This window comes from Oryza glaberrima, chromosome 9 (genome assembly GCF_000147395.1).
Source record: "Oryza glaberrima chromosome 9, OglaRS2, whole genome shotgun sequence".
In the NCBI taxonomy this organism is placed as follows: Eukaryota; Viridiplantae; Streptophyta; class Magnoliopsida; order Poales; family Poaceae; genus Oryza; species Oryza glaberrima.
This window is the reverse complement of record NC_068334.1, coordinates 19035741-19106324: the sequence shown is the minus strand read 5'-3', so window position 1 is coordinate 19106324 and position 70584 is coordinate 19035741. Positions and strand designations below refer to the sequence as shown.

At 40.7% G+C, this 70584-nt stretch overlaps 8 protein-coding genes across 11 annotated transcripts in view; 4 read left to right on the top strand and 4 right to left on the bottom strand.

The window, feature by feature from the left end:
* Positions 1-23317: 23317 nt before the first annotated feature.
* LOC127784919 (transcription factor MYC2-like) lies at positions 23318-24616 on the top strand. The gene has a single exon (XM_052312338.1). The coding sequence runs from the start codon at positions 23353-23355 to the stop codon at positions 24205-24207; it is 855 nt and encodes a 284-aa protein (XP_052168298.1). The 5' UTR covers positions 23318-23352; the 3' UTR covers positions 24208-24616.
* An 8580-nt stretch (positions 24617-33196) lies between these two features.
* On the top strand, positions 33197-34773 carry LOC127784075 (uncharacterized). Its single transcript, XM_052311263.1, has one exon. It carries the CDS (start codon positions 33246-33248, stop codon positions 34278-34280), a length of 1035 nt encoding a protein of 344 aa, XP_052167223.1. The 5' UTR covers positions 33197-33245; the 3' UTR covers positions 34281-34773.
* Positions 34774-38346: 3573 nt separating this feature from the next.
* Positions 38347-40982, bottom strand: LOC127784105 (uncharacterized). The gene is made up of 3 exons (XM_052311295.1): positions 40834-40982; positions 40610-40714; positions 38347-39025 (listed from the first exon to the last, which is right to left on the bottom strand). The coding sequence occupies exons 1-3, from the start codon at positions 40900-40902 to the stop codon at positions 38984-38986; spliced, it is 216 nt and encodes a 71-aa protein (XP_052167255.1). The 5' UTR covers positions 40903-40982; the 3' UTR covers positions 38347-38983.
* A 2115-nt stretch (positions 40983-43097) lies between these two features.
* LOC127785348 (uncharacterized) lies at positions 43098-44009 on the top strand. Its single transcript, XM_052312780.1, has one exon. It carries the CDS (start codon positions 43098-43100, stop codon positions 43587-43589), a length of 492 nt encoding a protein of 163 aa, XP_052168740.1. The 3' UTR covers positions 43590-44009.
* Positions 44010-44703: 694 nt separating this feature from the next.
* Positions 44704-51974, top strand: LOC127783884 (inositol-tetrakisphosphate 1-kinase 6). Its single transcript, XM_052311032.1, has 17 exons — positions 44704-44968; positions 45509-45544; positions 46159-46354; positions 46454-46542; positions 46634-46705; positions 46785-46987; positions 47250-47403; positions 47860-47973; positions 48153-48215; positions 48500-48636; positions 48752-48899; positions 49060-49205; positions 49976-50062; positions 50113-50285; positions 50560-50638; positions 50718-50832; positions 51086-51974. Exons 1-17 carry the CDS (start codon positions 44771-44773, stop codon positions 51722-51724), a joined length of 2649 nt encoding a protein of 882 aa, XP_052166992.1. The 5' UTR covers positions 44704-44770; the 3' UTR covers positions 51725-51974.
* A 629-nt stretch (positions 51975-52603) lies between these two features.
* On the bottom strand, positions 52604-56800 carry LOC127783883 (ankyrin repeat-containing protein At5g02620-like). Of its 3 annotated transcripts, none has more exons than XM_052311028.1 (4): positions 56315-56800; positions 55343-56118; positions 54282-54691; positions 52604-53896 (listed from the first exon to the last, which is right to left on the bottom strand). In XM_052311028.1, the coding sequence occupies exons 2-4, from the start codon at positions 55749-55751 to the stop codon at positions 53027-53029; spliced, it is 1689 nt and encodes a 562-aa protein (XP_052166988.1). In that variant the 5' UTR covers positions 55752-56118; positions 56315-56800; the 3' UTR covers positions 52604-53026. The 3 variants fall into 3 exon arrangements, with proteins under 3 accessions (XP_052166988.1, XP_052166989.1, XP_052166991.1); XM_052311029.1 differs by having other exon boundaries at positions 56454-56800; XM_052311031.1 differs by having other exon boundaries at positions 56484-56800.
* Positions 56801-63057: 6257 nt separating this feature from the next.
* LOC127785233 (UDP-glucosyltransferase UGT13248-like) lies at positions 63058-65061 on the bottom strand. Of its 2 annotated transcripts, none has more exons than XM_052312664.1 (2): positions 64387-65061; positions 63058-63962 (listed from the first exon to the last, which is right to left on the bottom strand). In XM_052312664.1, the coding sequence occupies exons 1-2, from the start codon at positions 65059-65061 to the stop codon at positions 63231-63233; spliced, it is 1407 nt and encodes a 468-aa protein (XP_052168624.1). In that variant the 3' UTR covers positions 63058-63230. The 2 variants fall into 2 exon arrangements, with proteins under 2 accessions (XP_052168624.1, XP_052168625.1); XM_052312665.1 differs by having other exon boundaries at positions 64399-65061.
* A 4604-nt stretch (positions 65062-69665) lies between these two features.
* LOC127784189 (UDP-glucosyltransferase UGT13248-like) overlaps positions 69666-70584 on the bottom strand; it is a 1810-nt gene continuing 891 nt past the window's right edge. Inside the window, exon 2 of the mRNA XM_052311380.1 lies at positions 69666-70584. This exon is cut by the window's right edge and continues 75 nt beyond it. Coding sequence (XP_052167340.1) covers positions 69922-70584 — 663 coding nt within the window. The 3' untranslated portion in view covers positions 69666-69921.

Here is a 70584-nt window from a genome sequence, read left to right as displayed (position 1 = left end):
TTTTTAAGAGCTAGTTTTCCCGCTAGGCGCCACGACGGAACGGGCGCTACAAGCTCCACTAACTCCACTCCCAAAAACGGAGAATATGGACTGTTTGGCACAACTCCGGCTCTAGATAAGTTGAAGTTGGGAGCTGGAGCTATACTAAATGGGGCCTTAACAATGCCCAACTTGCTAATGATTAAAAGCTTCAGAGTCAATGAGGCATTGAGGTCATGTCAAACCAGGGCAGAGAGGGTAACAGTGATTGTAATTTCGGAACGAAATTTCGGTAATTTCTCCCCCCACCGACAAACACATATCTTACTCATTTTTTTCCTATTTTTTTTTTAAATTCAGTCAAAGTTTATTCAATTTCTGAAATTTTGGTAATCCCCCCCCTTCCCACTAGCAAGCACATATTTTACCCGAAATTTTCGTTTTTCTAAATTTTTGAATTTGGTCAAAATTTATTCAAATTCATTCAAATAATTTTGGCGTGCAGAACCATATGCATATTCATGGTTCAAAAAGTTAATCATCCTAGAGCATGCATGGGGCCGCTCAAGGGTTGAGTACGCACATGTTAGAAGTAGATGAATATTCGATCTACAAGCAATAAGATGCTCATACTTTATAACAGAAATTGTATTTGGGAGTTCTTTTTCTTCAGTGAGGCGATATATTTCAGTCTGGTGCACCGGTGTCACAGACACCATGGACGTTCTATGATTTCCACTACAAATTAGCTAGTGTTCATATATATACGAGTATGGTGTTTATACATGATGATCACTTAGTATAATACATGGGACATCGATCAGTAATTAATTCCCTGGTCTAGCCGTTTCCCTGCTGACAACGAATAATTAACACATATATACCTTGCATCAAAATGAGCCCAATTCCACCAAGGGAAGTACATGAACTCGATATGCCACAGTAAACCCATGGCAAATGCATCACAAGCCAAGAAAAAAAGCATTTTCATTTACTGAATGGCGCTTAATTAACCTGTCAATTGACTTGCAAGTTGTAGTATACCCTTAACGAAACTTAATTAAGTTATTGTTCTTTCGTATGTTATTAAGATTCTCCACATTTTTTATTAGTGCGTAACAGAACCGTAGTAAAGGGCACCCTATCAATTTATAGCTTTTACTCTGTTCTTTCTCAATCGATCGAGCTACAAATATCATATTGATGTGCATTTAGAGTTCATTTATCGCGGAATAGAACATGTCATTTTCTGCATGTATTATACCTATCTATCAGTTTTTTGTGCCCTATATCCTTGGCTATTAGGCTCTTTGGGTTGAACGACCCACCATGCTGTACAAAGGGCCGTGGCCATCATCGATCTTTCCAATCAACTAGTAATCACTTGCTATAGCTTTATTCCTGTACTTTCATTCTACTGTTCATGACAGCTTCAGTTCTTATTATCCAAGACGTGAGAGGATGTCCCCTCGTTTGCACTATTCAAACAGTTATAAAAATTCTCAAAAGAAATTGACAACATTCATACAAAATATGTACACTACTTTACAAAATCTTAGATCCAAACTCAACTCTGTACATTCAGTGTATGAATAGTACTAACAATATTATCCGTACACGAATTTGTATTTTTTTTCTAAATGTGTAGCTCGAATTGGAACTTTTTTTTGAGTGATATATATAATTGTACTCTACATTGTACTTTTTTGTAAAAAAAAAACTTTTTACAACTATTTGATCAAAATTTGGAAGAAAAAAAATACACGATGGGACATCCCATCAAGGGATTAATTAGAATCCATTTCTTTGTCCAAGCACATGCATTTTTTATGTTTTCTCGCTCGTATACCTTGATTGAACTACTATGTGCTTTGATCAGTTGAGCTATGACATAAGCTGTAGAAAAATAAACAACGCAAAAAAATAATTTGTGGATAAAATTTTTATATGTACATGTGTTATTAGTACCAGTTTAAAAGACAAGGCGAAAATAGACTACATGAAGAAAAAGGAATCAACTCTACAATTAAGTTTCAAAATCAAATTTTGGTTACGAATGATAGGCCAAAAAGCAGACAATTAGAATAAGGTTTGATTAAACTTTTAAAACTTTGGTCATTAATTTTCTATTAAAAAATACAATATCATGATAATATTTTTAAGGCAAATCTATGCATATGTTTCTGTAACTAAGCATTTAATTTGAGAAGTTATTCATATTCAAAATTTTAAAAGTTTTACCGAATCATGTTTTAAACTTGAAATACTTATGACTAGAGAAAGTAGTTATTTGTTTATTTTTAAGACCGCGTATACATGCCTAAATAAGAATAGAATAAGTTAGTTGAGCCTAGAATTGTATATACCTGATATATGGAAATTAATTAATTAAGTAAGCAGGCCGGCTATCTGCCAACAACCATTAGCCAGCTCCTCACGTGTCACCGTGCATTTCGTTTGCCAAAGAAATGTGCCTAATTTCATCTTGATTAATAAAAAAAAAATTCAGAAGCCAATGTCTAGTCTCGATCAGAATTAGGAGTAAAGTGGACTGATGATATGGAAATGATGGAAGCACAATATTACGCTAAATTTGTTGTACACTTGTATATGTGTGTGTGTGTGTGTGTGGGCATTAAGAATATAAAATTTGAACTAAATATTAGACTACCCATAAAAGCCTCCAATCTATATCTGCATGCCAATACAAATTTTAAATAGAGGTTTATTTAGACGTCTGTGTATACATTTTGCCACTCCTGTCTGTCTTTTTATAATGTGTAATATTTGATCTAGACATCGAACGCTCAATTTTAAACCGCGGTTTTTTTTCTTATTTTCAAATTGATTTTGTTTTGGGTTCAAACCCGCCCCATTTTGAAACAATAGATCCCCATGGATCGATTCCAATATCACTCTAATTTAGTGACATGTAAAAGCCAATAAATACAAATAATAAGTTAACAACATGGCCATTGGCATCATGACATGGGTTTCCCAAACCACACTTACCGTGGGATTATGATAAGGGTTACCGGTAGTAGAGTCTGAAAAAAATGTTCGAATTCAAATTTTGGAAAAGGAAGTAAGAAAGGAATTCCTATAAGTAGTACATGATTTGTAATTATAATTTTTTTTTAAAAAAAAGCGTGCTGAGATAACTCCATATTTTGGCCTTGAGTACAAAGCGGTGTTACTACAAGATAAGGGTTTGATGCTGATCGTGTATATTATATTACAGTGGCTAATCCATGTTCAAAATAGAGGCAGCCACTGGGATTTATGATTTACTCCCTCTGTTTTAGGTATTTACTTCGTTTTAGGTTATAAGATGTTTTTAACTTTGATCAAAATCAAACTACTTCAAATTTGACCAAGTTTATAGAAAAAATAGTAATATTTTTGATCCAAGATAAATTTATTATAAAAATATATTTAATTATTAAGTTAATAAAACTAATTTGGTAATGTAAATATTACTATATTTATCTATAAATTTAGTCAAACTTAAAGCAGATTGATTTTGACTAAAGTTAAAACATCTTATAACCTAAAACGAAGGGAGTAATTTACAGGTGAGGATCAGAGGAGCACGCGAGAATGGTTGGTTAGCAAGTAGGCTTTTGCATTGGATGTTGTTGCTACCAGCTGCTGATCATATATTACACATGTTCTTAGGATATTTTCTATACATGCAACGAGAAAAATGAGAGGGAAGAACAATTTGAGTATTTTTTTTTTGGGATTCTAGTGTCACTATATAGCTACAAGGAGATATATACGACATGTTGTGATGTGGAGGGAGCTAAGAGCAAATGTGTTGCTTATGTGGCATGCCACGTTGGCAGTCAAACGCGGTCAAAGGACATTTGGACCGGGATGGTACATTAAACCAAGTTTACAGACCCAAACATGCAATTTTCAAGTTCACGGACATAAGTGACAAAACCACACAAGTTTAAGGACGGTAATGTATTTCACTTATTTTTTTAAAGGTCATACTCCTGATCCGTCCCAGTTTAGAGGGCGTGGTTTTTTTTTTTTTTTTTGTGATGTCCTATTTTGAAGTTTGTGGTTGTTTTTCTGCTAATGTTCTTTCGAAAGTACCCCTTCGCATGCATGGGACCAGGAGGATTAACTTGAAAAAAAATTGAGAATATATATTTTTTAATATTTTACATTTATATATATGCATGGGAATAATTTTTTAAAATATACCTCTTCGGTAACGCGGGACCGCACGCGGCTGGATCGTTCAATGCTAGCGCGCGGCACGGCTTCGATGCCGTGGGACGGATGTGCGGAACCGCGGTCCCGTGGCACCGACGCGCGGTACCACAGAACCATCCCGCGGCACCGGCGCGCGGACCAGCGCTCCCGCATGCCAGTGGTGCGGCACCACTTACTTAATTAACCTAATTAATTACCCTGACCTTAATCAAATCAAAGAATATATATAGCTAAGCAGCTGCGCAAGCTAGCTTTCTCTGCTTAGCAGCCGGTGCTGCGCCATGGTTCCGCGGGACCGCGTTCTCCACCCCGCTCCCGCGTGACAGGGCAGCGCGATCGACCCTATTTCGCGCATCCGACTTATGTCGCGTGTTTGTAACGCTCCCGCGTTCTCATCATACGGGAGATGTATATTTTTGCAAATCATTTCCATACATATATATAAACGTAAAATATTAAATAAAAAGGTATATTTGAATAAGATAACTTGTACATGCACGCAGCCGTAACTAACCATTCGCATCCCGTTTAATTAGGGGTAGTTTAGAAAGAAAGTAATTTGCATGCGATATCTTGGTATTGGTGAAAATTTTTTGGCGCCCTCTAAATTAGGACAGAGGCAGTACGTACCATTTACTAACAGTTAGGAAAGAATGCTAATGAAAAAATAAGCGATCGGAGTAGCTAGTAGGATAGGATCGAGCTCATAGTTCTGAACGTAACCTTGGGTTGTAGTACAGTACAGGGGGCGTTTAATGGACGGGTGATCGCCTGGAGAGATCACCCATATCCTCCTATACACTACTTTCTTCCTTCATATTCTCCTTCTTCTCTTCCTACTACACCATAAATTTTTAAAAAGTAAAAAACACAAAGTTGAAAAAAATTCATGTATAGAAATACTATATAAAAAATTTGAATTCAAATTTAAATTTAAAACGGGTATGTAAACTTTTGACTTATAAACTTTAGGTCTATAAACTAATATTTGAATTCAAATTCGAATTTGAATCGGCTATGTAAAATTTTGACTTATAAACTTTGGATCTGTAAACTTTAGGTGTATAAACTTTAGATGTATAGAAATACTATATATAAAAATATTTGAATTCAAATTCAAATTTGAATCGGATATAATTCAAATTTGACTTATAAACTTTGGGTCCATAAACTTTAGGTGTATAAACTTTAGATGTATAGAAATACTATATATAAAAGATATTTGAATTCAAATTCAAATTTGAATCGGATATATAAACTTTTAATTTATAAACTTTGGTTCTCTAAACTTTAGATGTTTAAACTTTAGGTGTACAAACTTTAGGTGCATAAATTTACTAAAATAGAAAAATAATATGGTGCTAAAAAAGAAAACCATATGGGACTGGCTAATTGCTGTAGTTATATAGTGCTGATTGCTGTAGATCCTCACGTACTCTCTCCGTCATGAAATAAATATATTTTTGATATGTTTATGTTTAAGTTTTAACCGTTCGTTTTATTTGAAAATTTTTTATGATTAGTATTTTCGTTGTTATTAGATGATAAAATATAAATATTATTTTATATGTGATTATTTTTTTATTTTTTATTTATAAATTTTTTAAATAAGACGTACGGTCACGTTAGATACGTATATCCACTGCTACACTTAATTATTTTGAGATGGAGTTAATACGATACAGTAGGATGACATGACAAGGACGATATTTCGTTAATTAAGTCAGTAATTAAAGCCGAACTACGCACGCATACGAACGTGTATGTGGGTGGTGGCTGCAGAATACATCGACCAGCCTCTCAGTTACCCAATTTTCTAGAAAAAAACTAAATTTATAAGTACAAATTTTGTAGATATAAATTCTTAGCGATTGAAAAACAAATATAAAAAAATATATGTTGAAAGTGTATTAAAATTAACTTTAAAATTAAGTTTGAAATTTAAAATTTTATTTTTTTTCTTTGGTTTATTAAACCAACCAAGCCACACAAAATGGAACGACAGAGGTAGAATATCAGTTAGTTAGGTAGGCCTTGTTTAGATTAAAATTTTTGGCTAAAAACGTCACATCAAAAGTTTTGGCATATGCATGGGGCATTAAATATGGAAAAAAAACCAATTGGACGGTTTGCATCTAAATTACGAGACGAATCTTTTGAGCCTAATTACGTCATGATTTGACAATGTGATGCTACATTAAACATTTTCTAATGACGGATTAATTAAGCTTAATAAATTCGTCTCACAGTTTACAGGCAGAATCTATATAATTTGTTTTGTTATTAGTTTACGCTTAATACTTCATATGTGTGTCCATATACTTCAAAAACTTTACACTCAAAGAACTAAACACACCCCTATTACTCCCTCTATTCCACAAAATGTTCATCCTTAGAAACCCAAGCAAAAACTAGTGAAGAGTAAAAATGACCAAAATACCTCTCATTAAAAAAATAATGATGATAGGTAAGTAAATGGTATTTAAGGATAAAACGAGAGATAAAACTTCTCGTTAGTATGTAGAGTGGTGGAAGTTGATTTTAAGTTGATTTTTTTAAGATAAAATTCAAACTTCTTTTTTTTTACGGAGTAAGTACGTTCTAGAAGTCTAGAACAACAACACTATGCACATCTGTTCCATCTGATTCGGACCAACAACAGCAGCCATCCAGCAATTAATATCTCAATTCTCAATATCATATCGTACATTAATTCGTACGTGCGACTGACCCGTGTTTATAAGCCGCGCAGGACGCACTATTAGAAAAAGCATTTTTCCCGACGTGAGGGTCTCATTTTCGCAGAAGGATATGACACTTAGAGTCAAATAACCGCCTACGAAAATATAAATCGGGGTGAAATTTGATGTCCGCCTGCGAAAATAGACTTAATATAAATACACGCGGGCGGCAATTTTTTCTAAGTCCTCAGTCCTCCCCTCCACACCTCTCCTCCTCACCTCTCCTCACCACCGGCCCCTCCCCTCCCCTCCCCTCTCCTCCTCTCCCCTCCCCTCACTTCTACTCTCCCCGACGGCGGCTCTCGGCGGCGGTGGTGGGCGGTGGAGGCGAAGGGCGGCAGCGGCGAGGAGGCGAAGCGGTGCGGCCGAGGAGGGCGACGGAGGAGGGAGGCGAGGCGGCGGCGTCGACGGCGTGGAGCGGCGACGGCGCGGGCTAGGCGGCGGCGGCGGCTCCCCTTCCCCCCTCCCTCCCAGATCTGGCCGGAGGAGGGAGGGGGGAGGCCGGCGGCGGCAGCTCCCGGTGCGGGCCGGCGTTTTTTTTTTTGTTCGTTTCTTCTATTTTCGCAGGCGGGCCGTTGCCCCGACTGCGAAGATGGATGATTTTCGCAGTTGTTATGGTGCAGGCGGACCTCTCTCCCGCCTGCGAAAATTAGTTTTGTCCGCCTGCAAAAATGCTTTTTCTAGTAGTGACATAGCTAAAATTTAAATATTATAACAAAAATTTTAAATTCATTTTAGGCATTTTTAGTCTATTTTTTAACGTTTACCTTTAAATTACTTAAGAACACGTATTTCCAAAATATATTTTTAATAAATCATTACGGTTTATAATTAACATAGGCAAAACAATGACTGCGTTAAACACATATTGATGCCTTAATTAGATAAGACGTAGGGGTGGAAACTTTTATGCGTGATCATGTTCATTTGTTATGTGTGAACATGTTCATTTGCATCTTTACGCAGGCTGTGTTTGTTAGGTGTGGTTGGAAACTATTTCTCCACTACTACACAAAGCGTTTTCCCAGGCGGTCAATCGGATTTTTGTGTGCGGAGCTTCAACCCGTCTGGAACAAATCACCTGGGAACGTGCGGTTGCTTATGCCGCCCGCACGGAAAACAAAAAACTGAAAAAAATAAAATTTCAAAAAAAAAAAGAAAAGAAAACCCTAGATCGGGTCGTCGCTACCGCTCCCACCTCGTCATCGTCGGCAGCGGCGTCGCCGCTCCCACCTCGTCATCGGCGGCGCCGCCTCCCGCGTCGGATCCGTGGCAGGGGGAGGGCGGCCGGCCGCCGGATCCGTGCGGGAAGGCCGACGCCCGCCGGATTCCGCGCCTCCACCGCCGCGCCATCGTCGTTGCCGCCGCGCCGCCACCGCCGCCGCCGCCTCCGCCTCCCTTACCGGCGGCGCCGGCGTCGCCGAGGAGGGAGAGGGAGATGGGAGGATGGGGAGGAGGAGAGGGAGAGGGAGGATGGATGGAGAGGTGGTGGGGAGGGCGCGCCTGTGACTGGAGAGGATAAGGGTGAGTGTGTGGGGTGAGCTATTTTCGTGTGCGAGCCACTTAACAGGCTTGCACGCGAAAATAATTTAAGTGACCCGTATTTTCGCGTGCGGGCCTATTAAGTGGCCCGCACACGAAAATAGATTTTCCTGGCAGGCGACATCCTGATGCCCTTTTTTTATTTTTCTGTGCGGTTGCACTTATGGGCTGCCTGGAAACAAATCAGACGTCTGGTGTCCAGGAAAATCTTTAGTGTAGTAGTGCTCGCATGACAAACGAGGTAGCTTATTAGCATATGATTAATTAAGTGTTAGTTTTAAAAAATAATAAATAGATTAACATGAATTTTTACAATAACTTTTCTGTAGAATTTTTTATAAAAAATATATATCATTTAGTAGTTTGAAAAATATACATGTAGAAAACGAGAGAGTAGAAATTGGAAAGATCGAAATGACACATCCGTAGTGCATGCATTGCTGATATATGTGACGGAGCCAGAAAATTTTTTTTAGATAATGGAATGAAACATCCCGGTCTTTGCTTAAAAAACCTACAACAATCATTACAATCTAGAACTCTAAAAGAGTGTAGTCCAAAATAAAGCGAAACACACCAAACCAAAATAGAAGAAAACGGAACAGACAAGGAGAACCTATTCCAGTCTATTGGTGAATCTCCATCCATAATTGGACAAAAGTTGCATAACCGTCGTTTCAAGCCTACGACATGCAACAATCAGGAACTCTCTATCTTCATCACACTTATGTAATTGTGGCCCCTGCCGGAGCCAATATGTTGCCCTGAAAATTACCTGCATATAGAAAACAGATGGTGAGTAATAAAAACCCTATCATTCCTACTCAACCATAGAGTTCAACATAAGGCGGAGGCTCCAACAAGTATCAGTTTACTTTTTTTTCTTGTCAACCTCTAGAAGCCAACCATCAAAAATACCAGATATGCTACTAGGAAGGTATAATCCAAAAGAGAACTGAACTGCTCTCTAAATAAACTTTGCATAATGACACTCCATAAATAAATGTTGAATAGTCTCCTTTTTCATATAGAAACAAGATTGAGCTAGCTCAAACAAATTTAACTATGTTGAGCAGGAGTATTTGTCAAGAAATCATTACATTGGCATCAAATTTTGATTGTGTTTGCCCCGAGGAGCCCAATTAAGTGGCTACCCAGGGTTACCGATCGATGGCTCAGGCACTGGCTAAAACTATGTTTTTATATGAATTTGATGAGATTTACACACACACTACATATATATATATATATATATATATATATATATGTATATGTATATGTATATATGTATGTATATGTATATGTATATATGTATATGTATATATATATATATATATATATATATACATATATATATATATACATATATATATACATATATATATATATATGTATGTATATGTATATGTATATGTATATATGTGTATATATATATATATACATTATATTATATATACATTATATTATATATATGTATATATATTACTCCTTTCATCCTAAATTATAAGTCTATATTTTTTACACGGTCTTCAATGATATAATTTGACCATTAATTTATTCAATGTTTTGTACGTTTCCGATGAATATAAAATTAACATCACGTGAAAGCACTTTCAAATATAAATCTAGTGATATAACATATATAATACTTGGTATATATATGATTAGTATGATTATTAAATAAAAGTTACCGAGTTAAATTTTTATTAAAAAGAGAATGTCTTATAATTTAGGACAGAGGAAATATGTGCTACAGTAATATTTTGTGTGGTCATGTGTGTGCAAGCTTCTTTCTGGTTAACCTCAAAAGAACATCGACAGGAGTTGCTGCTTTCATTTAAGAAGAATAATAGACAACACGCGAATATAAACTACCTATATATATGCCACCATATTTTTTATGAAAATAGTTAATATGTATTTACATTATATATCTCAAAATTACATAAGTAACTTTAACGTATTTACAACGTGAACTAAAGTTCATATTGTAAATTTAAATCTTATACATTGGAAAAATAAGAAAAAAAAACAAAAGGAAGCAAGTTGGACGAGAAGATAAACGAATTCTACTAATTAAGGGTAGGTGGTTTCTATCAACAGCTAATCATTGAACGTAGCTTGACTAGAGGCAACCGGTTACGTACGCACGTACTACACGAATCTCAACGGAGCATCTCATCTATGACCCCAAATCTGACTGTGATTAGCAACAGAAATATGATGAAAAAAATTTGGTGGAGACCGGCTGCAAACCGAGGGGTTTTTAACTATTTGCCACTCTTACGGATGCACACTTTTGAGATGCCACTTTTTCAAAGTTCTTTACAGAAATGCCACAGGAGAGAGAGCTAATATTTATGAAATACCAATTTCACCTAATTAAAACACCATGCCATTTCTGTAAAGAAATTTACACGAGAAACGCTCTCTCTCATGTGGCATTTCTGTAAAGAAATTTGGAAGAGTGGCATCTCAAGCAGGGGCGACGCTAGAGTCAATCATCGGGGACGAGACCCCGATGATTTTTTGCGAACATCATGTACCAGCACTAATTTACCAGCTACGACCCCAGTCAAGGAAACTACTAGACCCCGGTAGTCCGGTGACGTTGTTATGTTCAAGCTCAATTAGCAACTAAACAATACTAACAAGTAATAAATAGAAAATTAACAAAGAAACATACCTACTTACTAGTTCCTCTGGTACTGATTCTCCTCTATCGGTGGAGAGGTTCTTCTCGGTAAAAAAAAGTTGTTAAGAGAATATTACACACAACCGTATCGGTAATAAATAAATGAATTACTCCTTGCGTTCTAAAATATAGCTACAGTCCAAATGATGATGATGTATTGATGTGGTTGTTCTTTTTCACAAGATAGAGGATCGTAACTGTACACAGGAGTTATAAGTTTGTAACATGTAAAACATAACCACTTTACTACAACATGACTTTATTTTATTATATTATATGGTCGATAGTTTTGTTCTGTGATTATCTTGAGATTATTATAAGCTATAATCAGTTAGTGGTGACCCCGGTGACTATTTTTCCTGGCTTCGCCCCTGATCTTAAGAGTGCCACTCCGTAAGAGTGGCAAATAGTTAAAAACCCCACAAACCGAAGCCTGTGCAGTGGGCCTGCAAATGGTGGACGCGTGGATAAAACGCAGCCGACCCTCTCGGCTCCTAGCCGGCATGATCTAGGGCCTGCAAATGGTGCACCGCGGCTCGCTCCGCTCAATACCCTCCCGGCTCGCTCGCGATCGGTTCCCCTCCCCCTTTCTCGTGATTCAGGGGCTGTTTGGTTGATGGCCATAAGTTGTCACACTTTGCCAAACTTGCGGTTAGGCAAGTTTGACCACGTTAGGTGAGTGTTTGGTTGGCTCCCATAAGTGTGGTAAGATTCCTCTTTTGTAATCTAGGTCCCACATGTAAGTGACTCTAAAAAGTGTGGTATGGTTTCATTTTGTTGGCTAGAGTGTGTGACTTGGATTTTGATGGCCTCACCTTTGGCAAGTTTAGCTAAGAAAGTATGGAAGTCTAGGCAATGTTAGTACGTGAACCAAACAACTCCTCAACTACCATCTCTCTCGTCCGCCGCCGGGAAGCGTCAGGCATCTACTCCTCGTCCAATCGTCTGAGCATGGGCGGAGCCACCATGATTCCTGCGTATTCCCATGAATACCAAACTTTTTTTTTATCAAGAAACAAGTATACTTCAATATATGCACATGTACACATATTAGTTAGCCAAGTACTCTTCCTCACTGAGATGCGTATAGATGAAAGGTTTAGAAAAGTGAAAAATCTTTCTGATCTTTTCATTATGATTGTTGAAACAAAGTTGCACAATAGACATGAGATTGTTTACAAGCTTCTCAAATTGGTTATAGTACTTCCAGTAGCAACAACTAGTGTTCAAATAATCTTTTCTGCCATGAATATGTGAAGAATAAATTGAGAAACAGACTGAGGGATAAATACTTGAATCATTGCTTGGTCACATTTATTGAGCGTGAGATGTTTTTGAAAGTCAGGGACTGTGATATTATAAACCGCTTTCAAGCCATGAAAGAACGTAGAATCAAAACTACTCTTCCAAGCCATGAAGGAACCGAAATAGAAAAATTAGAGGTACCATGTAATAATTTGTAATTTTATTTCTTCGGTTATCGGTATTGACATTGTGAACCATTGATTATTTTACTATGAACTTTTTTTTTAAATGGGAATACCCAACTTCGAAACCCTGGCTCTGCCACTGCGCCTGAGGGCCGCCGCCGTTTTCGCCTCCACATACAGGGGTAATCGCCGGCTCGTCGCCCATCACCGCTCGCTGCCATCTGCATCCTCGCGCGCGCAGGAGGCCACCGTCCGCCGTACGTGAATGTGGTTGCTAGCGCTCTCATCCATGTGATACTATTAGGGCATTGCTTTCGTCCCCAATGCGCGCGCAGTATCATTATTCGGATCTCTCACCCTTGATTAATCGATGCAATTGGGCTGGCTGGCATCGTGTGCATTTTATGAAACCAAGTATGAAAGCTTATACATCAAGCTCACTAGTCTTGTGCTACTTTCAGGAAATGACCAATTGGAGGAGGAACTACGCATGGCTGAAAACACAAACTTAATTTGGCACTCGAGAGAACATTATTGCTGTATGACGAAGAGGCCGGGTTCTCGTTCCTGATTCTCAGGTTTCTGATAAAAGCAAAACCTCTGCAAATTCTCATTTTTGACAAATCCTGGACAACTGAATTTTGTATGATGATGGTTCTCTATTTCCTGTTCAAAATACAAAAGAGGGATCGATATGTACATGTACTGACCTGAAAGGACTGTAAATGCATCAAAAGAGGATGGTGTATTGTAGTTTGATCATGATGGTAGCCCTTATTTGTAATCTGAAATTTTTAATCTCTGTAAAACGTTAAGAGTTTGCAAGGATTGTAGTGCAGATGCTATATATAAGCTGTAATTTGACACCCTTTTTTGTTGTTCAAATTGCAAGGAAATTGAGATCCCTTTGTAATCTGTACAATGTATTTTTCTATCCGAAATACATATGGCGTGTTAGGTGTTCTGAAATCTGCATTCTGATGGATGTGTTAAAAAATTGTGATTATTTATCTGATTCCATAGATAAATAAAATATGGAATATTGTGTAATCCGAAATCTTAAATGTCTGAAATCGTATAGTCCAAGCATTATGCATCAATTTGATGTAGTCTGATGAATTGATAAAGACTCCCCAAAACGTTTCGACACTGGAGACTACTGGCTATACAAAGTTGCATTCAAATTCAGTGCACTACAATAAAGAAACGAAAACATGGCTCCAAGCCTCCAAGAAACGAAAACATGGCTCCAAGCCTCCAAGATACTCGTTAGTTTTACAGTCAAGGGCCCCTTTAAATCGTAGGGTAGAAAAAACGGAGGAATAGGAAAAACACAGGATTCTGACAGGAATTGAAGTGTAAAACAGAGGATTACAAAACACAGGAAAAACACAGAAATGGTCGTTTGATTGGAGCACAGGAAAAACGTAGGAATCGGATGAGAGAGATAGACTCAAAGAAAATTTTCCAAGAGGTTGGAGCTCTTGCTAAATTTCCTCCAAAATCCACATACAATATGCCATTTCATAGGAATTTCATAGGATTTGGAAAGCTTCAATCCTTTGAATCAAAGTGCCAAATAGGAAAATTTCTTATAGGATTTGAATCCTATAAAATTCCTACATAAATCCTTTGATTCAAAGGGGCCTAAGTAGCTTCGTTAGTCCTCTTGGATCATTTCCAGAACACTCTGTTTTGCATTGTTGTAGGATCATCTATTCAGTAATCCACGATCCCGCTTCATATAGCCACCAAGCCGGGGTTGAGTCGAGCTGACGAAGGCACGCGAGCCGAGCGGAGGATGGGCCGCTACAGATCGCACACGGTGTGGAGCCGAGGAGAGAGCACCATTGGATCATGCACTTGTCCACGTGTCAGATATCTGGAGGAGGGCTGCAGAGGCTTCGATTTGCATCCGGTCTCCACCAAGTTTTTTTTCCTATGAATATGACGACACAAATTTAGCAAACCCAAAATTAATTATGCGTACGGAATTGAAGCATCAAATAAGTATCGATAGAATTAATCACATAACATGCATCACTCACTGGGTTTGGCAGTACTACTCGGCGTGGCTAATGGGCGGGTGATCCATTCTTCCTATACGCTTCTCTCCTCCTATTCTTCTTTTCCTAGTACACCACAAATTTAAAAAGAATTAGAAAACAAAGTTAGAAAATTTATGTATGGAAATACTATATATAAAAAAATATTTGAATGTAAATTCAAGTTTGAAACGGTAAACTTTTGACTTATAAACTTTGGGTATATAAACTAATATTTGAATTCAAATTCAAATTTGAATCGGGTATGTAAACTTTTGACTTATGAATTTGGGTCTATAAACTTTAGGGGGCCTATTTGATACAGCTCCAACTCCTAAATTTAGCTCCAGAAGTTGGGTCTGGAGTGGAGTTGTGGAGCTTCCTAAACCCAGCTTCACAACTCTAGTTTATTTTGTGAGAGAGCTCCACCCAGCTCCACTCCTAGTTTTGGTGGAGCTGAAATTGTTTGGCGAGCTGGAGCTGTGCCAATATTAAAAAATATTTGAATTTAAATTCAAATTTGAATCGGGTATATAAATTTTGGGTCTCTAAACTTTAGGTGTATAAACTTTAGATATATAGAAATACTATATATAAAAAATATTCAAAATCAAATTCAAATTTGAATCGGATATATAAACTTTTGACTTATAAACTTTGAAACTCTAAACTTTAGCTAATGTGTAAACTTGAGGTGTACAAACTTTAAATGTATAAATTTACTAAAATAAAAAAGTAATACATGCCAAAAAAAGAAAATCATGTGGAGAAGAGGGGCGATCGCTAGTCGATCACCGTTAGCCTTTTTGAGTACTACTGCCCATAACTACGTACACTCTCCCATTCATAGATACTGTTGATCGATCTCTAGTTATCTCTGCTACTGTGCTATTAACGGGGCAAGGCAACACCGATATGTATACATGTGTGATGTACGGCGTAATCTGTTGCGTGTGCTTGTAAATTGTGCGAGTCTAGCTAATTCCATGTGTTTTGGCACAAAACGAAGAGAGGATAATACTCCATTAGGGAAGGATGATTTCGATCGACGCACACATGCAATGAGCGTGTGAGACGCGTGCGTAGCTTTCTAGTTGCTGATGTACACTACTGTGTACTGTACGATCGATGGAACCCAATTGTTGGTTATCGGTTACTTGTCCGCGATCAATCGGAGATCGATCGTTCTATCACGCATAATTAAGTAACCAATTTGCAGGGTTATAATATAATTAAGATTCTTCTCTCCCATCCGTTTAATTCCTCAACCCTGCTCTTGTCGTCAAGTTAAAGCCACACACACAAAAGTAATTTAAGGTCCCGTTTAGTTGCCCAAAAGTTTTTTTCAAAAACATCATATCGAATCTTTGTACGTATGCATGGAGCATTAATTATAGATTAAAAGAAAAACTAATTGCACAGTTAAGGGGGAAATCGCGAGACGAATCTTTTGAGCCTAATTAGTCCATGATTAGCTATAAGTGCTACAGTAACCATATGTGCTAATGATGGATTAATTATGCTCAAAAGATTCGTCTCACGGTTTCTATGCGAGTTATGAAATTAGGTTTTTCATTCGTATCCGAAAATCCCAATCGACATCCGATCAGACATCCGATGTGACACCTAAAAATTTTCATTTCGTGAACTAAACAGGCACTAAGAGAGACTGTTTTTGCGTACTGTTCAGTACTTTTAAGAGGACTAATTTTGTACCGTACGTTCTACTGTTCAATTTTCATCGCCAGAAATGGCTAATCACAAACTGAATGAAGTACATCTGGTTGGCGCAGAGATCGGCCAACAAATACCAAAGCACTAGAGTGTGCAGATCACAATCAGAGCAACTTGTTATAGTACTTCTCAATATATAAAACCGAACTACACGGTTCTGAAACCGGAATAACCCATTTTCGGACACTTGACGTGAACAACTGTCCGGGAAGAACTCCGTCAGGGTAGGTGTGCCGCCTAGGGTTGCTCTAGTATCGGCAGGCCACCTAGAACATCTTCGATCATCCTAGAGAAGAAGGTAGTACGATAATTAGAGTTGGAAGGGTAATAGGCAAAGAGATAAAAAGAAAAGATAAAAGTAGTTTATCGATTTAATTGTGATTACTCAATCGGCCATGACCCTTCGTATTTATATCTTTTACTAGCAAAATGCCCGTGCTTCGCTACGGTGTATTAAAACTAAAAATATTTGTCCAACAAAAAAACTAAAAATAGTGTGTTTTTAACCGTTCTCAAAATATTATTCAATAGTGCGTTGCAACAGAAAAAAACTAATGTTAAAATAATGATTATAGTTATTTTATAATTCCATGGGAGTTATAGGAGATAGTTCTGGACATAAACAATGCCCCTTCTCTCCCACCGACAGCAGCTGCGCATTTCCCCACCGCAGGCCGTGAAATAATATGATATGGTTGGATTTAATTTTTTATTGAATTAATCATGATTAATAACGCTCTTTGAATTTTAATTGGAATTTTCAAAGCTTAATTTGATAACACAAACATCATTTCAGCATTTATTTAAATAAAAATGTAAATAAAAACCACAATTTCTCTATGGGCCATTTTCAGTCCTTTTACTGTCTCAGCCCGTAAATAAAATCTAATTTACGTCCCCTAACTCCTCCTTTGATTGTGCAAACTTGTTGGCCTATTTGGAGGCCCAATAGTCCGGCGGCCCGAGCAGGGTAAGCCGGAGCCGTCCAATCGAATGGACAGTCCAGATTGATCCTAACCTTTATAAATATCTACAGCCAAACCCTAACCCTAACCCAAGATTTCATTTCCCTCCCCCCATGTTTTTATAATAAACCGGTACCTATAAGAAGAGATAGGAAAATTGGCTCCACTTTTGATGGAGCGGAACCAAACCGAGCAAGCCAGGCTTGACCATGGTGCAACATGGATGGAGCTCAAGCAATGTCTGAGCTCGAGCCACTCAGCACCAGTAGCGTGTGCGTCCCCTCTAGTTCCTAGCTAGCCGGGTTTTGGGTGGGGATGAAAGAGATGAACAGCGAAGGTGGTTCAAGATGCAAACAAAGAAAATGTTGTCCGGTCCAAAGTAAAAGCATAGCTTAACATGTGATCCAAAATAAAACTTTTGTAGTAAAATGCACGTGCATTGCACTGGGTAAAATTGATTGCGATAAATTTTACATCTTCTTTGGTTTTAATTCGAAAGCCCATTAAATCATTTCTTTTCAGCCCCGCCTAGTCCGTCACCTTCCTCTGCTCGGCCTGCAGCCCACAAGTGGAACTGCAGGCTCAACTCGCATAGATTGCCGTCTTCAACCTCCTGAAAACAGTCTTGTCCATGTACCATAAGGGAGCTGATACTCCCAATCCTATCTGGGGCTGCCGTCTTCAACCTAGATCGACACGCATACACGCTAGGGTTGCGCACACCGTTCCGCATGCAAAAATAAAAGAAACGACTTAACCGACAAAAAAAAGGTGGAAAAAAATCGTAAAAAAAGGACGGTCAAAAAAAATACCTGGAAGCCTTATGTAATTTTTTATTGGTATATAGATGTAGATATACAAAATTTGCTAATCACAAAATATATAACACATATATATATTTTTTGAGGTTAATGACTTCTATGGTCAGCTCAATATGCAGAGCTATAAAAGGTAGTTTGTACATCAGTCCAGTCTTGTAAAATTAAAACTGCCAAGGTCCTGGATATCAATGTGTGAGTACTAATCTGGGGGTATTTTTAGAAATATTTTGTATTTACTAAAGTATATGATAAAATATACTATTATGGGTAAATATGAAAAACTGCTAGGAGTCAGATGCCACGTGCAGGTTTCTTGAGGCGAGAATTGTGTGGTGGGCGGTGGCCTGGATGGAGATCATTATCCTCTCACCCTGTGTCACTCTCTCGTTCTTTCTCTCCCAGCCGTCGTTTCTGTTCTCCCTCTCTGTAAGACTGCAACGCAGCGGTGTGGCAGCCGGCGGGAGAGCCACGGTTGGGAGAGACCCGAGGCAGGTGGGCGGGGAGGGAATCGATGACTTCTTCCCCTCCCACACGCATCCCGTCGTCTCCCCTGCTCCCCTCTTGCGCGGATCCTCCACCGGTGACTGGATCCCGTCCTCTCTCTGGCCGCTAGCGGCGGCCGTGGCCTTCCCCACCGTGAGCGGCCACGGCGACTCCCTCCACTACTTCCAATGGGTGGATCCGGCGGTGGCGGTGGTGGCGGCGGTGGCGGCGGCCAAGGGCGGATCCGGCGGCAGTCGGTGGTGGTGGCATCGGTGACGGCCACCGCCTCTCTTCTGCCTTCGGTGGCGGTAGTGGCGTCGGGTGGATCCGGCGGCAGCGGTGGCAGCGGCGAGTGGATCCGGCGGCGGTGGCGGCGGCCGAGGGCGATCCGGCGGCAGTCGGCGACGGCCGCGGGTGGATCCGGCGGCGGCCGAGGGCGGATCCGGTCGCCTTTTTTTTCGCCCGAGTTTGTTTCTTTTTCGTGGAATCAGACATTGGGATCAAGTTCATGAGCTCTACTCGGATTAAAATTGCTCTTTTATGTTGTTTTTGGTTGTCTCATTGTTTGATTCATTTGAGATCAAGTTGGGGGATTTTTTTTTTTAAGGAATCGGACTCGAATCCTATGAGTGTTTTTGGTTGTCTCATTGTTTGATTTATTTGGGGATCAAGATGGGGGATTTTTTTGAGGGAATCGGACTCGACTCCTATGAGGGACGACGGTCGAAACGGACGGTTTTTTTTTAACAAAAATCACGGGTGAAAATGAGGTGACGATTGGAAAAATACGAATCTTTTAATTAGTTAAGATGAGGACATTTGTATTTATATCGTGGGGAGGTCTTATCCCTAATCTCTATCTCTATCTCTTCTACTATTATAAAAACTGAAGATGTTTTTGCCGGTACTTTGGTACGTCATCCGTGTATGACTCGGTTTTTAAGTCCGTTCGTTTTTCGAAATACATATATGTATTTGAGTCGGTTTTAATAAGTTCGTTCGGTTTTGGAAATACTGGAGCAGTCGTATAAGAAATCTCTTTAGAAAAACTTACATGCTAACTTGAGATGATTGGACTCCTAATTGCAGCTCATGATTTTCTAGAAAAAAATATATATCCAAGCGAATTCTCACAATAAATTTCACATCAACTAAACCATATAACAATAAAAAAATTAAAATAGCCTTCACCCGTTGCAACGCACGGATAATTTTTCTAGTGCAAATAATGTTCATAATGAATCCGTGAAGATACAAACGCTCTTTAAATACCGAACCTATATCTGGTTTAACTGTCAACACATACACACACAGCTTTGATCCCTGGCAGTATGCACTTCCCCTGTACTATTTTAAGGTCAATTTTAACTCCTCTCCTTTGCTCAAAAAAAAGTTTATTTTTAGTAATCATTGCATTGGAGTTTGTAAAAGTAAGCAATAATTATATTGAGAGTAGATAAATTGAGAAATAGTTGTATTGGGATTGGATAAAGTAAAGGCATTTTAGTCATTTGTGCGTATTGATATATGTGGGATAGGTGAAAAATGAGCTTAGATGGATGTAATACCCATTTTCATATCTGTACATTGACTTTTATATTGACCTGATATGCGAAAAGGCTAACTGTGATATATGAAAGTACACTTTTGTCAAAAATAAGTGCCGACTAGAACGTGGTGATATTTGAAACTCTTCTGTTGGTGACGGTGCATATGTCGATTTGCTGGTTTTGTTGCTCCAAGATTAACATATAATTACCCCATGATAAGCCACTTTATCCACTGCTGTATGTATTTACCCTCTAGGTCAAAGAGATATGGATATTTTTACTATTCTTGAGTATATTTCTAATATATACTTGATATCTCTCTAGTTACTGAATCACTCAGAGCAGGTACAATAGCAGGCTATAAGCCAGCTATAAACATATTTCGAGGAGATAAAAAAAGAGAGAGAAGAGCAGCGAGCTACAGATTTGTAGCCAGCTGCAGCACGAACTCCAAGATACATTATGTATATGACTGGAGGGACCAGATATAAATAGTGTAGTATATATTTATAGGTAACTATTGTATGAATTGGCTATTAAATCAACTATAGATAATTTGGAGCTAGCTGTTGACTATACTATTAAACTTACTCTTAGGGTTGTGTACATATACTTTCTCGAGAATCATAAAAGTTCTCCGAAGATAATAACGTGTCCTCTTCCTCACCCCCAATGCTGGTAGCGTGCCATCACCATGGAAGAAGACTCTAATGTACCACTATTGAAGAATTAAGATGCATTGCCACCATCATTGTCACCTAGTTATCACTCATCACAAAAAGTATTAAGAAGCAGACCAAGCCAGCCATTGAATTTGCCTCCCACAAATGAAATCGTTCATTAGGCCATTCCCAACTCAAGACACTTGCCACCATCATTGTCACCTAGTTCTCACTCATCACAAAAAGTATTGAGAAGCAGACCAAGGCAACTATTGAATTTGCCTCCCACGAATGAAATCGTTCATTAGGCTATTCCCAACCCAAGACACTAGACATAGTTTCTATAAACTCCACATCATCAAGAAACTAGTACTCCCTCCATTTCAAAATATAAGGCACAACCACCCTCAACCCAAAGACCAAGAAATAGTTATTATCATCTTGTAGTTTAGATCATCCTAATAAATATAATGCATGCATCCAATAGAGTTAGAGAATGTGAGAGTGAAGGATTTAAAAAAGTAGTAATTTAATAGAGAATATGCCATAGTTAATGGCATGCATTCATGTATGCCTTATATTATGGAATATCTAAAAAAAATATGGTTGTGCCTTATATTATGGAATGGAGGGAGTACTGGACACTACTCTTTCAATGCAAACATCACTATTTCATACTTAAATTCAATGCTACTTATCTCACATGATGTCTTAGATGTTGTGTAGAAACCATGTCTCATGAAAGGCATGGTTTCCTTCTCTTTCCTCATTTATTGACTTGCCACATCATTTTTCATCCTAGGTGGCAGCTTATTTAATGCTATGGATACCATCCTAGTCATTGGGTTGTGATTAGCCTTAGGACGATATGGGGAAATATCAGTTGCCGATGAATGACTAAACCAGTACTATTGTACCTGCCAAATTAGAAATCTACTACTAGTATATGTTCACTTCTTTTTTACCTTATCCGTTCTAAAATATAATTAGTTAGTAGTTCTCATTTTGGACATCACTACCTTTTTTTCTTGACCGGGAAACAGTAGGGGAAGCCCCCACAGTTAAATTTCATATATAAAAAGGAAAGAAATCTGTACAAGCAAGAAAATTACAAGACATCAATCCATGTTTGCAAAATAGGTCTATCAGCTATTCTATGTCTAAGTAAATGTAGACTTAGCTCCTCCTTGAGATTAGATTTCCCATCTCTGAACAGAAGGTTGTATATGCTTAAAGATTAAATCATTCCTTTGCTTCCATAACAGCCAACAAGCCACAAGAAAGATCTCCATAAAGCATGAAAGATGAGGTCGGGCACTCCTATGAGATTGCAGTATTTGATGAAATTCTTGTGTTGTGTCCCAAGAAAAACCAATTGTGTTCCAGCAAGCAATTGCAAAAGGGCACTGGAAAAATAAATGCTCTCTAGTTTCTCGCAGACCCAGGAAGCATAAAACACAAGTAACAGGAACATTTGGCGGTTTGCAATGTCTTCTTTCCAATAAATTTCTTGTATTAACTCTATCTAGGAACAACAACCAGGCAAAGACTTTAACCTTCATGTATATTTTGCTGGACCAGATCCATGGAAGGGTTACTGCTGGCTGTATAGACCAAAATGATAGCTTATAGAATTTCTGAGAAGAATAAAGTCATTACCCCAGATGTATGCCCATTTATCCACCATGGAGTTCAAAGAGATTTGGGTAACATCCTCCAGGAAAACTTTATATTCCTCATATGCTTGAACTGATAGAGGAAGAAGAACTGATCATCGACTGACATCACTACCTTTTTCATATATGTTTATAGAAGCTATAAAAAATATAACTATAGAAAATATTTTTTATCATAAATCCACCTATATTATTTTCTCATGTAAAATCTTAATATTTTTACATTAACTAATATGTAAAGTTCCGAGGTTCGACCCCATGTACTATGAATCGACATTTATTTGAGAACGGATCGAGGTAATATGTAAAACTTACAATTTTATAAACTTACTCTATCACCTTTGTCATAGAGCAATATGTAGCCTTAAGTACATCTAAGTGATTTATTAAAAAAAAGCATAAAGGAGTATGTCCATATATAGAAAGAGAAAATGAGAAAAGGAACAGAAGTCTAACAAGCAAACTAAACAAACAAGAGAAGTTAATTTCAGTCTAAATTTGCCAAGGTACACATATTTGTGGAGTTTTGTTGACTGACTTAAGGCTTTATTTCTCACTGTGGTCTCTCATGTCTACACTAGCAGATCAATTGCTACCTCTCCTCCTCCAGCCATCCTTAGTGAGAGGGTGGGGCCCACTTGTCAGTCTCAGGCATGAGAGGATTGGGCCCCTTTGTGAGATATGAAGGGTTCAACGAGGTCCTAATCGCAAAATGTGCTGGCAGTATAAAAGCAGATGCACAGCTACCCGGATTGGGAGAAGCAGCTAAAGTAAGCTTAAGCAGTGACGCCGGCGAGCCATGGACGAGCTGCTCTCGCCGTGCTCGTCGTTCTCGCCGCCCTCGCCGTCGTCCATGTTCTCCACCGGCGCGGCGGCGGCGGCGGCGCACGCGGTGCTCGAGTTCACGTCCTGCGAGGTCCCGGACGAATGGCTGATGGGCGACGTGGTGATGGCCAAGAACGAGGAGGATGTGGGCGGCGGCGAGCTGTGGCCCGTGTTCGCCGGGGGCTCGCTGTCGCCGGACTCGGAGCTGTCCGAGCTGCCGAGGAGCTTCGAGGCGGCGGCGGCGCAGCGGCCGGCGAAGCGGCGGGGGAGGAAGCCCGGGCCGCGGCCGGACGGGCCGACGGTGAGCCACGTGGAGGCCGAGCGGCAGCGCCGGGAGAAGCTGAACCGCCGGTTCTGCGACCTCCGCGCCGCGGTGCCTACCGTGTCCCGCATGGACAAGGCCTCCCTCCTCGCCGACGCCGCCGCCTACATCGCCGAGCTCCGCGCCCGCGTCGCCCGCCTCGAGTCCGACGCGAGGCAGGCCGCCGCTGCGAGGTTTGAGCCGAGCTCCTGCGGCGGCGGCGGCAACGCCTCGTACCACGGCGGCGGCGGCGGCGGCGGCGCCGCCCCCGGGCTCGACGAGGCCGTGGAGGTGCGCAAGATGGGGCGCGACGCCGCCGCCGTGCGCGTCACCACGACGGGCGCCCGCCACGCGCCGGCGAGGCTGATGGGCGCGCTCCGCTCCCTCGAGCTGCCGGTGCAGCACGCGTGCGTCATGCGCGTCCACGGCGCCACCACCGTCCAGGAGGTCCTCGTCGACGTCCCCGCCGCGCTCCAGGACGGCGACGCCCTCCGCGCCGCGCTGCTCCAGCGGCTGCAGGACAGCTAGCTCCGATCCGCCGCCGATCGACGACGACGACCTCCATGCCCGACATCAAGAACACGATCGATCGAGCGTGACACATGTCGGACACAGAGGTAGGCAGGCAGGCATGCATCATCATCACCATGCTAATGGCGAAACTAATCAATGGCCATATCATGGTTAATCCATACACGTACGCATGCTAAATTGCTAATGTAATATATATGTAGTGTGCATCTCAACACATGTATAATAAGTGTCCAATGTCCATGGAATAATTAAGGGCAAGTTAATTAATTAGGTTTGTCTAGCAGATAAGCTAGTACTCCTAGATAGTGTCAATGCAAAAGTTGTTGCAAACAGATCATGACTAGAGAGGAGCAGTGTTATTATTCCCTTGGATCATCCAAACAATTACAATACGCCCAATTAATGATGGGGTCATTGTGTTGTGTGTAACTGTTGTCACTGTGCTTGCTGAAATTATTGCAGATGATTGTGAGGCTCGTGTTGGCCCCCTTGTCCCAACATCGTACTTGTTTTGGCAGTGGCATTGAGCCTAGTTTCCGTACCCAACGTTTAACTGTCTGTCTCATTTCAAAAAATTATAAAAAAATTTTAAAAAAATTAGTCACGCATCAAGTACTATTCATGTTTTATCATTTAATAACAATAAAAATATTAATCATAACAAACTTCAGATAAGACGGACGGTCAAACGTTGGACACGGAAACATACAACTGCACTTAAAATGGACTGATGGAGTAGCTTCTAGCACTAGCTAGCTAGTTTCTGGCCTTGGCCCTTGGATGAAATTATGAGGCTGAATGTGTGGTCAGGGGTACAAGTATGCAACCAACCCTTGTCTCCGCAGATCAATCAAATCATCCAATCATACTTAATTTCAGTAATAGTCATGAGCTAGATACAAAATGATGCACACTGATTAGAGTGGTGATTGAGTTCATTGCTGCTACCTAGCTTATGTTTGTTTTTATTGAGTTGTTAGAGTTTCATACCCCCCCCCCCCCCCAACCAGTTCAACCCAAAAGTTTAAACCGGTGAGATGAACTAAAGCTTAAACTAATAAAAAAAAGACTTAGTAGTACTCCCTCCGTCCCATTTTAAATGCAACCATAAGTTTCCATGCCCAATTTTAATTGTCTGTCTTATTTATTTTTTTTATAATTAGTATTTTTGTTGTTATAAGATGATAAAACATAAATATTACTTTATGCGTGACTTATGTTTTTATTTTTTTAAAAAAAATTAAATAAGACGAACAATCAAAGTTTGACACGAAAAATCATAGTTGCGCTTAAAATGGGACGGAGGAAATATATTTTAACACTCTCCCTTACGTGAGCCCCCTCACCTTCAACCTGCAACCCAAGCCTTAGGCGTGGAATAAAAGTAGGCTATAATTTTCTTTATCTATTTTTTTAACGGAATTTTTTTTTATCTAATTGATTGCCAGTTAAAATTTGATTTTGAGATCTCTAGCTCTAACATTGTATCAAGTTGCATGTACTAACCAATAAAACAATACCGACAATTTAATTATTTTTGAAATAGTTTCTGAGTGAGGATCGATGGTGTTTCATACTTTCAGCTAGCAAAATTCCAAAGCCATGGCTGGCACTTGGCAGTGGCGGCAGCAATGCCTCATTGTCACTGGCCATGCTGCATGCATGCCAGTATGCTTGTCTTTTCTTCCAAAAGGCAGGGGCCACACTGCCACAGGGGGGCAGCTGGCCAGTAGCCATTGGGGCTATTCTCGTGTACTATACTCGCATCACCATATGCTTATAGTCTGGAGTAGTATTTTACTTCACATAATCAAAGGATTTATAAAAAGTTTTAATTAAGGGGCGCAAGTATGTTACCCTATATGTTAGCTGATGTACAACCAAGTTGTATATCTATATTCAAAATTTTCAAACGAAAGAATATAAGAGTGTTTGGTAGTCAGCACATTTTACCATAGTTTGTCATGTCTAAAGTTATACAAATTTGATTGACATGCTATCTGTTTATAGTCACAGTTATAACAAGATTCCCTTGTAAAAGATTAAGTCAACGCGTCAATTACTGAACAAAAGTATGGTAAGATTCTCTTATACTTATTAAGGTGTGCCTAAGAATTGATTATCTCAACTTAGACAAGTGCAGTAATTTTTATTAGCAAGTGATGACAAATTACGACTTGGCACCAAACAGCTCCACATATATAGGGTACCGAAATCTCAAAATTATTGAAATTGCGGATTTCCGAAAATTGGAACCCTATGTGCAACTACACAAGTCTCTGCTTGGATGGAAGGACTTTCAAGTGTACTAAGGCTTAACTATTTGACGAAATAGACACTCATTTATTCCTTAGCTAAGTACTCCTCTTTCGTTGACCCAGTAAAAAAATTCAGACGATGACCACTGTATATACTACTTAGTACTTCGTACTTCTCTTTCGTTGTTTTGCCAACCCGCCTCTACAGTTTTCTTTTCTTAAAAAAAATCTCTTTAGTTATCTCATGTCATTGTTGTAGACGTAATCAATTTTTCATATGTGAGCCCGTACATCTTCGGAATTTTCTTTCCCTGGAGAGAGAGATCACAGAGACAGAGAGAGCTAGCACACACAATTGGATTCAAATAGATCTTTAAACCCCATTAATTATTCCTGCATAAGCATAAAAGTACATCTAAACATTGTTAAATGTGTGTGCAGCTAGCTAGCCACAAGATAATCAACACTGAACAAAGTGAATCAACGCACGCGTGTACACAATTAATCATACGCCATCTTTAATCGCCAACTGAGAATACATAGATTAATATATGGCGCGGGCGTAATATTAATAGTGGCTAATATATCACTCTTCCTAAAGTCAATGTGAAAAATGGAGAACAAGTAACATGCATAATATTTTTTTTATAATGGAATTAAATCCGACCTTCGTTTCAACAAAGCTACAGCCAATTATTACAATATTCTCTCAAAATGAGCAAACACTCAAGCAATAAGAATAACAAAAATAATAAAGCCAACACATAAGGCATAAATAATTATGGAAGTCTATTTATTAATCTACATCCGTAGTTGGCGAAAATCTGTATCGTAACTTCCAAGCTTCGACATGCAGAATATATGAGCTCATTGTTCTCTTCCACTTTTAAAGTTGTGCCTAGAACCGGAGCCAGTACGTTGCATAATATACTCCAATATTTTTATAAAATAATAGAGAGAAATGACATTCACAATATATATAGTTAGATTAACCTATAAAATAATCTTAATATCAGAGTGACGTGATCACTAATACATGGGTTGTCCTCGAGTCCACATGTTATTAATGATCACATCACTGGGAAGTTAACCCTCCCCGAGACAAAATGGGTACTACTCATCCCTTGTCTAATCCAATATACATACCCTAACACATACTACCTCCATACACAAATGTATAACGTTGGTTAGTTCAATTTTGAGCTAACCAACATCAAACAAAATAAAATTGGAGGGAGTACATGCTAGCTAGTTCAATGAGAACAATTAATTGATCCATGCATTTCACAAGAAATGCAAATCGACAGGATGTGATTGATTGTTTCTGTATTGTGCTAATACGTACTAGGTCTAAGTATCTCGTTTTTTTTTTCTTTATATAATGAAAAAATTTTAACCATTATATATCATCATATACAGTACATATATTAACTAATTAATAGGCTATATAGAATCATAATGAACAGAAAATAGCATCGATAGTACACACCCAAGATGATTGGGACTGAACTATCAAGTACATATCTCTTTATCAGCTAGCTTAGTCAGCCAAATTATTATCTAACGAAGAAGATATTTTTTTTTCAGGATTATTAATTATAGAAAGAGATACAACTCAGTTTGTTTATTGATTAATTCCAAATAAGAGAATTTAGACGGTTTGAGTACATTGATATATGTTTATTACTTACAAATTCTAAAAATATCAAATCATTCTATTCTTTTTAATGAGTATTTTTAAATATTAATATTAATAAACACGTAAAACATAGGTCGACGACTAGTGTATATATATACTTTGCATAGTTTTCTCGCTTTTCATCATAATATAATATTACAAACACCCTCTCAAAAAAATGTTACAAACACATCTTCACACTACAAACAAAGAAGATTACACGCACGTGACTACTTAATCAGCGTATTAATTAGCCTCTGACACCAAAAGATCGATGTATACGTACGTCGACGCAGAAAATAATTAAAAAAAACGCAGGGCTCTGGTCTGCAAGCCGACACGTGTTACGTGTGCGTACTACTCGTACACAAGTAGCACACAGAGCGTATATCCGTACTCTACTCTATGCGCATATACGGAGTATATACGTAACGTAGGCCGAGAAAATTGACGGTGGTCCGTACGTACATACGTATGCATACGGTCGAGACCAACCAACCGGACCAGTGTCCGACCGACCGACCAAGACCAGTCGTCGCGTCCCGGATCCAACGGCCACGTCATCACTTACGCCGATCGGCTACGTCAGCACCGTGGGTATATTTAGCCGTCACTAGCAACGAGTTCGTCGTCGTCGTCGCTGTCGCTTGCCGGCGCATGTACGGATACTGGATAGATCGATCGACGGTACAATTGCATATACTCCCTCCGTATCTAAATATTTAACGCCGTTGATTTTTTTAAACATGTTTGACCGTTCGTCTTATTAAAAGAATTAAGTAATTATTAATTTTTTTTATCATTTGATTCATTATTAAATATATTTTTATGCATACATATAGTTTTACATATTTCATAAAAGTTCATAAAGTTTTTAAATGAGACGAACGGTCAAACATATTTTAAAAAAGTCAACGACGTCAAATATTTAGGGATGGAGAGAGTATATGTATACATCACCTTAGTCAGCCATTCCAGTAGTTTTGAAATAAGAAATATGTGCTTTTATTAAAATATCCATAAAAGTCCCTGTATCAAGAATGAGACTTGTATATATGAATAGACGAAAAAAGGGTAAAATATCGAAAAAAAATGTATCAAGAATGAGACTGGTATTTATGAAAAGATGAAAAAGAGTCGGAAACGGTTGAAAACAATATTTGGTTCGATAAGAAATTGTTTTCATATTTATCACTACATGTGTTCTTCCCCATGTGTTCCTAACTCATTTTCCTTATTTTTCGTGCGTTTGCTTTTCAAACTACTGAACGGTTCGTGTTTTGCCAAAAGTTTTTATAGGAAAGTTGTTTTAAAAAATCATATTAATCTATTTTTTAAGTTTTTATAGCTAATATTTAATTAGTAATGCGTTAATCTATCGCTCCATTTTACGTACGGAGTGAAGTGGTCTCCAACCCCTCCAAAAGAACCCAACCTTAGTATATTTATTGCAATATGACGCTGAAACAAATAAGAAGAAAAGCAAATTTTATATATGGCTGGAATAAAAAAAAAGTACCACTGAAAACGATCTGCCACCGTTTTCATCTTATCTTGGAATAAAAAGTAGAGCACGGTTTTGCTTTTTTTCAAATCATGTAAATAGGTCCTCAGACTCTGCCATTAAACACGTAGCTGTAGAGATTTGTTTGTTGGCAAAATAAATTTTATCAAACTAATTACAACTAGCTGCTTAATTTTGGTAAGGTAACTCAGTTATGTTCGGTTTGAGATCTTAAATGAAGTGGTAATAACTTTCAAAGTTGTTAAATGCAAATTTTAATATATTAGGGATAACATATTAGTAACATGCATATGATTGTTGTCTTTTTGACAATGTTATTAGGTACAATGTGTTTGGCTCGAGGCTTGTTCCATCATTTATGGTGTTTTTCTAGTGCTAGAAAAAACACCATAGGGAGGAGAGGTTACCGTACCCGGGTGGTGAGCCCCGTGGTAAATAGTGACAGAGCCGAATGAATGAAATTTATCAGGAATTCAAATTTTTATTTGAATTTCTTTTAAAGATTTGGTAGAGTTACCCGACACCAATCATTACCGCACCCTGGCGTTATGACAGGTAACAGCGGTAAGGTGACATGCTTTATCGAAGGGAACCACCTATATATTTGTCGACAAATTTTTATTTGGAAGAAATTGAGCCATGTATACTTAATCACGAGAAAGCGAAAATTTAATGGAAGTTTAGAAACATCTCTCCGAATTTTATTGTAGAAGTTTGATCAAACAGAGGCCCATCCCGTCAGTCCCAATTAGACGGCAGAATGGGCTATCATCCGGAACCGACTCCAATATCTTCCGGGCCTAAAACGGCCCAAGTTCTTGAACATTTTTAGTTTTCAATTCTCTGTAAACTGCGACCAAAACCATTCTGCATCCTTTACTAGTTCGTCAAAATACATAGGTCCATATGGTTTCAGTATGGTCTTTATAACTTGGAAGACTTACACGGTATAATTGACCGTACAGCTTTGAATTTTGACAACGTATTGGCACGGAAAGCACAGCGCAGCAATTTTGTACCTCTCTTTACTGAAACTCCTGTCACGAATGACTTCTGAAACCCATGAAGCTATGGCTGATAAGTCGTAGGATGAATGAAACAATCGAAAATATTTCATAAATAAAAGAGTAAATTACACCCGCAGTACAACAAGTTGATAGGTAGGTCGATTTAGAACATGAACTTGAGAATGAGACGTTTAAGTACAATAACTTGGCAAGTGGGTGCGCTTTAATATAAGAATTTGATAATTTATAGTATTTTGGTGCAATAACTTGATTAGATATGTGCTATTTTGATTAATGAGTGCTATATAAGTTTTTTCACGATGTTAATATGCCATCACATAGCAATCCCGTGATATTATCATACAATGTTTGATGTAATATGTGAGAATATATTGCTCATCTAATTTGCACCATTGATTTAGATATTATTTTCACCATCTCAAGTACCATCTGAAAATTTCTACACAGTAAAATTTGTTTGACTTTTAGTTACTAGAATGAAAAAAAATATATGCTTGTACAAATCTACATAAGTATATTAACAACGGAGTACGTCAAAACTGAATACATATAGCCATAAATGCTCAAAATAATTAAGTTTTTGCATCACTTGTCGATCAAGTTATTGTACCAAAATCACACCCGCCTTTCAAGTATTTGTACCCGTACGCTCATTTATTAAGTTTTTTACTAGGTTGCACCCACTTACCAAGTTGTTATACTAGTATGCTCATTTTTCAAGTTGTTACATTAAATCGCACCAATTTATCAAGTTGGTGTAACGTGAATGCAATTTACTCTAAATAAATAAAACATATACAAAAGTTTTATTGAACTCTAATTTTAACTTTACGAATTTAAGTTTTGGTTGTGGCTGATAAGCTAATAAACTATATTTTTGGAGTTTCTTTCACTCTTTTTCTGATTCTCAAAGTTTTATTCCGTTCTTAACGAATGAATCAATGAACCGACACACATGCCTTTGCTGCCCTCCATGTTTGATCACCCGATCAAACAAGCTAATCAACACCGTCCATTCCACGCACTGCTCCGGCCTCTGCACCTGCATTTGGGCGCCGCCATGAACGCTGTGATGACATTAACATATCCACTCTGATCTGGAAGGCAGATCAATGTATCAACCACAGTTCAGATCATCTGATTCTTCCGGCAGCAACAGCCGCTAGAGCGATCGAGCGAGCTCTGAACAGTTCTTGATTTGGCTGTGATTTGCAGCTGATGCGCTGTTGCTGCAGAGATAGCTAAGCTAAGCTCACCTGACAACTCAGTTGGAGCGAACGAACGATTATGGCAGCAGCTACCGGCAGAGTGGGCACCTAATCATTCGTGATCATGGCAAATCACTGACCTAATTTGTCATCTTGCTTTAACACTATATAAGGTTCTTTTTGTTCCTTTTCTTCTTCTCTTCTGTTTGTTCTTGTTTGGTGCTTAATCAGAGCTTGAAGATTGGCCCATTGCTTCAGCTCTACAAACCTTGTCAGCCTCCAAAGTGTGGATGGATGGATGGATGGATGGATACTTTGGACCTAATGAAATGTTTTAAGTCCTAGAATTAAGCAGTAGTAGCACACTGAAATTAAGTAGGTTTATCTAGATGAAGGTTTCAGAAAATCGGTGATAGCGATCTTTTGTTTATAGTCAAACAAAATGGGAGAGAGATTGCCGGTTTGTGAATCAACAACCCCTTCTTTCGGGATATTGACAATTTGACAGACTACTTTGTTGGTCAAAAATTGCTGGTAAAATAATTAAGATTTGGCCTCCATTGTGCCTGTTCAATCTTATGAAAGTTAGTACTAATATTTTGCTCTCTTCACAATAAAATGAAATGAAATGAAATGAAATGAAATATGTTTTTCCCTTTGCAGAGTTCCAGGTAACCTCTTCCACAGCTCATATTTTTGTACTAATACCAAGGCCCAATCCTATTACCTTTGCAGTAATCTTAATCCACTGATCAGAAGCCCACAATGCAGAGTTTCCCATAACCACTTGTGGCCTGACCGGCTGGCCCCACAGGCCAGAGACTACCAGAAAACACCAGAAGAATGTTCTTTCACAGTTCCAACACAGTTGCACCACATCTGATGATTCTTCTGAAGATCTTGCACAAGCATAAATTTCTGAACTTGCAGAGCTCAAGCTCAAGCTCTGCTGCTCCTAACTGTCATCAGATTCACCACCCAAATCTCACCAACCTGAACAATTAAGTTAATCTCTACTAGTATAGTTTATATCTAATAGTATATATCTTCTCTAAAGAAAACAAACTTCATGTAATAAAGTAACAACCACTACTACTAATCCTGAATCCCTCTCCCTTCTCTATCACTCTATCTGCAAGCATATATGCTATCCAATCTTGAAAGAAATTCTAGGTTTAAACTAATCTCCAAAGAATAAATGAGATAGATATATATATATATATATATATATATATATATATATATATATATATATATATATATATATATATATATATATATATTGGTTAGCTAAGAGACTACAGGGAGCAGAGAGAGTCTTGTTGCGAAGTGATCATGAAGCCGCGTCCGTCTCCGGCGGCGGCGTCTTCCGGCGGCGTTCCGGCGAGGCTCCGGCCGCACCTCACCCGGCTCACCGTGTTCCTGATCGTCTTCTCCGCCGGGTACTCGGTTGGCATCATGTCGTCGTCCATCCGGCCGCCTGCGAGCAAGCCGTCGCAGACGGTCATACGGCCGCGCGCCGCGCACCTCACCGGCACCGCCTCCTCCACGGATGTCCCGGCGAGCAACGGCAGCGCTGCGGCGGCGGCGAACTACCCGCGCTCGCCGCCGCACGATCTGTTCCGGTTCAGGGAGGAGTGTGGCGAGGCGATACCCAGCGACGCCGTCGTGCGGACGCTCCTCGACAAGCTGTTCGACGGGGAGAGCCCGTACGAGAGCTTCCCGCCGCCGCACACCGCCGCGCTGCTGCACCCGGCGGCGGCGAGGCCGCGCGGGTGGGGCTCGACCGGCGCGGTGTTCGCGGAGCTGATCGAGGAGGTGCGGCCCGACGTCATCGTGGAGCTCGGCGCCTTCCTGGGCGCGTCGGCGCTGCACATGGCGGCCGTGTCCAAGAACCTCTCGCTGTCCCCGGCCATCCTCTGCGTCGACGACTTCCGCGGCTGGCCGGCGTTCCGCGACCGCTTCCGCCGCGACGTCCCGCCGCCGCGCCACGGCGATGCGCTGCTGCTGCCGCAGTTCATGTCGAACGTGGCCGCGGCGGGCGCCGACGCGACGGCGCGGGTGCTCCCGCTCCCCTTCTCGACGGCGTCCGCGCTCGCCGCGCTCTGCCACTGGGGCGTCTACGCCGACCTCATCGAGGTGGACGCCGGCCACGACTTCCACTCGGCGTGGGCGGACATCAACCTCGCCTGGGCCGTGCTCCGCCCCGGCGGCGTCATGTTCGGCCACGACTACTTCACCGCCGCCGACGACCGCGGCGTCCGGCGAGCCGTGACGCTGTTCGCCAGGGTGAAGGGCCTCACCGTCCGGCCGCACGGCCAGCACTGGGTCCTCTCCCCGAAGCCGCCGCTCCGCCGCGACGGCCGGTGACTCCTCGCCGGCGAAAAGCTCGCCGTCGCCGGCGGGGCCACGCACTCGGCGACGTGACGTCGGCGCCCGACACGTGTTCGTCTCAAAAACTCCCAACCACCACCCTTTTTTCAAAGCTCCATTCTTACACAAGAATCAATTCAAGAATTTGGTTCTTCTACTTTGTACTGTGAATTTATACCAAATTCATACACACGAGATCATACGTACTACAATGTATTCAGGTGAGCAGATGACATGTTCTTGTCGGTATTACTTGTTTCATTTTTTTTGTTTATAACTACCTAATTTATCCATTCAAGAGTACATTAATTTCAATCAAACAATTAGGTAAGTTAAATTCTAGTGAGACCAAGTATTTGCCATTGGTTTCCGTCTCACTGAATACGTGGGTATTAACGCGTGGTGCATGTACATAGCGGTGCGCGTGCGTATGCGTTTTTCGTGTAATAAAAAAGGATTAAATCTTTTGCTATGAATGTATCTTGATCAGTATGGGCACAAAAAGCAGGGCCTGTTCTTATCAAAACTTTTTATAAGTGGACAGTGAAGTGTGTGTGTGTGTGTGTGGGGAGAGAGTTCATTAGCTAGCTAATGACCTAGAGCCGAGAGATGACGATTTAGTTGGTGGTGATGGTTGTGAAGGTGACAGTGATGTTTGGTGGCTAGTGGGAGCAGTCAGTGATGCGGTTTGCGTACCGACCAGAGGAAGAAGATGATGCTGAATTCTGATCGAAAAAGCCATTGGATGAGCAGAGCACTGGATGGATATGGCATAATAGCAGGATGGAGATCGAACAGTGAGTCGGTGAGAGGCACAGTGGACAGTGGTAGGTTGTTGATTGATTGGCTACATCATTATTATAGAGTGATTTGCAAGGTAATTAAAATCATGTTAATCTTAATCATCCCCAAGATGATGTAGAGGCAGCCAATTAATGGAGTGTGCATGGATTACTAGATGCTTATGCATGCATCAAGATTATCATGGAGAGGTCAGAGGTGTTTGCTTTGTGTTGTTTCATTCTTGCTGGAATTGAAACTTGTTTGTTGTTGTTGTTTTATCAAAATTATAAAGGAGAAGTCAGGGCAGGATTACCTCGTCCAGAAGATAATCCTGCCTCTGATAAACATACAAAATTTATATAAAAAAGTAAATTATTTTTGAAATTTATTTAAATTGGTGGGGTTATGTTGGTCTTACCATTATCGGCACTAAGCAAGTTACCATCGGTTTTGTAAATCCTGATCATATGTGTATACTTTGTGTTCTGTCATTCTTGATGGAATCCTCTTCTTTGTTGTTTGTTTTTTCTTCTAAGCAATTTTCCTATCATGAACAAAGTATGGAAAATTTATTAGAAGATACTCCCTTCATTCCAAAATATAAGGCTCAACCACCCTTAACCCAAAAACCAAGAAATAATTATTATCACCTCATAGTTTAAATCACACTAATAAATATAATGTATGTACCCAATAGAATTAAATCTATTGAGGATGAAGAACTTAAAAAATAATAATTTAATGAAAAAGAAGGTTTAGTTAATAGCATGCATTCATGCATTATATTATGAAACATCTCAAAAATTTTGTTGTGCCTTATATTATTTATGGAATGGAGGGAGTAACAAATTTTGTAATCAAAATTTGATATATACCTCCCTAGGACCACAAAATTACATTTTTTTAGCAGCAGCAGCAGTCATACACTGTCAATCTGAGCACATAAAACTCAGGCACTGTCAGTAAATAATTGTGCATACCTGTTTAGATGGGACTAAAACTTTTAAGTCCCTATCATATCGGATGTTTGGACACTAATTATAAATATTAAACATAGACTATTAATAAAACCCATCCATAATCTTGGACTAATTCGCGAGACGAATCTATTGAGCCTAATTAATCCATGATTAGCCTATGTGATGCTATAGTAAACATTCTCTAATTATGGATTAATTAGGCTTAAAAATTTTGTCTCGCAAATTAGCTTTCATTTATGTAATTAGTTTTGTAAGTAGTTTATATTTAATATCCTAAATTAATGTCTAAATATAAAGACTAAAGTTAAGTCCCTGGATCCAAACACCATCAAATGTGCTCCTGCTCCATGTTCTTGTAATCTGTAGATGAAGTCAAGTTGAAAGTTTTGGTGTTCACATGTCCCTGAAAATCAACCCTGCATTTGTCATCAACTTCGGATGCATATGTCATCAATTTCGGATGGACCATTTGAACGCATTCACATATCAGGAACAGTACAACAACCTGATTACATCAGATAAAACGAACTGGAAATCTCCAGAAATATTTTTGCTGACTCACAGGCGTCTCATTATCAACAAGCACATGAAACCAACCAGCGATCACGACCGGCACACCATCCGATATGTAATCGTCTGTGATCTCCTTTTTTCTCGAGGAGATCAGTTACGATATTGATCACCAGAAGATTGAAGGTAGCATATCTCTATCTCGTGCCAAATCTTTCCCCCTGTGTTCCAAAAGTTCCTGAACTTCTTTTCGGAAGAAATATATACACCGTCTGTTCTAAAATATAGCAACCTAATACTTGATTAGACTGTCTAGACTTATACTATTAGATTATCCAGATTTATAGCACTCAATCTAATCAAGTACTTCCTCCGTTTCACAATGTAAGTCATTCTAGCATTTCGAATCTAGACTATCTAGATTCATTAACATCAATATGAATGTGAGAAATGCTAGAATGACTTATATTGTGAAACGGAGGAAGTACTAGATTGTTATATTTTAAGATGGAGGGATTAAGTATGTTCATTCCATGGTCCATGAACAGTGTTCCACAAGTTAATACTATGCGTAAACAAACAATCTGTGTTGAGACGTCTAATTGTTGAGATTAACAGGTCTTAATCATGTGCACCACGGAGAGATAGTGTGGGCAGTGTCAGGTTAGCAGGGAGTGAAAATTATCAGTTGACGAGACGGGAAATGGTGTAGCGTCGATTCTGCCGGTTTACGTTAATAGGCGTCGCCTTTGCTGCATTCGGACGCCTCTCGCATCGGCGTGAAAAGAAGCAATCCACTTTTCATAGGGATCGCCATTTGATCCGGTGTAACCGTGACTATGAGCCTCAATCCATGTGCAATTGCAATTTGCTACTAGTACCATTCAGCAAAATTTTATAAGAGTAAAGTATACGAACGGTCCTTAAACTTGTAGGGGTGTGTCATCTAGGTACCTAAACTCTCAAAATACATGTCCAAGTTCTAGAACTTGTCATAGCGTGCCATCTAGATCCCAAATCGTTATAACCCCTTTAGGATCCTACGTGGCGTTGATGTGGCATGCCACACGGATATGACATGGCATTATTTTGACTGACAAATTTTTTGACACGGATATCCCAAATTTTTTCCTTGTTCTTTTTTTCTTCTCTTTTTTTCCTCTTTCTTCTCCTTTCTTTGTGACCCGTGCAGAAAAAAAAGGAAAAAAAGAAGAATGAGAAGAAAACGAAAAAGAAAAAGAAAAGAAGGAAAAAAAGAAAAGGACATGTCATGTCCATGTGGCATTGCCACATCAGCGCCACATAAGATTCTAGAGGGGATGTATTAATTTGGGACCTAGATGATACACTTTGACGAGTTCTGGGACCTGGATATCCATTTTGAGAGTTTATGGACCTATATGACACAACCCTACAAGTTTAAGGACCGCTAATGTACTTTACTCTTTTTATAAATTTGATATGCTTTGCAGTACAGTTAAGCTCATTACTACTCCATTTGAGATGCAAATCTCATTACCCCTCCCTCCATCTGTTTAAAAAAAATTCATTTCTAGCCCTTCAGCTTTGTGGGAAAAAAGAGCTCATTTGTACTATCTTATTTTTCACCAGATTGTAAATAAAAAGTTCTCTCTCTTTTTACACCCCTAAACACTTTTCACAATCCTGCTTTTTTAAAAAAAAAAAATACTGAATGGCTAAAATGGAGTCTCTCTTGGACGGAGTGAGTACTTACCATATCTAATTTTGGTGCCTACGATGAGCAGGCTGGCTTGCATGTATTGTTATTTGTTAGTTTAGACAATACATGCTATGCAAAGAATTAACACAGTCTCAAGAAAGGTAAACTTCCAACCCAGGTGTAATCTTTATTTCAACAAGGTGAACACTCTGTTCTCAAGTTATCAGGTGAATCAGCTAAACAGTGAACCGATTTTCTGTCTTCTGAACATATGTTGCAACAGGATACCACCTGAACCCTGTATGTATTGCAACTCTTTTTACTCCTCCTTTAATTAATACAGAGGACAATTCGCTTGCCTTTTCACAAAAAAACAAAAAAGGATACCACCAGAACATATTTGGTATGATGAAACAGCCTTTCCAAACAGTCAGATAAAAGACACAGAGGTCCACCTATCAATCATTCAAGACAACTCTAATGCGCTTCGAACTTGTTCTTCTCTTCCATAATAGACAAAAAGCAAAACTACAACATGATCAAATAATTCCGAGATGAACAAAGGTTCAAACAATCAACGGAAATTACTCGTGTGCGTTGAATTGGTACCTCTCTCCTATCAAAAGAAAACACAGATGAATCTACATTACGACCAAAAGTATCTATATAACACAAATGCCTTGATGTCGCTGATTGCAACTTGGATAAAAAGGTAAAATTTGGATAGGGGGTCCGTGATCACACCATTAATATCCCTTGTTGCCACGTATCCGAGCTCGCATGTCAACCTGTTGTGACAATTAACAGAATAAGCATTTCCATACACAGATAAACGCAAGAGTAACACTGGAATAAACCTCTACCTCTCAATACCTCAAGGACCATAAAAAAAATCACATCAACGATGTAAATAGAGAACATTAGACGCATACATATCAATATGGTGTATACAGATCTTAACATGCAATGCAACAATACTGGGCCAGAACAGCCCAAGTAGTCCTAACTCCTAAGCTAGGTAGTATGTCACATTCAGAACTTGTACATGGGTTGATGCAAGGCATATGATTATATTCCATTGGAAGAGAACAAAAAGAGCTGTCCATGAGAACTTGAGAAGTAGGAGTGTCATGATTAATAACATAACCAAAAGTTGCCTATGTTATATAAGGAAAAAGACCAGCAGGTGTTTCAGGTTGGATATTCTGGTTCCTTCCGCTATCACAGGATGCATGGCCCTATCGTGTGGATTTTGATGTTTAAAACAAATCTAAAGGGAAAAAATGGTCACCGGTGTGAAAAAGTTATAACAGTAATCAGGAAAACATTTAGAAGTTGACTTGATTTTCATGTACTCATGTTACCATACTACAACTATATTGCTTTCATCTGAAACAATGGATACACTTATAGCCTTATAGGAGTTACAGAGGGCCTTGATTCTGATTTGTATTCCAAGATCTAGTTTTTAACTGTGCAAGTAAAAGTCAAAGGAGAAGATTAGTATCATCAGGTTAATTCCTGACCACCATTCTTATTCCCTGTCACAGTTTGTAGACAGCCCGGGTTCTTCAAACTTAAACCGCCAGTAACTATAAGTTGAGCTATGCCTATGCAATTATAACTATATAAGCTGTATGACTGTAATGCTGTATTGCACTGCAGTTAAGACAACACTGAGCAGCCTAATAACCAAGTAAATGTAACAGCGGAAGGAGCTTAGGGGCCAGGGAATATAAACTCTGAACATTTATCAGTTTACTCAATCCTGTCAGGATGGGAACAATAAAAAGCCCATGCTTTTCTTCTCCATACATATATAAAGGATGCAAACCTACTGACATGTAAGATTCACTTTTTTAACCAATGTGAGATCCACCTTTTAACCCTCTGAATCCCTCCAACGACATCCAACTCTGGTTCAGATAAAAACCTAGCCTATCATGTCAAAGCAATTTGCATTGGCACCGCATCAAACTATCAATATAAGGAACACACAGAAAATAAAATCTCCCCCTGGGTTCAGTTCAGGCTATTCGAAGCTTCACCAGGTTTGCCGAAACCGCGCGCGTGTGTTTCTCACCCATGTACACCCTCGAAACGCATCGATTTCAAACAACAACAGTCACTACCAACATATATACAGAATCAGAACCCGTGCTACCGAGGGGATAGATAACGGATTATCTGGTCAATGGTCATTGCAGTTAACCTCACAAGTAACCAATGTGCAAAATGCTACTAGATCGTTCACAGGCCCTCCCAAACACACTCATCAGACAGTAATCAGCAAGCCACACAACCATGGATCAAGAGCACTAGCATAGCTGGTAATTTCTGCAGTGATTGAGAGCAGGTGGAGGAACGCATGCCTGGCCCCTCTTGCAGTTGAAGTAGGTCTCCCTGAGGCCGACGCACTCGCTGGTGATGTTGGGGACCTTCTCCCCAGCGCACTCCTTGTACGGCCTCTTCTGCACCTGCGAAACAGCAAATCGGTCAATCCCCGGCGGCATCAACCCTAACGGCGGCGGCGGCGGCGGCGGCGGCGAAGCCCCCACCTCCCCCCACCGCCAAATCCGATCGAGGGAAACGTTACCTTGACGCAGTCCGTCTCGCTGAGGCACTTGACGAGCTCCATGGCCAAACCCTTGCACGACTTCGCCATCTCTCTCGAGCTCGAGCTCGCTCTCTCGCTTGCGGGAGGGGAAAGGGAAGGTGGGGGCGGCGGCTTCTCCTCCTCCCGGCGGCCGCGGCCGGCGAGGCGGATTGGGCCGGGCCGGATTCTCGATGGGCTATCGAAGGCCCACACCTGCGACACGAAGGGCGGATCTGGCCCATACTACCGACCTCGGTGGTGGGCCGGCCCAGGAATACTCCCGCATGGCCGTAGCTGCTTTGTACTATGGCCCATGAGAGATGAGACGCCTCCTAAGGTAGAGCTGAAAATACACAAGCAGATATGGTCTCTAAACAAATGGTTCTAAAATTTCGATGCAATTCTGAAAACAAGGATTTATTTCATATGTTATTTTAACTAGAAAAAATGCACGTGCGTTGTGATGGGAGAAGGCTATTTTAGTCTCATTATTATTGTTATACGGTTTAGCTAGGATGAAAATCATTGTGGCAACTCGCTTGGATATTTTTTTTTTTTTTAGAAAATCATGAGTTGTAATTAGGAGTCTGACTCTCATCTCAAGTTAGTATGCGAGTTTTTTTAAAATTATTTTTTATACGACTCCTTTTGTATTTTCAAAAGCGTCCCAAGTTAACATGCGAGTTTTTTTAAAGAGATTTCTTATAAAGACGCCTTTTTATTTTCAAAAGCGAACAAACTTAAAAAGGGACTCAAACACATATATGTATTTCCAAAAGTGAACGAACTTAAAACCGACTCAAACACAAATGACCTACCAAAGTATCGGCAAAAACATCTTTAGTTTTTATAATAGTAGAGATTTAAAACTTTGGAAGCTAATTTTATAATTTTGGATTAATTTATAATGATAAAAATAGTAATATTATGATACCATTTCTAGTGATAATTCTGATGATGATGTCATTTTAACGGAACAAATCCAGATATGGCGGCTAAGCCAATGGTCGTATGATCAACATACAATCATATATTCCTATTGGAACTTAATTATATGGAGACTAGCGCTGTCATGTTATTTAAAAAAAAGTTAAAGTGTTCTTAATTGCTACATGATCCATTTGTTAATCCACCACAGTTTCATGCTTTCTTAAAGAATTGTTGCATACAGAGACGTGGAAGCTAGCCAGCTTAACCTAATATATCCTGTGATAAATTGGATCAGGTCTCAACTGCTCAAGGTCAGGGAAGGAGAAGCATGTGGATCATCTGTTACAGTGTACTTTTCCAGATTGATTATCAGGAAAAAACACACACAAGTACAGAAAAGTTTCTGTTAGAAGAACATGTAAGTACAGAAAGTAGACTCTCCACATGCATATCCAGATGTTCAGGCATCTTATTTGCTCTTCTGCCACAATTCATAAAGTACAGGCTCATTCATAGAACTTTCTCTCTTTAAAATCGACATGTTCTTCAAAATGCATCCTTTATACTACTTCTATCATCTTTAAAAAAAAAACTAGAAGTAAATGTGTAGTATTCAGTAATATATTTTTTGATGAGACTATCAATTAATCCAATGTTCATGCATCTATAGTACTTAAAATATTAATAGTGGTGGTATCCATTTTCACAATATCCCTATCACTAAATAACATATGAACCTCACAATTTGTACTATTACATCATCTTCAATAATTCCTCTCCTATTTCACTATTGGTTTTCCCCAAATTTCAAAACCATCTACTTGAAAAAAATATACTACTCCCTCCATCCTAAAATATAAGAATTTTTTTTACTCTAATACGGTCTCCGAGATGCTACTTTGACCAACAATATTTGTAAAAGTAAGATGTTTTAAATAAAAAGAGTCGCATATTATGATAGTTTGTTTAATAATAAATTTAGTAACATCAATTTTATATGATTGATCTTTTTTTTTTATGAATAGTCAAAGTTAAAAATGTTTAACTTATCACTATACTAAAAATGCTTATATTTTAAGATGAAAGGAGTATTATTTTGACTAAATAAATGCTTATTAATTGATTCACCAAAGGCTACTAAATTACTAATACTCGATCGAAGTTGTAAAGTTTTAGCTTAATGCATGTCTAGAACAATACATATTTTAACAACATGGAGTTGTACTAAACTAGAGAGATGCACTAACTTGCAAGCACCTACTACATACTTATGACTTATCTTTAATTCTTAACTAATCGATCCATTCTGAGTTCTAATCAGCAAGAGACAACACATGCATCATCATCAGCAGCAGCAGTTTAGCTTGTCCCTGCAAGTTGAGCACCCTCTGGCTCCTATAATAAACCTTGCAAATTTGCAATTGCAATGGCACATTGGCACAGAGCAGAGAAGCCTCCTCCTGCTCGATCGACCTGCAATGGAAGGGCTCATCCCTTTCGTGTTCGGCGTGATCAAGAAGCGGAGGAGGAGGAGGAGGAGGCCGCCGGGTCGATGCTACGAGCGCCTCCACTCTGCCGGCGGCGGCGGCGGCGGCGGCGTGTATCGGTCGCAGAGCTGCCGGTTCCCTGTCCGTGCTCCGGCCGACGAGGAGGAGGAGCTCGAGCTCTTGTACTACGACGACGGTGGCCGTCGGCGCGCGTCGCCGGCGGGGGCCCTCTCCGGCGAGATGCCGGCCTCGGCGGTCGGCTGCAGCGAGCGCGGGTCCTTGTCTAGGTCGCTCAGGTTCAGCAGCATGCGCGTGCTCGCTTGCGTCTCCGGCGCATGAGAGAACGCATTTGTGTTAATTTAGCAGTTCTTGTACAAAGTACAGAGTGATCAAGTGAAAAATGGAGTGAGATTTATTTTGCATATGCAACTATGCAAGCTAAAATTTCCTTATGTTTTCTTCTTCTTCTAGTTATGTGATGGCGAGGTTAAATTAAGTCCAAAATTGCATTCGTGAGTCGTGACCTGACCTGACCTGATAATGTGAAACAGTGCAAGTGTTAAACTTATAGGATGCACTGCGCCCTCTCCGTTCGATCCAGGAAAATGATAGTGTGATGCTGTTGTTTTTCAGTTTGTGTAGGCTTTTGTTTCGGGTGGGATAATATCTTGGGGAAAGGTTTCGCGTTTAGGAGGGTCAGTGCCGAAAGTCTCTGAGGTGTTTGTAAGGTTTGCAGCAGTGGTCCAGAGAGAACCAGTTTTTTACCGGCGTCTGTTCTTTTGTTTTGCTTTTGTTGTTTTCTTTCAGCCTTTGTGTAAGACTCTGTATGATAATGGGCTTTGTTCCAAAGCCGGGTCAATGAAAAATTTGATCTGATTAAAAAAATCCAGGAAAATGATTGTGGAAAAGTTTGGTTCTTTTCCCCCTCTTCATACATGAATTTAAAGGCCTCTTTAATTGGAAGAAAAATATAGAAATTTTTGAAGGATTTCAATTCTATAGGAAAATTTCCTATGAAGCCCTTTTAAACGAAGGGTTGAATCCTATCCAATCTTTTAAAATTCCTAGAAAATGAACAATCCTATAGAGATTTTAGAGGAAATTTAGCAACAGCTTCAACCTCTTGGTAACTTTCCTTTGAGTCTATCTCTCTCATCCAATTTCTGCGTTTTTCCTACGGTTTAATAAAACAGTCATTCCTATATTTTTTCTGCGTTTTACAATCATCTGTTTACATTTACATTCCTATCAAAATTTTAAGTTTTTTCTATTTCTACGTTTTCTCAATCCTATTATTCAAAGGGGCTCAATATTTAACTGTTGTCTGAACTGTAAAATTATTGTGTTACTCACAAAAACTGACAGGGAAAAAAATTGTTGTTTTTTTTTTAATTTTTTTTCTTCTACTGCTACCTTGTTGCATCAGTTGCCAGATGCCAAGCATGCGAGTCACCACTGACACCTGGCCCCGCCGCGCCGCCCAAGAACCTCTCCTTCTTCTCCTCCTCCGGTCCTCCCTGATGAAAAGCGCGTCACTGCAAGCACTGAACCCAAACCGAGCCATGGCGGCCATGGGGCGATCTGTGCGGGTGGTGCTGGACTCCTCCGTCCTCCTCGACCCATCCGGTGTTACAGCGGAGGAGGAGGAGGTGGTGGTGGCGCTGCGGCCTGGGGCGGAGGCGCTGCTGCGGCGCCTGCGATACTCCAATCTCCGGGTGGTATGAAGCGGGTTCTTCGCCCCTCTCGATCTCTCCCCTGCGATTTGCGATTAGTACTAGTGGGATGTGGGCAGGGTGTTGGTTACTGGTGATTTTAGGATGGGATTGCTGCAACCTTAGGTTTTTGCTGAGATGATCTGAACATCTGTTTCGGGCTGAATGTGAATGATCTCGAAAAAAATTGGCTAAAGACTCAAATCTTTTTACATTTTGTTTCAGTGTTTACACATGCTTTTGTGTTTGTTTAGCTTCATGAAGTTTTTCCCTATGGAGATTATTTAGGAGGAGGGGATGTTTTGGCTGATCAGATGTGTTAGCTCTTGGCTCAGTAGAATCCATGGCCAATTGCATGCCACTAACTTTATGATTAACGCATATTCCCCCCCCCCCCCCCCCCCAAAAAAAAAACTATATGATTAACGCGAACACATCTCATTGAGATTTTTATGATGTCTCCTTGTAGATTTTATCAAGTTCTTTTTTTGAATGAACCGGCACGAAATGATTCACAGCTAATTGTATCATCCTTCTCTTTTTCAGGCTATTTGCCATCCGGAGGGCTTGCCAACTAATGAGGTGCTCTGTTTACATCCTTTCTGAACTTATTTTGCTTGCTTCGTCAATAATTTTACTACTTTGACAGGCTAGCTTGATGAAATGAAATTATGTAAGAGAAAATGGTCAATGTTTGTACGGCTACAATATTGTGTTCTACTGCCATTTTTCTTATCAGATTTACCTTTAAAACAATCTTGTTAAACTTGTGGTTACACGCAAATACTTTCGTAATATATTTCTTAAAGGCACTAGGACAGTAAGAGTGGTCTTGTTGTCTCCAACATCTGTCCTAATAATACCAAAGGTGCAATTTCATAAGATTGAATTGAATTTTATTCTAAAGTAACCAGATAGAATTGAACTTTTAAATGCTCTAGTGGCACCATCTCTTAATCTTCAGAAATGTAGCGTTCTTCTGGAATCTGCCTTTAAACAGTTAAAATATTTGCATTCCGTGAATTCAAAACAATTGTTAACTATTGTGGTGCTTATCTCTGTGTCCTTCCCCTGACATAAAAACCTCTATGGAAATATTGCCTTTAGACAGTTAATGTTTTTTTTTCTGATATAAAGTGACTGCAGTTGAAGAAAAATAGTTTGTGCTTACACACCCCCTCTTTGCTTTTTATTAGTCAGGTTTTCTTGAGAAGACTGCAAAATTGTACTCCTTTGGATATATGCCACTTACATCTCCAAGTGGGAGCAATTTACTAAATGAGTTGATGTTAGAATGGAGTGGAACGAATTTTTGCTTCTATGTGACTTCAGGAGTTCATGAAGGTCTACTATCTGAACTCCAGAATCACAACTGGGAAGTTATTGCCATGGGTAAGCATTAACAATACCGTACTCATGTTCTTAGGAGTTCATTCATCGAATAATGTCCCTATATATATGTTGTGGGCCACTTACTCTCTCTATATTCAGGTAATGAAGATGTCATAAAGAACTCTGGAGTTATACATATTAGCATGCTTCAAGAGTTACTTATCACTTTGGCAACTTCAATAAAAAAGGTTAACTTTTCTTGGCATCAACTTATGCATTTTAGTGGTATAATGCATTTAATTTTAATTATATACTAGCGTTTGTTCTTTTTTTATTCAGGAAATAGGAAACTCATCTGCTTTCGTGGTTGGCTATGTTATGAAACAATCCCGTGAGGAAGACTTTGCCAAGGCAATTTTTGTACACTCTGTTACTGACTACTATGTACTGGACCTCTTCTCAAATATCATTTTCTTCACCTTGCTTGCAGAGAGGAGCATTCCCCATTTATCCTAGTAAAAACGATCTTATCTTTGTTCCACTCTCTTTTGAACTTCCCTTAGCTTCTCAATTGCAAGAAGTTGATCTAGTGCTACACAAAATAACTGATGAGATCATCAACATTGATCCAAACTCTTCCATCAGTTTTCCGAAGGGGATTTCATTTTCTCCGGGAATGTCTGAAATTATAAGGTACATAAGAAGATCGAACTGAGAGTTACTGGACATAATGTAACAAGAAATGTATTTACCTTTTAATAACTTGTGATGGAAGTTTGCTATGGTCTTTATATGCAGTGGCTATTGAAGCTATAAATGACAACCAAATGTAGTAGTGTTTCCTTTTTAGCATGGTCTATTTGGCAATGGCTTGATATTTGTTTTGCTTTCAAAAACTATAAAGCTCTTCTGCAGTTCCTTATTTAGTCTCACTACAACTCTCTATGTTAAGCAGGTTTGTAGAAGAGCACTGTGATTTTTGTGTAATTGATCCATTCAAAAATATTTATCCATTGCTGGATCGCATCCAAATTCAAGAAATTCTAATCCGACTGGAAGGACTTAGCGCCGAAGGAAGGCCAAAACTCCGAGCACCATGCTTTTTAAAGGTCTTTTTAACTGAACTTACATTCATGCAGAACAATGGATACATTATAATGTCATAAAGAAGAACATTTGGAGATGCATATATCTGTTCCCTTGCTGTTACTTGAAACTGTCTATTTGCCAGTTACCATCTTTTTCTTCCATCTATATATGTTCCACAATTGCTCATTTAGCAATCTGTACTGTTGATTTCGAATTTATATGTCCTAGATGATTGACCACTTGTGTGATGGCAAATTGTGTTCCCTTAGTGACCTGTTGTATGCTTGGTCCTATTTTGTCATTTCTCCTCTGTTCTGTTTCTTAATTGTTGTCCTATATGTTTTTGATATTTTCCACCCCTCGGTGCTCTTGTGGTGTGGTCTTGATACTTCTGAATAGCATAAGTGTCCTTTGTGATTTGTCAAAGTTTAACTTTGCTAGTTTTCTTTGCTTGACTAGCTATTTTTGTGAAACAGATTGAAAGCTTTTGTGGCAGTGAATTACAGAAACAACTAGCAGAAGCTAAGTTATCCTTTCCGCTCATTGTGAAGCCACAAGTAGCATGTGGAGTTGCTGATGCCCACAATATGGTAACTCTTTGGCTACATTTATTTATATGTACCTATACATTAGTTTTCTATCATATATCCTGTAGTCACCAACATCAGGAAGATGCTTCATATTCTAACTGTGCCATCATTATCAATTTTTAGTTAAGATTTTTTATTGTTTTACTTTTGCACCTGAATTGCACATTTGTTGTGTACAGGCATTGATTTTCAAAATCGAAGAATTTAGCAACCTTAGTGTGCCTCTTCCAGCTATTCTACAGGTACGATTTTGTATCTTTCTTCAGATGATGATTACTTGGAATTAAATCTGATATATATATCTTGGTAAATTTTATATTCTAAAGATAATCAATTCTTCCTTGAGCACTTTGCAACAATTTATTGCTAAGTTTTCACAACGATTCATTGCAATTTTAACATTTCTGAGGCATCCTATGTTCAAATCGATTCATTTGGACCTTGCTAGTAAGTTACTACGTATCTGTCAATTGCAATTCTGATGACCTGCCTGCTCAAACTTATGCATTTTATTAATGTTATGTAGGAATATATTGACCATGGATCCAAAATATTCAAATTTTATGCAATTGGAGACAAGATTTTTCATGCTATTAAGAACTCAATGCCCAATGCAAGTCATCTTAAATCATCATCAGGAGGCAAACCTCTTACATTCAACAGGTACACTTGCAGAAGTATATACAGGCAAAGTATGATGCCCAATTTCTCAATCAACTGTTATCAAGTATCAACACTGATAGAGTCATATTTTTTATTTTAATTTGGGTTACCACAGTTTGAAGACTCTTCCAGTGGCTACAAAGGAGCAGCTGCTGCAAAACGAGGTGCAAGATAGCAAATTGTTGGACATTAATCTAGTAGAAGAGGCTGCAAAATTGCTGAAGGAATTGCTAGGGCTTACAATATTTGGGTTTGATGTCGTTGTAAGTATTTCTTCTAGCCTTTGTATAACCATGCTTTTTGAGTAAGTACAGCTACTCAGAGGAACAGTAGCATAATTCGTCCCGCTGGAATACCTCTGATTGCCTTCATGCTTAATTGCTCTCGACATATTCACCATGCCAATGCTGATTGTATATGCAGGTTCAAGAGTCCAGTGGAGACCATGTCATAGTGGACCTAAACTATCTTCCGTCTTTCAAAGAAGTTCCTGACAATGTGGCGATGCCTGCATTCTGGGATGCAATCAAGCAGTCATATGAGTCAAGGAAGCAGATGACACAAACTTAGTTCAAGTTCTCAAGCAAATGATTTGCATACAGGCGACAACATTCATACTAATTGGAAAGGGAGACCGCTCTTTGGGATCGAATTAACTCTGACCTCTAGCAGAGGTTGCTTGTCACTTAGATTTGTGGAACTGCTTGCGATGAACATTGCTGGCAGAGATGTACACCTAGCGCTAATAATTTGGGGAACAAAGTCTTTTGTGTTCCCTGAGTTAAAACCCTTAGCAGAATAAGCATGCAGAAGCAACTCTCCCGTGTTAAACTAATTATTCTGTTGTGCAGTGTACCATTTACATGTGAATTTTGGCCACTCTGTAAACACTCTGCTGAAATGAGAAATTGCTTACTGATATGCATACTACTGCTGCTATGGATGTTGAAATGCCATTTCTGTTCATTTCTATTCTTTTACTCTTTGAAAATGATATCAGCATACAGATGAAGCCCTTGAGCTCCTTTTCAACTCATCCCATGGTAGTTAATCAGATGCTATATATTTCTTCAGAGAAGCCTGCTTCTCAAAACTACTAACTTTTCCTGGGAAAAAAAATGCTGGCTGGAAGGAAAGAAGAGAGTTGGAAGCAATTACTATATGGTCCTAGAAAAGTTCAGAACTGAACCTTTTTGTGCCATATGGAGGCCAAGGAGAAAGAAACACTGTAACATTGCACCAAATGGATCATCCACTCTTAACAATATTTTTCTGTTTGGTTTCATGTGCCTGTCCTTTTCACTGACATTTTTGTTACATTTGTATGCATTGTGTTTAGCTCCAGGGATGGTTTCAGGATTGCCGGCACATTTTTGTCCTTGGAGTATTCAGGTAACCTTTTCTGCCATAGGGTGATACATGCTCTGCTCTACCTGCATCTGACCACCTCCATTGTTTCTGCAGCCTTTCCTGAAGTATGGATCGCCTGAAGAGAGTTACTGGCATGGCTAAGGGATTATCAGCTGTTCCGGCTCGGAAAAACGAAGACGAGAGCTTGGTTCTCTTTGGTGAGCTGTACAGGCATGAGAAGGAGAAGGATGTGAACCTCCTTGAACCAATGTACTCAGTGGAGTTCGAAGCAATTCAAGGTGAGAGTTTTGCCTTGTCTTTTGAGTCCTTAACCTGTTCATGCTGGCATGGAGGTGCAACCAATTTTCTTGCTTTATTCTATCACCAGTGCCTAGAGCTAACATGTTAGGTAGGGTTGTTATGATATTTTCACTAGAGTAAATGAGATCTCAAGTTATCGACGCAGCAATTTCAGTAGATGCTGATGAAATTATTGGGGGAAAAAACCCTTTTTTGCTTGGAAGATGGATAAACTGATTGGACTTATTACCTACTTTGGTTGACCGAATATAGGAACCAGTCGTATGTTCAAGTTACCATCAGGCAAGAAAGATTACCTCCTACCAGATGGTGGAAAGCACGATTACGACTGGTAACAGTAAAATTTGCTCAGTGTTTAAGATGCACCTAGTCTTTCCATTGTGTTCTCGAATAATATCAGATAATTTCAGGCTCAAGACTCCTCCAGCTACTCCACTGTTCCCTTCCCTCGAGATGGAAGCTAATTCCTCTCAAATGGTTTTTCAGAGAGAATTGCCTATCCTTCAGCCAGTTAAAACTTCAAGGGTATGACAACTATCTGCACTACTAATTGACTGTAATTTACCATTCACAAGTTAAAAGAACCATTAAATTAATCTTTTGGTATGATAATATTATCTGAAACTGTTACATTTAACATGTTCAGAATAATTCCTGAATTGTCCAAACCAGAATTAAAAATAATAATCTGATTTTCGTAGAAGCAGTAAAAGATTTCCTTTGCAAAATGATCCTCCGTTTTCCTTGATATTACTGTGACATTCTGAAACTTCAACAGTTCTCAATCAAGCCTGAACCAACAAGCACATCAACAAGAACTGAATCGCCTACCTCCAGCTCCTCAAAGTCTGCTACTCCGACGGCAAGATCCAGTAGCTCTTCATCAAAGAAAAACTTCACCAAAGGAGATCCTGCTCTCTCTGAAGTGAACACAGCTTACAAAATGGACAAGAGATCAAGCTACACTCCTCTGAAGAACATACAACAACTTGCAGCTCCAACAACTAAAAGTACAGCAGCCAGCAAAGCAGCCAAGAAAACCTCAGCCAGCAAGAAGCCTGAATTCCCAGGCAGCACAAATGCAGTAAACAAAATGGCCAAACTAGGAATCCCCGACAAGCCGCTGAAGAAAACCACAGCGACTGCACCGAAAGCTCGGTCCAAAGATCCCGCAATTGGTATGAAGGATCTGAAAATGGATGCTGGCACAGCAAGAAGAATACCATGCCCACCTGCTGCAACAGTGGGTAGCAACAATGAGCTTAACAAAGTTGCAGGGAAAGGAAGGAGAAGAACTGGAGGTGAGCCTGCTCCTGGCAATGGCAGCCGTGCCACTGAAGCTACTACAAATGGAAGGAGAAGAGCAGTTGCTGAGAAGGAGCATGGACAAAGGCTTGGAAGCCTTGCAAAGAAGTGAAACAGAAATATCACCATTCTATCCAGAGCACACTTAACTTGAATGTTTTTTTCTCGGTTAATGTTTGTGTTTATGGGGTTTTACCAATGCTGAATGAACACTCTTCATGTTGAGGAGTTTAATCATCTTATGAGTACGAGTTGCAGAAACATTGAAATTGTTCATAGATTTGGGAAATCACTTTGTTCATTTCTACGGAACAGAGTTAATCCTGATTGAACCAACCAACACGGATTTTTCTGCTCTCTTATAATGCACTGATTTCCACAGTAAAAAAAATCATTTGGGTTTTTAATGCTAAACATTTCACTGAACAGCCTGCAATGAGCTAACATAAATACTGAAAGCCAAGTATACAGGCAGGAATTGACACTTGCAAACGAAAGCAGTGAGCAACTTGGACTTGTCTAACGCATAATTCAGACTCCAATCAGACACCGCATTCTTCAACCTACGCAAACCTGCAAGCTGTGCCCTTTATCACCGTTTCGTCTACATTTTTGTCAAGAATTCTCTTCCACAGAAGCACACTAGCCATACATTGCAGAACTATGACCATCTTCCTAACCTCAAGTGATCAAAGTCTAATCTTCAGGTTGACAATTCATGCTTTGCATGGTCAGTGTACAATTGCTCTACGTGATCCCAGCTTCTGAACAAAACAGTAGGAGCATTTCTTCAGACGTATCAGTGGCTATGGTCAACAAGGTTACAAAGTTACTGTCACATCAATGCGTGGCAGCATTAAGCAGCGCCGGTTTTCTGCAATCAAGTGTCCAAAGTTTAGAATAGTCTTCGCCTGAATCATTGTTTGTTTCTTGATCTCATAAGCATACTAGTCTCAATGGTCCCGAACCAGAACAGAAATATCTTGGGAGGTGCAGTAAGAATGCATCACTTTCATTTTTAGCTCATGTAGCAGCATCAGTGACAGTACAGCTTTGACAGAAAATGGCAGTTTATTCCACTATCTATACTAGTATAATTGCATGGTTTTTCATTATCATCATCCACAGATACACATTGGTGAGCATTAAGAGTACATTCTGCTTTACCAATACTCCTATGATGCCTACAAAAAAGTGGTTGCTTCAAAGTATCACCTGGAATCTATATAGTAGCAAATGCAGTGAGATGGATGGCCTCCTTTCTCTACACAAAAGGAGGCTTCAGTTGCACAAAGCTGCCATGTTCTAGGCCTAAATATACTTTGCGAGTCAAACTCCGCTGAATGCCATGGAGTTTCATCAGGCAAACGGGCTTCGATATATACAAGACTCGACCACAGGTTATATTGTTATCCTAAAGTGCATAGATCTTCTTGTATTCGTTGTTCAGTAGCTCTGTATCCGAATCGACTGATATGGACCACGACTGGCTGGTGGATGACCTCCTGATCTTCTTCATGTTCTTCTCCTCCATCCTGTGAGCGATAATGCAGTAGCACATGGACCCAAGGGTGGCCAGCATGATCGCGGTGCCGATTGCCATTGTACACCAAGCTAGCCACCGATCATCACGGCCCACGACGACATATGTTAGTGCTATGAAGGCTGCTGAGATGCAAAGGCATGCCATCCACATCAGCTTGTTCATCACAAAGACCATCTTCTTCTTGGCTTTCTGCTCAACAACAATTAGAGAGGTCTGGACAACGACGACGGCAAGCGAGATAAAAAGAGCCAAGGCATCAAATACCAAGAAGATTATAAATGCCGGATTGCTTGCTACAAATGCTTGCCCTAAGGTCATCTTGGGATCATGTGGATCTTTCATATCTTCCAGAAAATTACCAGGGATAGTAAATATGGCTGCAAAGGCAACTGTGGCAATAAGCACCGCAACAACAGTATTGGAGTTGATGGCATTGTTTAGCCCACCAATGTGAAGCTTTTGAATCCTCTTCTTGATTTTTTGGAATTGCATCTTGGTCTGACGTGTTTGCTTGATCCCAGATTGGACGTCATGCCTAATGTCGCTAACTGTCTTCTTAAGCTGCTTTGCTGAATTCGGAGGGTTTACTTGCTCTTTTGCAGTTTCACCACCAACCTCTCTCAGGATGTTAGAAAGTTCTTCATTACCTAGTTTCTCTGCAATAGCAAAAGCAGTCTCTCCTGCTCTATTAACTGCATTGATTACGATCTCTTTGACTGATATTAGAGTCTGGACTATCTGGAAGGAATTACACAAATATTAGCAAAGGTACAAGTAAGAACTGAAAATGATTTGAAATGCTAGGCACATAGGAGTACAATATTATCCCTCAACATTCTGGTTAAAAGATTTTAGAAGTCATGGTTTTACTAAGCTCCACAGTTTTTTCACTCCTCCTTATTCAATTTATTTTATTCCCGAAATAAATTTGAGTTTTCTATTACGGAATTCCTTTATAGAACATTTAGTATTCAGTGAGCAGATGAACTTCTGTTTCCAAATTTTCATGGCCAACGTGAGTTCAACCAGAAATAAGACAAATGACGAAAATATTAACATTTGTAACATAACGACCAAAAATATGGCAGAAAATAGAATATTTCACCAAGATATTATCACTTACAACGGTGTTGCCCTTCCGAGTTGCAACATGCAATGCTCTGTTCCCTTTGTTATCTTCCACATGGATAACTGAGAGATCAGGCTTCAACAATTCAAGCAGAATTTCAGCATTTTGGCCTTTCGAAGCCATGTGCAGTGCTGTTTGTCCTTTCTTATCTGTTCTAAAACCAATCCCTGGATCTTTATTTAACAATGCTGTTACCACCTCCACATGACCCATTCTTGCTGCTGAATGCAAAACTGTTTTGCCATTATTTCTAGCTATTCTGGCTAGGCTTGCATCTGTTTCCAGCAGAAGATTGACAATATCAATATGGCCCTGAGTGGCAGCAGTATCCAAAGCAGTGGCATTTACGGAATTTGTTGTCATAGCTAATGCTGGAAATGCTTGTAAGAGCTCCTTCAAAACATCTGCAAAGCCAATAAATGGAATTTCTCCATGAGCCAGAGATGCTTTGACAAATCAATCTAAACAAAACATTGTGCTAGCTGAGTAAAATATAAGCATTGTCTTATTTCTAACTCAGGGATAAAGACATATTTTTGGAAGATCAAGCACTTTGTTATCACTAAATCTGTGTTAGAGGATTAGCAGCCAGTTAGCCACTGCATCCTTTCGGATTGGCAAATCTGTGATTATTGCAACACATCACAGACTAGAACTGTCAATGCATTCGCAATTTTGGTTACACTAAGAAAAATAAACATGTAGTAATAATTTAGACCAAATCAGCCAAGAAAAATTGCTACAAATTAAGAGTGCAGTTGCAATAGTAATGCATGCCCTTCAGGAAATAATTGGGAAATATCCTTGTGCAACTATATGGATTTGGATAAGTCAATCCAAGACAAGTAGTTCGACATAGACAACTGCGAGCACAATCAAACCAATATGCATAGTTCAGCTCATATAATACCCATATGCTTAATAATTTCAATTGACATGAACCTATCAGCAGGAACTCATTGACTTGGCATGACTTATAAGGATCAAATAAACAAACCATCATTTTTGGGGGCATAAAGATAAATGAATCACTAGTGATGAAGAAAAGAACTAACCCAGATGGCCCTGCTTCGCCGCAATATGGAACGCATCGAAACTGTTAGTAGCCTTGAGCCCTGCTGACTGCAGATCACAAAACTTCAGTATCTCACTCACAACCTCAGTGTGCCCCTTCTCGGCAGACACGTACAGCGCGGTTTCGCCGTCCTGGTTCTGACGAGCAGCCAATTCCCCCACCAGCTCCGGATCACTCGCGGCGAAGATCTTCTGAACATGGGGGACACTGCCAGCCCTTGCCGCAAGGTGGAGCTCGGTGTCACCCCTCTTCCCAGGGCTGTCCTTGTTCCTCTTGAAGCTCTGCTGCTTCTCCATGGACAGGAACTTGAAGCTTCTCTGCTTCTCTATCCCCCGGAAGCTCTTCAGCTTCTCCAGAGCGCCGAGCCGGCTGCTGGATTGCCTCTCCATCCCCCAAATCCAACAAACTACTGTTCTTTCAGTTCGATGGTGTTGTGAATTTCAAGTCCAATGCAAGATCTTGTCCCTGAGAAGTCTAAGAACCCAATACTGCCTCCACTTTGGCAAATTCAGCTCTGGTTGTTGCAAAATATCACAATCTTCGGATTGCAGAAATATGCACCGAGATTTGATCTTGCCCCCCTCTCCTCACCACTGGAGCTCCTTAGGTTTGGCTGCTTGGAACATCAAACTACGGGAAGCTCTCAAATTTCTCCGTGAAAATCATCTGCCGCGTCAACAGGAACCAGGCCAAGACGGGAGATTTTGGAACCGCGTGGCTCCGTACTTCCCTCGAGATTACCGACCACTTCTCAAACTGCAAAAAGGAGGATGAACTTGATCAAGATGCATACCATATTTCCCCCATGATCCCAACACAAAACTGAAAGATTGAACATAAAATGAGTAGGCTTGAATCACAAAATCGGAAATGAAAGAGAGAATCGCGCACACACACACACACACAACACTTGTGCCCCCAACAAGCAACGAGTATGAATAGAACCACTCACCACAAGAAGCGCATGGAGAAAAAGGAAAAGAAAAACACACCCAAGAACTGGATGTAGAACCAAGAATCAGATGAGCAGGAAAACCTAGCGCTCCCAGAATCCCATCTTTCTTTCTCGCAAAGAAAGAAGGAACACGAACCAAGAGAGAGGCCAAGAGAGGAACACGAACACAGTAGCAGCAGTAGTGGGTGTCTTGGAAGTTTGGACTCCTCTCCTTCTAGCTTCTCTCTCTTTTCAGTTGGTCCCCTCTCTCTCTCTCTCTTTCTGTGGCCTGGAAGAAGCTCACTGCTGTGGCTGCTGCTGCTGCTGGTTAGGTTGATTCCCAGTGCTCTTCCACCACCATCTCGCAGTCGCAGCTTATCATCATCGGAGACGACGACGACGACTGCGAAACGGAACGGAGGAGGAGGCCACACACGTTTGGTTGGTCTCTTTGCTCTTGATTTTTTTTCCCTCGAGGGAATATTTGTGCGACTTTGCGGTCCTCGCCCTTTTGCATTGCCTTTTTTCTTCTATAAAAAAGACAACTTTACCGTCTTCTTTTTATATATATAGTTTCCAATTACCCTTTCTGATGGCCCTTTTTATTTCCTTGGGGCTGTAATTTGTACATTTTTTGGATCGTTTTTCAGAAAAAAACTAACGGAATGATCGTTAGTATTACTACTTTTCTTTGCATTTTCTACATGTCAAAATGGGATCTTTTCTTCATCGTGCTATACTTGGCTTATCCGAAGATCATCTGTTTGAGTCACGGCTGAAAAAGAAAATCAACCAAAAGTAATTTATAGGTAATTATTTTATTTGTATCGTTAGCATTTAAAACCAAATGTTGGAAAATAGGTTTCGACGAAAATATTACTATCTCTAAATATTAAGTTTGAACATTTAAATATTGGCTATTGTTGATAAGCCAATCAGCAGAGAACGCGTAACAAGAAGCTGCTTCATATTTTGCGGTCAAGAACTAAAGATTAATTTAGAAACATGTGCCGGAATCAACTCTTAGGTTAAACAAGAATTGGTAGGGTTTTTTTTTTTTTTTTTGCATTGTGCTTGTTTGATTTAATATTTGTTTGGTGATGCATAAAAAATGCATCAGGGGGGACTAGTTAGTGGCACATGCATGTTGTTGCCTTGTGTCTTTTGGATTACGGCGGCCATGGCTCTCTACATCACCAATGTGAGCAAGCAAAAAGAAAGGCGCGCATCACAGCAAACCCCACACGTTAAATCCTGACAATGACGTTTTGGTTCCAAACACCCGGGCCCACATGTAGTAATAAACTCCATGGTCCGTAGTGTGCTGAGAGCCTGAGAAGTGAGATATGGTCTCCTCCACTGTAAATTCTTTTTTAGGCTTTGTTTAGGTAAAAATATGTATTCCCTCCATCAAAAAAAAATATACTCTCTCTGTCAAAAAAAAAGATGAATATATGACTAGATATGACATATTGTAGTACAACGAATCTGGACAGATATACTCCCTCCGTCCCAAAATATAAGCATTTTTAGCTATGAATCTGGACAACTGTGTGTCCAGATTCATATCTAAAAGTTGTTACATTTTAGGACGGAGGTAGTATGTCCATATTCATTATATTAAGATGTACCGCATCCAGTACTAGGTTAGTTTTTTAAGGGACAAAGGGAGTAAGAGATTTTGGATAGATGTGACATGTTCAGATTTATAATCCTATAATATGTTACATCCATCCAAAATCTCTTATATTTTAGGATGAAAGGAGTATAAGACATTGGTCCTGTTTATAGAACTAGCCAAAAGTTATTTTGAGAACTATTTTTTAGCAAAGAAATAGCCCTAAAATAAAATAGCCCTAAGTTGTTTGGATCATAGGGTTGTTTTGGGAGCTATTTGGTCTTTAATGTACCTTCCCATGGAGAGAGAAGACATTTTTTCAGTGGGCCTCACCCGAAATAGCCCCAATTACTCAATTAGCATCCCTTGGGTGGGATAGTTTTGGGGTGGGTTATTTCCAAATAGCTCTCAAATAGCTCACTATTTTGGATCTTTTTGGGCTATTTGGACTATTTGAGGGAGGACTAAAAAATATCCCTTGAATCCAAACATGGCCATTGATTATTATAGTACTTTCTCTGTCTAAAATAAGTGTAGCTGTTTATAAATTTAAACTACACAACTATAATTATTTTTGAATGGAGAGAGTAACGATTGTGTGTATCTAAGCTATCTAAAGGTTCGAAGTACCATTACCTTAATATAATTGTTCTGTAAAAACTTTCGTTACTAAAAAATCAAAGTATAACTGTTTTATTTTTCTTCTGGGGTCACTAAAATCGTCATGTTCCAAAAATCCAAATGACGTGTATAGGCATCCAAAAAGATAGCAACAGGTCGATCGGCTGTGCTTTTGTTTCGGTGTTGAAGAGATCAAAGATTAGGACAGGGCGAGTTGCATTTATTAAGAAAAGATCAGATGGCCGTACCGGTACCAGTGTCTACAAACCGCCGAATCCACCTCAAGATTCACGCTAGCTGCTGTGTTAGGTAGGAGTAGCGCTGATTAAGTTAATCTCTTTTTCATCATACATCTTCTTGACCTGGTTTTTAGCCTGACAGTGCAAGTTCAGTGATCAGCAGGCAGCATGCCAACGGCACATCAGTTCGTTCTGCAGTGTACTCTGGAGTGGAATGGAATGGCTGTACCCTTAAACGATGTGATTTACACAAACTTTTCATATAAAATTTCTTAGAATACTACTATTTTAAATCCATATTTCAACTTTATAAAAATTAATCATTCGTTTATACCCTCGAGTAATTATCATAAGAGATTTTTTATGGTCCAGCAAATTGTACCGCTCGGTACTGGTACCGCTCGGTACCAGTACGCATCTACCGTTCGTTCTGGCATGGGTAGGATCGGAAGAGAGTGACGCCGGCCATGCGTTGAAGCAATCAAGTGGCGGCGAGCGGCGGATTCCGGCATGCGTTGAAACAGGCCGCGGCGGCGGCAACGAACTCGTCCTTCCTAGCGGCAGCGGCATTGAAGCAAGCGGCGGCGGTAGCGAACTCGTCGTTCCCGGTGGCGGCGGCGTCGATGTCTTCCTTCCCGGCGGCAGCGGCGTCGATGTCATCCTTCCCCGCGACGGTAGCGGCGGCGACATTGAAGCAGGCAACGGCAGCAGCGAACTCGTCGTTCCCTACGACGGTGGCGGCGTCGATGTCGTCCTTCCCGGAGGCGGCGGCGGCGACGGCTGAGTTCACCTCCAAGAGTCGGCGGCGTCGATCGATCGAGAATCCCAGCGCTTCTAGGGTTCGAGCTGCCCGTCCATCCCTCCCGATCCGGTTATTGCACGCGAAATTACGTTTTTGCCCTTCCACCTCAGTTCTCTGCATGGTACTGCACAGGGACAGAATTGGTACCGCCCGGTACCAAACTCTACCAGCCGTTGGATCAGGCCAGATCCAACGGCTAGGATTTTGGTACCGGGCGGTACCGGTACCGATACCAACCGCTGTACCGTAACAACGCTCTTATCATAAACCATTCAACTATTTTCAGCATCTCAATCCAATCAGCGTAAAAGAAACCCTAAGGGTGTGTTTGGATAATGGAAATGTAGGGTGGGATTGGGATTGGGAAATGAACGAAGGATTAGGATTAAATGGAAGAGGGAGAATGAACGGTTAGGATTTAAAAATATCTTTTAGTGGGTGGGAAATGATTTCCCTTTCCCATTAGCCAAACGGGGCCTCAAGTTCTTTGCCTATTGAGCTGATAGTCTGACAATCTGACGAACAGTTGTGATATGGTTACTATAGAAAGATTTTTTAGATAATGGAATAGAGCATCCCGGCCTTTGCTCAAAGAGCTACAACCAATTATTACAATGTCACACTCAAAATGAGTGAAGTTCAAAGAAACTTAAAAGATGAAACCAACCATCAAGAAGAAACAATCTAAAGACTGCCAACCCAAGATAAAGAGTACACAATTATTGAATTCTGTTTGTGAACCTCCATCCAAAATTGACAAAAAGTTGCATAACCGTTGTCTCAAGAATACGGCATGCAGCCTTTAAAAGCTCACTATCTTCCTCACACTTTTGTAGTTGTGCCTAAAACCGGAGCCAATGCTGAATTCAACCTGGTTTCTGAAGACAACCAATGTTACTACATGTCTGATGATAAGTTGCGATCACCTGTCAAATACTCCCTCCCATACCATACCAAAGTTCAGTTCGTATAATGGAGGACCAAAAGGAAGGAATTGAAAGGTGGTGCTTTGTTGATGCTTCCAACAGTAATATTGTACTTAACCGAAAAAAGAAGATCATCATCTCCAAAGTAGCTTTTATTCAGAATACCTCAAAAGAAAAGGTGAGGCCCCAGAACAGTTTGTTTCAGCAGAATCTTTTCTAGACCACACAAACCTAGTCCAAATTCCACATGCACTCGCACCAAACTGCACTAACACCACTACAAAAAGGGAAACGCTGCAAAAAAAAGGAGGATTTAATTTCAGACTCCTTTTTTCTGAATCATACACCAACCTACGCGTTGGTCAATTCAGAACGACTCGGCTAGCTAGCCCCTTTCTGCGAGCTTGCTTTGGCTGTGGATTGTAGTGGTAGTAGTGGAGTGCACTGCTGGCTCGCTTTGCTGTTTTTATCTCTTGTGGCACACAAGTGGATTGGTGATTGGTGTGGCTCTTGTTTTTCTGATGCTTGCAAGGCAGCAGCAGCAGCAAATGGTTCTTCAGATTTCCAGGTCCCCATCACCACACCCATTTGCAACCAATCTCTGTTTTTCTACATCCAACCATCTGATTTCAGTTTGACAGTTTGTCAGTGCACTTGTGTTTCACAAACATGCATAAGTTTGTTAAAATCTATATTCGAATCGGAATCCGAAGTTCTACTATGTAAGATCGCAATCACAAAACTGTATACATAAAAATCGTAAAAGCGTAGATTCTGCATAAATAGAATCGTAAAATCAGACACCTTAATTAAAGATCATACGAAAGAATCAAGATTTTGACAACCTTATTCCTAAATAGTCATTACATCATATGAACAACTGATGTACCTTCAGAAACTCTGCTTAATCACTGCATCGGCAGCAACCTCAGGTGCTTAGCAATTCTACTTGCCGACAGAGTACTCGTACCAGTACAAGTGACAGTAAGCTTGTGGCGACATGTGTAGAGTACAGCTCGGTGAGATACTGATGTGATCATGGACTGATGCAGTAGCCTTGCGACCATCAGCAATATGGACAAAAACGTTTTCTCCCTCGAGGGCACTGACGTCTCACACTCTCACTTCGTTTCAGCGCCTGACTTTGTGATCGCCTTGACCGCAAGATCGTCCTTTTTGCCTGCACTGTTCTTCCTCACTGCCACTGGCAGGTCAATATTCTTCTAGAACACACACACGTCAGGAAATCAGCATCTTAAAAAAAAAAGACAAAATAAGGACTTGTGTTTTCAGTCAAGGCCTGATGATGGCTGTGAGAGTTTTCAGACGGATTGGTTGACCGAGATTAAGATTAGCCTGTGTGAGCAGATGAGCCAAGCAAGATCAACCGATTATTTAATCGAGTTCTAGTGTAGTTATTGGAGATATCGATGTCCGTACTGGATGATCTTGACCTGAAACTGCAACCAGATGATCACGGCAACTCTGCGAGACTGCGAGCTTTTTTTTTTTTTTTCTCTTTTGATTCGGACTGCGAGCTCATCGAAGCCACAGCCGATTTGGGCCTAAATGCAAAATGGGCCCAGGCCAGAACGAAAATGGGCCTAAGACCCCAGTACAGGATAAATGGGCCAAGTTAAACTTGGGCCGTACGCGAAATGGGCCTACTTGCGCGGAACCGATTCCAAGGCACTGCTTCGGGTCCTTTTCCCCTGAAAATGATTCAGAGGCATTGCACTATTTACAAAGCCAGATTATTGTTTTCAGATTCTGTACAGCCAATGGTTTGTGCTCTACGATTGTTGGACAAGTCTGTAGCTTTTTTATTTTGTGATGTTTCTGCGTTTTTAAGTCGAAGAAGACGTGGAATGTGACTTGCGTTGCAGCCATTTGCTCATGTAGCTATTCAAGGTTTGGGCCCTTCATTTTCCCAAAGTTAATAGAAGGAACCAAAGAGGAGGATGTACCGTAAGTAGGCGATACTTAAATCTGAACGCCGTCTACACCAAGAGGGGTCGTTGGCAAATTAAATTGCAACATCACCCATCTACCAGTTTAATTGAAGACATAATTCTTTAACTATGTGTTTGCCTAGGCTTTAAAAGTACATCATTCGTCCTATTTTAAGTACAGCCATGATTTTCCGTGTACAACTTTAACCGTCCGTTTTATTTAAAATATTTTTGAAAAATTGAAAAACTTAAGTCATACTCTCTCCGTTTCGAAATGTTTGACACCGTTGACTTTTCAGCACATGTTTGACCGTTCGTCTTATTTAAAAACTTTTATGAAATATAAAAAATTATATGCCTACATAGAAATATATTTAATAATGAATCAAATGATAGGAAAAGAATTAATGATTACTTAAATTTTTTGAATAAGACGAACGGTCAAATATGTGCTAAAAAGTCAACGGTGTCAAACATTTCGAAACGGAGGGAGTATATAAAGTACTATTCATATTTTATCATCTCATAACAATAAAAATACTAATTATAAAAAAATTAAATAAGACGAACGATCAAAATTGGACATAAAAACTTATGGTTGCACTTAAAATGAGACGAACAGAGTATCAAGATACGCCACTCATCACAAGTCCTCGTTTGGAACGATTTTTTTTTTGGCATGATTTGAACTAATTCTTGTGAAATTTCTTATGTTTGAAAGGGCTTGGAACCCTAATAATCGCATACTTGAAATTTGCATCTGGTCTAAAACAACATCATTTTGAGCAGATTTTGGTGAGGAACTCGGAAATGTTCGTGTCGGAGCTGCCACCTTGGCTCATGGCGGCCCTCGCCATGGCGCTCCATCGCGCGGCGTTCGTCCTGAACTCCCTGCCCCTCTCCCCGTCCATCACCGCCGCCACGCACCTCGCCACCTCCTCCTTCCTCACCAACCCCTCGCCGTCCGCCCGCGCCCGCACGCCGACGCGCCACACCTCCTCCATGTACCTCGCGTTCGTCGGCTGGTCCGACCACTGCGCCACCGCCACCATCGGCACGCCGGCGCTCACCGCCTCCACCGTCGAGTTCCACCCGCAGTGCGTCACGAAGCACCCCACGGCGCCGTGCGCCAGCACCTCCAGCTGCGGGCACCATGGCACGATGAGGCCCGTGTTCTTCTTCGCCGCCGTCTCGCCGGTGAAGCCGTCAGGGAGCTTGCGGGTCTCCGATGACCTCACCACCCAGAGGAAGGACCTGCCGCTGTCGCGGAGCCCGTGCGCGAGCTCGGCCATCTGCGCCGCGCTCGGCGTGGCGAGGCTGCCGAAGGAGACGTAGACCACGGAGCTCGCCGCCCGCTCGTCCAGCCACGCCTTGCTCTCCGCTGCCATCGGCGTGTGGAGGTCGAAGCCGTACGACGCATCGCCCGGGAGACGGCCATCGAGGTACGCCGACGGCACGGTCGGCCCGACCGTCTTGGCGCCCCACGTCGCCGCCATGTACTCCGCTTCCTGCCAAGTTGATCTCACGCTAAGCTTAAAGCCTGTTTAGTTCCCAACAAAACTTTTCCAAAAAACATCATATCAAATCTTTAGACATATATATGAAACATTAAATATAGATAAAAAGAAAAACTAATTACACAGTTTACATGTAAATCATGAGACGAATCTTTTGAGCCTAATTACGGTATGATTAGCCATAAGTGCTACAGTAACCGCATGTGCTAATGACGGATTAATTAGGCTCAAAAGATTCGTCTCGTCTCGCGGTTTCCAGGCGAATTATGAAATTAGTTTTTTTATTCGTATCTAAAAACCCCTTCCAACATCCGGTCAAACGTCCGATGTGACATACAGAAATTTTTATTTCATTAACTAAATATGCCCTAAGTCTTAAGATTGTATTAGATTGTATTAGGCGTGTCAGTGTCACCTTTGGCTGTACCTCGTGGAAGGAGTTGACGAGGACATGGTCGGCCACCTCGAGGCCCTGGCACTGCCGCAGCAGGAGGTCAAGGTAGGCGGAGCGGCCGGCCGCCGGCGCGGTGAGGAACGTGGGGAAGTCGGCCGGCTCGAGCTCCGGGGGCACGCCGGGCAGCGGCGGCGCCGGCGCCGACGTGGGGAGGGGGAGCTCCACCCTCCCCGCCCACGCGTGCGCGTACGCCACGTTCACCGCGCACGCCTGCGTGAAGAACGCCGCGCACGACGCGCCGTGGCGCCGCGCCACTGGCGCCGCCCACGGCAGGAACGCGTCGTACACCACGGCGCGCACGGGCCGGCCCTCGCCGGACTCCCCGCGGAGGAGCTCGTCCAGAGTGGCCGACCCGGCCGACTCGAGGCGGGACAGGTAGGCGCCCTCGTCGCCGAGCTCGTCGTAGCCGCGGGCGTCGCAGCCGTCGGAGTAGGTGGCAACGTGGACGCCGCCGCCACCGCCGGGGGACGGCGGCGCGCGGCAGCAGGAGTTGAGCAGGGAGCGCGTGACGGCGAGGGTGCACCGGACGCGGCGGTGGGCGGCGAGGCGCTTGCCGAACTGGAGCAGCGGGTTGACGTGGCCTTGCGCCGGGTACGAGAGGAGCAGCACGTGGACGCTGCCATCCGAATCTGCCATTGTCGTGCGACTTGTTTCTTGCATCGGTGCACTGCAGCACTGCATTTATAGAAACTGAAGAGGTTGTTAGTCAATTGTTGGGTGTCACATCGGACGTTTGATCGGATGTTGGAAGCGTTGTTTGGATACGAATGAAAAAATAATTTCATAACTTACCTGTAAACCGCGAGACGAATTTATTAAGTCTAATTAATCAGTCATTAGCATATGTAGGGTACTGTAGCACTTATGGCTAATCATGGACTAATTAGGCTGAAAAGATTCATCTCGCAATTTTCATACAAACTGTGCAATTAGTTTTTCATTTTATCTATATTTGATGCTTTATGCATGTGTCCAAAGATTTGATGTGACGTTTTGGGGAAAAAATTTAGGAAGTAAACAAGACCTTATGTAATCTCTGTCTTAAAAAAGACTAACCTTTATGTTGTTCAGATTCGGTGTTCTAGGTGATATCAAATTCTCACTTGGGTTATTTTTTTTACGAAGGAAGTACCAATGAATAATAGGGATTTTCAAAACAACATGTGCAATGCGAAGTCATCGTATCTTAACTGATTACTCTATGTGATGTGATTGTAAAACGTGTCCATTCAGATTCGCCATGTGATATAGAGTGCGTGTGTTTATTGGGATGAGTACATGTAAATATAAATATTATGCTTACGTAGTGTTTTTTAAAAAAAAAAATATGATAAGCAAAACAAAACTCATATCGGGTTTGAGATAGTATTTTGATTATGTAGTGTGTTTCGAAAAAAATATGATAGGCAACTGAAATTCATATCCGGGTTGAGATAGCTGGAACTGGTAGTCGGTAAATACACAAAATGTATAATTTAGGAGTTTTAAAAACGTGCAAACGAATATCCAAAATTCGGAATCAGAAAAGAAGGCCTCAGTATTATCCGTAACCAACAAAATCTTGTAAAATTTAGACGGATTTTACTAAATTTTAAATTTTAGTTTGATTTTTTTTAAAAAAACTTGGTTGTTTTATCAAGTGGTTTCAAAATGTACAATGGCTTGATCACTGATCAGATCGATAGCCGCTATGACCAATCGAGCAGTTATCGGATGATCAGCAACACTAGGGTTCTAGAAAAAGGTTTGATTATGAAATATGAATGGCATTTTGAGAATTAAACAAGCAACAAGGAGACTAAATTTTTATAATTAGCGCGGGAGTAAAAGATTTTGGTGGAGCATCAATCTCAACAAGGGTAAACTTTGTTAGACTGGAGTATTTAGTAACTTCCTAAAATCCTGTATATTATTTCTATAATTAAGCCGGTGGTTGAGATTATTTGGGAGGATTATGCCTATTATTGAACTAATCGCTTTGATTCGATCAGTTATCACATGATTACTCTGCTAATATGATACGAATACTATAGAGCAACAGTTCATAAAAAACAAAGAGGCGCGCCATCTACCTCAATGCTGACCAGCTGAGTTTCTCAGCATTGTTCAAGGTGATATATGTCCATCATCGAGACGTACTCCAATCTCCTATATATTCGATCACTTATTACTATTGTTCAGTATTACTTGTCTTGCACTGGTGCACTACAGTACTGCATTTATACGATCAAGAGAGAAAAAAGCTGAAGAGGTGGTCAACTTGTCACTCTCACCGGTAAAGCTGATCTACTGATGAAGTGATGATAGATGGTGAATTGGTGATTAGTAGTGTTGTGGAAACAAATTTGGTACGAGTGGCATTTGGAAATTAAGAAGTAGACCAGCAAGAAGACCAAACTTTTTAAATGGAGTAAAAAAGATTTTGTTTGAGCATCAATCTCAAGAAGCGTGAAGTCGTGTGCGCCGCTGTTCGTTGCGCATCTATCAAGGGGGTCAACGCATCGGTGGAGCTCATTTTCTACCGTTAGCTCATTTTAAAGTTATCATATAGAAATGTAATAGATTAGTTATAAGGTTGGCTATGAATTTATTCTCCTCTCTTTATTATGAGAGCTATTTTTTTGTTACCTCTTTTCTTCACGTAGGTTTATAATATGCTTATAGCTCACTATTATCTTTTTTTAATAGAGCCAATTTGCATGCACAGATCAAAACGTAAGGGCTCTTCTCCAGTCAAAGCAAAAAAATCTGACGCACGCCATTTCTGTCCACGGGCGGCCGGAGTTGGAGGAGACAGCCGAGGAGTAAAATTTACAAAACCCATGATAACCGTGTGGTTACTATGATAATACTACCTCCGTTTTTTAATAGATAACGCTGTTGATTTTTTCTCACATATTTAACCATTTGTCTTATTCAAAAATTTTATACAAATGTATAAGATATAAATCACACTTAAAGTACTATGAGTGATAAAACAACTCATAGCAAAATAAATTATAATTACGTAAATATTTTGAATAAGACGAATGGTCAAACATGTGAGAAAAAGTCAACGGCGTCATCTATTAAAAAACGGAGGGAGTAGCATTTATCATCGAGGTACGATAAATAAAACCAAAAATAGTTTGGATTTTTAATAAATTTTGTATTGTTTCTTATAGTTAGCCGCTGTAATCACGCTTACCACTGGTAAAGCCCAAGTCAACGTGGGATCTGACGGGCGATTCCTATGCGTGTGCTGGGCCACAACTCGTTGGGCCGGAACGGGATTTCTCCCGCGGCCCATGCACATGGCGGGCCAAATCAAGGTGATCACCATGAACGTGATGGGCCGTAGCTATCGAGGTGGGCCTATGATCGTGATGGGCAGTTTCGTCTCGAGCTTCTGGCCCCATCGCCAAACGCATATTTGCAAACAAAAATGATTTGTGAATAATTTTTAGGCAAAATTTGCTACAGGACACCGAAAGATTGTGGCCTTTACTGTGAGACATCCGAGGGTTCACCGCCGACGGCGATGACGCACGGCAGCGGCCCGGCGCACGGATGAGGTCGGCAAAGCTTGGTCGTCGACGATGGTTCGCGGAATGTCTCGGCGGCGGCGCTTCACCTTGGATGAACGGTGATGGCTCAATTTCTTCAAAGGATTGCCATGCATGCATGTATTTCGTGTTAGAGAGGTCCATGTGAGGCTACCATGGCAAGGAATCGGATTGGGACTCACCGGAGAGGGAGAAATCGAAGATGGAGCTCGGCGGCCGGAGTTGGAGAAGATGATGCCGATCTCCAAGATCGCTACGCCATTGGATGGGGGCCCATGGACAACTGCAAAATTAACAGGCCGTGCAAAATATGAAATATCACTGGACGATTCTAGAGAAATCAGAAATAATCCAGATTTACCACAACCAGCCATATATGCGGTCAACCTTTAATAATATTATAACACAAATTATGTGTAAATTAATCGTTGGTGTGGGGGTAAATGGAGACGAGGTCGAGGTAAAGCTGATGGCGTGATGGCTCGGCCTACAACGGTCCACTGCACCCGGAACGGCGACGACGTCGAGGCAGCGACGCGCAGAGCGCGCTCCAAGGTCGGCGATGACACGACGACGTTCCCGTTGATCCGCTGCACGAGAGAGGATGGAATCAAAATGAAAAATCTTCGGCATGTTAAGGTAAGTATGGAACGGTGGTGAGGCAGAGATGGAGATAGCTCTACGGTGACAGCGGGCGTTGTCTTCTTCATGGCCGGCGAGGGATTTGAGGGCGACGAAGAGATTGAGGGCTTCCTCTCTCAGTATGGTCGACACTAGAGCCGGGGTTCACCGCTGACGGCGACGATGCACGACGGCTCGGCCATGGCGGAGCTCGGCGGCGGCGCAATGAGAAAGAGATGAACAGAGAAAGAGAGAGAGAAGAAGAACAGAGAAAGAGAGATTGACAAGTGGGCCCATGAGCAAACTTGTCTTTAACCAAAGTTTCTCTCTCCATTTTGACCAGAAATAATAAAATAATAGGAGGAGTGTCTAGCAGCTAATTACCACTTTTTTGCAGTGTCCGTGAGCAAATACATGATCTTCGGATGTCTCACAGCAAAGGCCGCAATCTTTCGGTATCCTGTAGCAAATTTTGCCTAATTTTTATATACGTGTTCTTAACAATCTAAAAGTAGAGGTTGAAAAATAAATTTCGATAGAAAAAACCTAAATCAACTTTAAATTTAAGATTAAAATTTAAATTAACTAACAAACATAAGTATAAATGGAAAGATGAGGTTGTTCGTTTGCGTATGCGGCTAGAGAAAGTACACCACTATCTGCCGCTACTTTGTCACTGTCCATGCTGCCGTTGGCCAATTTTCGCATCACCGCACGGTGGTAAATCCGATGGAAATTTGATGGGTTTGTTGTTTACACAGTGCTGCTGCCAGTGCCACCGCCAATGGCGATGGCAGCGGCGGCCGCCGGAGTTAGAGAGGCGGTGATTGCCGACCAAGGTTAAATGGGCTGGTATAATTCATGGCATGTACTTCGTCCGTTTTAAAATAATACTTTCTTCGTTTCACGATGTAAGTCATTTTAGTATTTTTCATATTTATATTGATGTTAATAAATCTAGATAGGTATATATGTCTAGATTCATTCGCTTTAATATGAATGTGAGAAATGCTAGAATTACCTACATTGTGAAACGGTGGGAATAATATTTGACGAATAACATATTGAACAACTATGCAATTAATGTATTGACTGATGACTGATTATTTCACTATACATATCGTAAAATATTTTTTTAACGAATCGGCATCCGACTGTGTCCATTTCATTGAATATATTGGGAAAAAGATATCGCAAAATATTTGATCCTATACTAGAAGAAGAAAGACTAGAGCGACAGATAACGACTATTATTGCATCTGAAAACATGAGAGTGAAATCAAATGAGAAAGGAAACATGACCAATGGCCGACGAATCCACCTGTCTCAATCATTTAAATTTTCGGTCCACTCCAATCTTAGCGATGAACTCGACGATATTTTTGTCGGAGCTGCCACCTTCACACATGGCATTTCTGGCCTTCTCCTTCCAACCATTAGCATTCTCCATGAACTCCTTGCTCCTCTCCCCTTCCATCACCTCCCTCACACACCTCTCCAACTCCTCCTTCCTCACCACCCCCTCGCCGTCGGGCCGCACCCGCACCCCAACACGCCACACGTCCTCAATGTACTTGGCATTCATTGTCTGGTCTGACCACTGCGGTACCGCCACCATTGGTACACCGGCACTCAACCCCTCTGTCGTTGAGTTCCACCCGCAGTGCGTCACGAAGCACCCCACAGCTGGGTGTGCCAGCACCTCCAGCTGCGGGCACCACGTCACGATGAGCCCTCTCTCTTGCTTCGCCGCCTTGGCGGCGAAGCCCTCCGGTATCTTGGAGGTTTCCGATGCCCTCACCACCCAGAGGAAGGGCTTGCCGGTGTTGTACAAACCCTCCGCCACCTCGGCCATCTGCGCCGGGCTCGGCGTCGCCACGCTGCCGAAGGAGACGTACGCCACGGTGCGCGGTGGTCTCGCCTCCAGCCAGGCCTTCGTCTCCGTCGTCGGCGAGAAGAGGTGGAAGCCGTACGACGTGTCGTCCGGGAGGCG

What these genes read in the sequence shown, in the direction of transcription:
- LOC127784919 (XM_052312338.1), top strand. Translation starts at nt 23,353, where the DNA reads ATGGACGAGCTGCTCTCGCCGTGCTCGTCGTTCTCGCCGCCCTCGCCG.
- LOC127784075 (XM_052311263.1), top strand. Translation starts at nt 33,246, where the DNA reads ATGAAGCCGCGTCCGTCTCCGGCGGCGGCGTCTTCCGGCGGCGTTCCG.
- LOC127784105 (XM_052311295.1), bottom strand. Translation starts at nt 40,902, where the DNA reads ATGGCGAAGTCGTGCAAGGGTTTGGCCATGGAGCTCGTCAAGTGCCTC. An exon ending in GCGAGACGGACTGCGTCAAG is followed by an intron (nt 40,715 to 40,833) that starts GTAACGTTTCCC and finishes GCTGTTTCGCAG; the next exon opens with GTGCAGAAGAGGCCGTACAA. An exon ending in TCAACTGCAAGAGGGGCCAG is followed by an intron (nt 39,026 to 40,609) that starts GCATGCGTTCCT and finishes TTGTCACAACAG; the next exon opens with GTTGACATGCGAGCTCGGAT.
- LOC127785348 (XM_052312780.1), top strand. Translation starts at nt 43,098, where the DNA reads ATGCATCATCATCAGCAGCAGCAGTTTAGCTTGTCCCTGCAAGTTGAG.
- LOC127783884 (XM_052311032.1), top strand. Translation starts at nt 44,771, where the DNA reads ATGAAAAGCGCGTCACTGCAAGCACTGAACCCAAACCGAGCCATGGCG. An exon ending in CTCTTCCAGCTATTCTACAG is followed by an intron (nt 48,216 to 48,499) that starts GTACGATTTTGT and finishes AATGTTATGTAG; the next exon opens with GAATATATTGACCATGGATC. An exon ending in AAACCTCTTACATTCAACAG is followed by an intron (nt 48,637 to 48,751) that starts GTACACTTGCAG and finishes GGGTTACCACAG; the next exon opens with TTTGAAGACTCTTCCAGTGG.
- LOC127783883 (XM_052311028.1), bottom strand. Translation starts at nt 55,751, where the DNA reads ATGGAGAGGCAATCCAGCAGCCGGCTCGGCGCTCTGGAGAAGCTGAAG. An exon ending in GGCGAAGCAGGGCCATCTGG is followed by an intron (nt 54,692 to 55,342) that starts GTTAGTTCTTTT and finishes TTGGCTTTGCAG; the next exon opens with ATGTTTTGAAGGAGCTCTTA. An exon ending in CTCGGAAGGGCAACACCGTT is followed by an intron (nt 53,897 to 54,281) that starts GTAAGTGATAAT and finishes AATTCCTTCCAG; the next exon opens with ATAGTCCAGACTCTAATATC.
- LOC127785233 (XM_052312664.1), bottom strand. Translation starts at nt 65,061, where the DNA reads ATGGCAGATTCGGATGGCAGCGTCCACGTGCTGCTCCTCTCGTACCCG. An exon ending in TCCACGAGGTACAGCCAAAG is followed by an intron (nt 63,963 to 64,386) that starts GTGACACTGACA and finishes TCAACTTGGCAG; the next exon opens with GAAGCGGAGTACATGGCGGC.